At 34.3% G+C, this 72,089-nt stretch overlaps 2 protein-coding genes across 3 annotated transcripts; both read left to right on the top strand.

Annotated features, from left to right (window-relative positions):
• The first annotated feature begins 21,896 nt into the window (after positions 1-21,896).
• On the top strand, positions 21,897-46,130 carry LOC104612367 (RNA-binding (RRM/RBD/RNP motifs) family protein). The gene is made up of 4 exons (XM_010279760.3): positions 21,897-22,303; positions 37,102-37,170; positions 37,368-37,474; positions 45,868-46,130. The coding sequence occupies exons 1-4, from the start codon at positions 22,042-22,044 to the stop codon at positions 45,973-45,975; spliced, it is 546 nt and encodes a 181-aa protein (XP_010278062.1). The 5' UTR covers positions 21,897-22,041; the 3' UTR covers positions 45,976-46,130.
• A 12,189-nt stretch (positions 46,131-58,319) lies between these two features.
• On the top strand, positions 58,320-70,050 carry LOC104612366 (UDP-galactose/UDP-glucose transporter 7-like). Of its 2 annotated transcripts, none has more exons than XM_010279759.3 (8): positions 58,320-58,520; positions 58,664-58,844; positions 59,701-59,806; positions 59,903-60,148; positions 60,571-60,681; positions 60,832-60,990; positions 69,467-69,610; positions 69,715-70,050. In XM_010279759.3, the coding sequence occupies exons 2-8, from the start codon at positions 58,798-58,800 to the stop codon at positions 69,883-69,885; spliced, it is 984 nt and encodes a 327-aa protein (XP_010278061.1). In that variant the 5' UTR covers positions 58,320-58,520; positions 58,664-58,797; the 3' UTR covers positions 69,886-70,050. The 2 variants fall into 2 exon arrangements, with proteins under 2 accessions (XP_010278061.1, XP_088753649.1); XM_088897523.1 differs by having other exon boundaries at positions 58,400-58,539.
• The last annotated feature ends 2,039 nt before the right edge of the window (positions 70,051-72,089 follow it).

The raw sequence follows: 72,089 nt of genomic DNA, 5'->3' as shown, positions 1-72,089 counted from the left end.
TTGTCATTGACCCCATAGTACAAGGGGGATCTTTGTAATTTACCCTTTATATTATTTAGAGGAAAGAGGGAGGAAAGGAGTCCTCTAACCATCTCTTAGGCCTCCTCCTCTCTTTTCTTAAACACTAGCAAGTAAATGTTGCATGGATTGAACAGAAGTTTGGTTAGGTTCGGGTTAGCAAATTTAGGTTTTCACGTTTAGGGTTGGTCTTAATTGGCCCTTAATCTGATCCAATCCATCTAATTTATACCCTTGCTTCAAAAGAGTGGGTCAAAAGGAGTTCAAAGGGATTTAAGAAGAAATCTATATCTATATCAAAAAGAGGAAATAGAGGAAGTAAATGGTCCTCTGACTCCCAAAGCTTGCACTGACCCCCTTCTCTCATGTCTTACACATGTGGTTATCTATTTTAAATTAAATTATTCAAAGTATAAGAAGTCACAATAAAACCTTCTTATGTCTTAATTTTCTCTAATAAATTCAGCATTACTCTTTCTAATAATTCTTAAAAGTCTCCCACCCCCAATATATAGTTGATGTTTGTAACATCTCCACTCCTCCATCCCTTCTTTCCCCTTAAATCTCTATTGACCCTTTTGACACTTTTAATAAAGAGGGTTATAAATTAGGGTTATGTCATGTTAATGGCCAATCCAAGACTAACTCTAAAAGTGGACCTTGGCTTGGATCAACCAAACCCTAACCAAATTTCAGTAGTCCTCTCACCCCAATGCTCATATGAAGAGTTTTAAGAGTAATTTTATTAAAGAGAATAATTATAATTTTTATTAGAAAGAATAATTATAGATTTTTATTAGAGAGAATTGAGACCTAAGAGGATTTTCATTATGACTTCTTATATTTTTTATAATTTAATTCAAAATAAATCACCCCATGTGTGAGAAATGGAAGGAGGAGGTCCATACAAGCATTGAGGTGAGAGGGCTCTAGAAATTTGGTTAGGTTTTCGTTGGCCCAGGCCAAAGTCCATGTTTAGAATTAGTCTTTGGTTGGCCCTTAACTCAACCCAACCCATGTAATTTATAACTCTGCTTTATTAAAAGTCTATAGTAACCTTGCTTTATTAAGGAGAGAATTACCTAGAGGGTGTTAACAGGTTTAAAGAAAATTCTTCAAACTAATTGATGTAACCGTTTTTGGTCACGTACCATTTTTTGTGATGTATAAATTTTTTGGCTAAGTACCTCATTGTTTGACCCAGTGGTGACGTGCCTTGGTGATGAGCTACTTGGTGGCGAACTCCCTAGGGGAGAACTACTTGGTGACGAACTGCTTGGTGGCGAACTACCTAGTGGCGAGCTCCCTAGTGGAGGGCTACTTGGTGACGAACTGCCGGGTGGCGAACTGCCTGGTGGTGCTCCCTGGTGGCAAACTGCCTGGGGGCGAACTGCCTGGTGGCGAACTGCCTGATGGCGAACTGCCCGGTGGCGAGCTGCCTGGTGGCGAACTGCCTGGTAGTGCTCCCTGGTGGCGAACTGCCTAGTAGTGCTCCCTGGTGGCGAACTGCCTGGTGGCGAACTGCTTGGTGGCGAGCTGCCTGGTGGCGAACTGCCTGGTGGTGCTCCCTGGTGGCGAACTGCCTGGTGGCGAACTGCCTGGTGGCGAACTGCCTGATGGCGAACTACCTGATGGCAAACTCGTCACTTAACTTGCTCCTAGGCGGTCTGCAACTCAGAGGATGGTGGAGCTCCCTGGTGCAGCGCAACCCGACTACCCCCCGCGTGAGGTGATTTTCTCTCCTTTGTAGACGGCGGGAGCTGAGGGATCTGCGAGAACTGAATCAGAGGACCCAGGGGTATTTTCCCGGCGGAGACTCTCCAATGCCTAAGTTAGCATTCTGATTACAGAGGGCTTGGAGAGAAATGAGAGAGCTAGAGAGCGGGGGTTACCATCCTTTTTCTTTTTCCCTTTGTCTTTGGGGGTCGGAGTCCTTATATAGTGGTGCCCTCGCGGGTTAGGTGGGTGAAAAGCCTTCAAATGGTAAGACGTCATATCCCGTCATAACCGGGTACGGTGATGAACTCCTCGAGGTTGTCAGGCTGGCGCTTGTGCCAGGCGGCCAGGTCGGCGCCTGGGCCAGGTTGTCAGGTCGGCGCCTATGTCAGTCGGCGGGTCGGTGTCCGGGCCAGGTTGCCAGGCCGGCGCCTGTGTCTGTCGGCGGGTTGATGTCCGGGCCAGGTTGCCAGGTTGGCGCCTATGCCCGGGCCAGGTTGTCAGGTTGGCGCCTGTGTCAGTCGGCGGGTCGGTGTCCGAGCCAGGTTGCCAGGTCGGCGGGTCGGTGTCCGGGCCAGGTTGGCAGGCTAGCGCCTGTGTCCGGGTCAGGTTGTCAAGTCGGCGCCTGTGTCCGGGTCAGGTTGTCAGGTCGGCGCCTGTGTCCGGGTCAGGTTGTCAGGTTGGCGCCTGTGTCCAGGCCAGATTGCCAGGTCGGCGCCTGTGTCCGGGCCAGGTTGCCAGGTCGGCACCTGTGGCAGGCTGATCCGGCCAGGTCGGGCGCAGGCCGCGCCAGATCGTGCGCAGGCCGTGCGGGCCGCGCCAGGCCAGCCAGGTCGCGCCCAGGGGGGACACCAACTTGGTAAGTTGTTGCCTGGGTGCTTGCCTAGTTGTCACGAGGTGCCACGTGTCGCAATTTCACTGGAGGGCCAAATCTGCCCTCATCACTAATAATGGGTGGTCTTTGATAGAGCTGTAATCGGATTGAATCTGGATAAGATTCTATAAAATTCGAACCCAATCCAAAATCTAAATGCATTTGAAGACCTCAGATTTGGATTTGAATCCTAATGAGCTCAGATTGGATTCAGATTTAATTTGACCTCGCTTTAATTTTTTAAAATACAAAAAAAAAATTAATTACTTTTCAATCTTGTTATTTTTCTTTTTTCTTAATTTTTTCCCCATATTTTGTGTTTGTGTATTCGTCTTTGGTGGTTGGGTTGTTTGACTATGTGGAAAACTGAAAATAGAAAATTTGTTGGCAGAAAATAAAAGGAAATCCAAGGATACCCACTAAACTACAGGATCTCTTATACAAATTTTGTAAAAATAACCTCATTTTGGTAATAAAATAAATTAATGAGGACCATTTCTTGAAACATAGGATATTTTCGGATCTAGACTGAAAAAAAATGAGTACTATGGATGCCAAAGATCAATATTGTCCATCTAATATGATTGTTCAATATTAAGAGAATATTTTAGAAAAATCTATTTAAGAGCAAGATGGTGGGTTATGGGCAAAAAGTTGATACAACAATAGAGAAGGTCCATATAAGATCTCATAGGCATTATCATACGGATAATTTTCTTGGTATTGTAAATTACATGTTTGAGGGGAATTAAGGGGTGGAGATGGAATAGGCTGCATGTGAGGTCTATTAACCTTATCATAGAGAGCTTGCAATTATATAGGCTTGATTTCGCACCTTCATCTTGGAAGGGACACCAAATGGGCAATTTAGGTGTTGTTGGGGGGGAGGGGGGGTGGGTATTTCTATAACCCCCCAAAAAAGCAAAAACTAGTCATTGGGTCCTCAGGCGAGCTACGCTCGGCCCGTTCAGTCGTGTTGTGCCATGTTGGCCCATGCCCCAAGCTCGACATGACCTAACCCATCGTGCCCACGGCTCACGTGCTGTTGTGCTAGGCCACAAGTGGCACAACCTAATTTACACCCCTAACCACATCCACATTAAGGTCAACGTGAGGATAACCAAAAGAGTTGAAAGAAATAAGCCAAGAAGACAAAAAATTGTAAAGTTCCTTGTGATTATAGAAAGGAAAATTATTTGTGTAACACTCTTAACACTTTTAGATGTTTAATTTACCAAATTTATGTAAATGTTCTTGACAAATTTGTGCAATTGAATGGTCTGACCAAGTTAATATATGATTCACCTTCAACCATTTCATAGTCGGACCACAACTATATTGAATACATTACTGTTTTTGTTAAAAATTCATTTTGGTTACCTAATTCAAGGTTCTAAATGACAGTAAAATTTTGGGATCTAGAAACCTCAATCCTAAGTAAATACCTTATCTTTCCAAGATCCTTGATCTTAAACTCCCTTCTAAAACCTCCTTGAAATGAACAATCACTTGTTTATTATTTCTTAATAAACAAAGTATGATCGGATTGTGCCTGAGTGCATGTGGCTTTTAATAAGGCACATCTAGAATGACCAAACCATGAATGTGGAAATTGCTTCAACCTATACAATGATTTCTTAAGCCTACATACCTTCCCTTTAAGAAAATCATGGTGGTAAAATTCAAGGTGAATGTCCATATACACCTCCTCATGAAGATCGTCATTAAGAAAAACATTTTTGACATCTAGTTGATAAAGGGGCCAAGAGTATTGAGCAACAAAAAACAAAAATACACAAATAAATGCCATTTTTTCTATAGGTGATGATAATGTCTCCTTATATAACCATTCCCATAGGTCCATGTAAGGCCCATAGTAACTAGCCTAGCTTTGTTATCAAGTTGAATGAATTTAGCAGTTAAATCTTTAAGAAAAGTTAGGAAATTAGGGTTTGAACCAAAGAGAAGAGAAGAAAGATGAAAAAAAGAAGAAGAACTAGGAGAAATGCAGAATTAGATATTGGGTTCTATAGAATCCCCACTCCTTTTATATTTTTAACATAATATGAGTTAAAGTTACAAAAATACCCTTAAAAGGGTGGCAACAATAAAAACAACAACTAAATAAAGCACAAATAAATAAGACTATAAAAGGCCCAATAGATGAAGGTAGACCTATCAACATAGTGTAAACAAATTAAACTAAAAATGATGAAAATATTACATATGATTAATAAAATGGACTAAAATGACTTTGAAGTTGTATTTCATGTACAAAACGAATTAATTGAATAAGAATTTAAGTATATATATGAAACTTAAACCTTTAAGAATTTTTTTAAAACACAATATTCAAACCAAATTTACTTATAAATAAAATATAAAGTATATAACTATATATAGGCATAAGTATTTAAATTGAATTGAATAAAATTTTATTGGATTAGACAGGGATGAATCCATATTTGATCTAAATGTAAATGGATCAAATTTGGATCACCCTTAATGGTAACAAACACAAATTTGAATTTGGAAAAAATTGATACCTTTAATTTGTAGCCCTAGGTCAAAAGGCTTAATGGTTCTATAAGCTATAATCACCATATTGTTGACTGAGTTAATGGTCTTTTGTAAACAAGTTATTTGGTATAAAATAAACCTAGAATCCTGGTTAATGAGTTGACTATCTTGATTAATCGATCTAACCACATGATGAAAAATATTGATAAATAACCAATGTTCTAAAATTTGATTAAAGTTTCATTCCCGTTTAGTCAAACAAGTCAACTTGTGATATCATAAATTAATTTTGACAAAAAATGAGCATGTTCCTAATAGTACATATACATGATATTAAGCAAAAATATGAGGAATGAGAATTATTACTATTAATGGTGGAAATGGTTAAAATGTAAAAAAAAAAAAAAGAGAACTTAAGTTTTGCCAATGGCCAATTAACCTACTTAAATAGGTCAATGATTTAACTAGTAAGTTCATTTGATTTTGACCAATTCAATGTTCTCTTTTTTTTTTTGCAAAAAAAAATAGGTTTAGGTAAAACCATACTTAGAAATTTATCCAAGTAACAGGTCAATCAATCCAATTTTCTAGTTCAATTGCAAGTTAACTGAAAACATTGATATATACTACTTAAAGATTTAAAGCTAGTCTTTATACTAAAAGGAAAATCCAGTATTACACTTTGCTTCAATTAATTGTTAATTATTACATGGGTTTTGATGAGAGCATTGAATTATTATTATTCTTATTATTGTTATTGTTATTGTTATTGTTGTTGTTGTTGTTGTTGTTGTTGTTACATGTTCAATAGATATACACATTTATTGGTTAAATACAAAATCTTTACTATATAATGGTGATACTTGCCTTGGCTTCAAGTCTAGGCCATAAAAGACAAATTAGAATGTTTTTCATTCTTTTATTTTTATATACACACATGCATGCCATATGCCCTTCCACTAGTATTAATAAAGTATGAATTTAACAAAAAAATTAGTCTAAAATGCCAACATTTTAAAATCAATTATTAGTTAAGGGGGACAAAACCTAACATGGAAGTGAGTGAATGGGGAGAATAAATAGGGATGGAACCATTTGGGGGGAATATAAGTGCAGATTCTTGGGTTATCGAGGGGGACCAGACTCCCTTGGATAATTGGATCTGACCAATTAGCTTAATTATTCTTTAATCTATAATTACCTATGATATAAAAACTTGGAATTTCAATTTTTTTACAATAAAACCATAATAAAAATGATAAGAAATAGTAAATTATTTATATGTTGATAAAACATGTATTTTAACAACAAAAATATCTTATATATGAAATTTACATGACATAAAACATAACTAAAATTACAAGAAAACCAGAATATCTTTATATAATATTAATATATTAATTACATAATTGGTTTAGAACAACAAAAACTTGCCTCGACCGAAACTCAAAACCAGGATTGATATAATTGCTTTAAGGGGATCAAGTCTAATTAGGGTACTAAAGCATATGTAGTGTCAGATGTTAATCTCAGCGTCCTCATTAATCGAGTTGGTTTAGTTTATTAGTCATGTGATTGACATATGGATTGCACCAAAAATAGGAATTTTGAGTTTCAATAAGTCTAATTAGGTTGATTTTGTTATATTTTTAAGTGTTGGGTCTTGAAAATGAGGTATAAAGGGGTAGGGTTAAGGAACTTATAAAAATTGGGTGCTAACAAAGGGTGTCATTAAGTTAGGTACCATAAAGGATTGAACAAACGTTGATTATGTTTTTAATTTTTGCCAAGCAAAAATTGGATTTAAAACGTTGTTGGAGTGAACTGTTGTTATGCACATACTTTGATGCATCTACAATTCTCTCTATATCGCAGGTACCTATCTCAAGAGTCACATCTATGGAAAATGGATAGTTAATTGGTTATGATTGTATCACAGGCAATGTATCTTCACTATGAAGTCAAGTATATAACTCTCTAATGGTTAGTATCATAGATTATTCCCATATGATAATTGGTACTCATTTTGGTGGGTGTTTGGTATGGACTCTTTACGTGTCCATTGTGTTTTTGCTATGGAAATCAGAAAGAAAAAAAAAATTATAGAAATAAAGTATAATACAACATTGTTTATTGTATTTTATTATACATTAGTGCCACTAAGCACCACTTAGACAAAATGGAAACACCATTTTGGTGCCTTCTCTAAAAGTGAGTTTTACGTAGTCTAAGACAAGAAAATGTATAAAATAATACAAATCATTTACACTTTATGAACCTATCAAACAACATGTAAGCATAATTGCCTATGTGGCATTAATGTGTCATTAAAATATAATCACAACAAACACACAATACACAATACCAAAAACCTACTTGGTTGTTCCAAGTTGAAACTTTTGAGCATCTCTTTTGCTTCTTCCCTATTGTGTGAGCACTTTGGTATGTTATCCATATTTGTTTCAAACTAGATGGCTTATCTTATCCTACGATTTTTAAATAACCTAGTACTTCTATTTTACGGGTGAAAATCGATGATGACAAAAACATGATTTTTTTTGTGAATATAAATATAATTTTGTGAAAGTGTTGGAAGAAAAAAGAATAAGGCAATATTTCAAAATTGCCCACCTAATCTGAACTATATATTAATTATTGTAAATAATTTTTATTCATGTTATGTCTAATAACACGAATTTCATTTGTGGGTTAAATGATTATGTAGGTTCGTGTTTATGGATGAGTCATGTGGTTCTTATAGATATCTTTAGTTTTTCCCTTTTTCCAATCGGTCTTTTTTGCTATATTCCCCATACTTTGGATATATTGGTCCATCGTCTTGCTAATTTCTATAAAAAAATTAATGTACTTGTTACTCGGAGAATGTCGTTCTTTTTGAGAGTATGTAAGAGAGAGAGAGACGAGTCATGTGTTGTGTCAAACCAATTAGTTTTAATTATGAATAGTAAAGACGGATCCTAGATTTACACATAACTTTACATAAACTAATCAATAAATTTCTTATTCTAGGGAATTACCACCTATTAAGATTTATGCCCATATAAAAAAAAACATAAAAAAAAAATTCATTGGGACAAAATTTTCATCTTCCATATCAATAGCACATTCTAGATCATAATAAACAAAATAATATCAATTTAATGAATCGATAATTAAAAACATGAATAAAGAATTCCTAATTTACCATAACTTGATATTTAGGTTGCACTTGTTTGTTGTATAAACTCCATCGATGAAGTTTCACATTGATTATTAAAAATTTTAAACCATTTAGCTTCAAAAAAACATAATTTTCTATGTAATACTACACACTTTTTGCAATAAAAAAACATATCCATTCAACTCTTGCATCATATTCATTTTTTATTATCACTTCTAATTAAATAAGATGCTCCAATATATTTAACTCAAAAGAGAAGAATGAAATTTTTATTATTGTTTACATTACAAAAGAGAGAGTGATTAGTTATAAGTATGATCTCTAAACACCTAAGTCATAAGTATAATCAGACAATATAAAATAAAATTGTACGTCATATATATTATTCAATTTCTAAACATACATTACACACTTTTATAATTAATAAATACCTACTTAGGTTAATTCATAACAAATGATAATATATAGACTTTCTGTAAGATACCTAATTGTTATTAATCTTAATCCAACAAGTAATGATTTGTTTTAAGATGGATTGTAATTTAAGTGATTTAATTATCATATTATTTGGTTGACATGGGGGGTACTTTGTCTTTGGTGGTTGTAACTTTAAATTGATTGAGGAATAATGCTATAATTTTTAGTTAATGCTTCAATAGATGGTATATCAAATGTTAGAAGTGGTGTATGTATTCAAAATAAGGGTTCGGATGTAGTAGGCACGTTAAGTAAGCACAGTGAGTGAGCACCAAATAGCTGTGTGGCACCTATCCTACTTAATGTGCATTTTATCCAAACTTTTTTCCTCTGTTAGATAGGAATTATCTATTATTTTATTATCTTTGTCAAAATAATTAAAAATAAAAAACAATGAAAAAGGAAAACCTAAACGTGTCGGGAGTTGGAACTCATTAGATTCTCTCTAACCTTATGCCGTTTAGGTTTTTCTCTCTAACTCCGACCTTCAACAACTCTAATGAGTAAGACTAACCTCCATATTCCTTTCGACAATTCTGTTAGACATGACAAAAATATTTTGCCTAGTTATTAAACACATAAAAATGAAAAGAAAACGTCAAGTAATAAAAAAAAATAAATTATAATAATAAGAATTAGTATATAACATAGGCAATTATGGGAATGTTATTTCTTGAACATTTTGTTTGAAAATTATAAATTCAAGTACATGGTTTAATAAATTTGATATAAAATAAAAATTGGTTTTATCTTAATGTCAGATACGTTGAGGTAGAGGTGTAAAACGAGGGGGCCATACAAAGTGCCCATCTTGGGCCGTGCCGCCCTCCCTTGTGATAACTTAGGGGGTTGGCCCATGGGCCAAGCCTTGGCCTAAGCCAGGCTGTAGATCAAGCCAAAACTATTTTTGCCTATTTATTTAAAAAAATTAAAATTTTAATTTTATATAAATTTTGATGTATACAATTGCTTATATACAATAATTAAATAAATTAGCATAATAAAATTGAAAATAATTGTTTATTTTATGAATATATTATTATATAATTATAAAAAAATTATATAATATATTATATATAAAATATATAAATGATATATATGGGTCGTGTCGCGGGCTGGGCCATATCGACATGTGGGCCACGGAAGGCACGACCTGCTCGGTCTTGCCATGCTAGCCCAGCCCATGGACCTAAAACCCCAGGCCTAACACGACACAAACCATCATGTTGGGCCTGGCACGGCCCGTGTACCATCATGTCGTGTCGTGCCGAACCGGTCCAAAATTGGGCCGGGCCGCGGGCAGCACAACCCAATTTACACCTCTACGTTGAGGAAGAATGGCAAATTAAATAATTCAATCTAGGCATATGAAATATTCTCTAAAATTGCAACATATAATGCTATATTATATATTAATTCTCTAAAATTATAGCACTCACCAAAAATAAAAAGCTTTTAAGTAAATTACTAGTTTTTGCAAAAATTGTTTATTTTATGACACTTTATAATTAGCATAAATGAATTTTAATGCCTAGGGTATTTGTTCCTGACTTACAAATTTATAATAATTGGTGTAATTATCTTGCCCTTTTGCATGCTAAAGAGCAACGCTCGTATTAGAAGTTCATAACCCTTTTTATAATTGCAAATACAACGAATAAGGAAGAAGATGGCTACAAAAAGATGTGGTATGAAAAAAGAACTCTGTTGTATTTGTTGAAGGTCGGAATTGGAGAGAGAAAACTAAAAGTTAGAAGTTTGGAAATAGTCCAATGAGTTCCAACACGTTTAAGTTTTCTTTTTTCATTATTTTTTATTTTTAATTATTTTGACAAAAATTGTAAAATAATAGATAATTCCTATCTAACTAAGCAAAAACGTTTGAATGAAAGGCGCATTAACTGGGACAGGTGCCACACAACTATTAGGTGCTCACTCATTGTGCTTACTTTAATGTGCCTACTACATCCAAACCTCAAAAATAATAAGATCTTTTGCTTTTTTAAAATAATATGTCTGCAAAATTTTAAACAAATCTTATTTATATTTCTTTACAATTGCACAAACACATTTGCAAAATAATCCAACAATTTATCAATATCAATATATACATGTCCTCTTTTGAATATCAATTTCATCGCCATGGTATAGCCCTTTATATAAAAAAGACTTATAAGTATTGAATTATTATATATTTTGTAATAACATTCTTTATTCTTTTATCTTTTCATCAATTTGCTTACATCCCACGAAAATACATCAGTATATCTATTGTAAAGTGGTTTCCAATTTTTGTACAAATATGTTGAATTAAAAACATAATTAGTATCTATCTCTTGTATAAAATTCATACGTTAGATGATTTTACAAGATTAAAATTAATCTCATCACATCACTTTGTAGGGAACTTATAATTTGATTATTGTGTTGTATCTTGTTTCTACACCCACAGCTTAATTTATTTATATAATAGTGGCAACTGTACCAATATTTTATCAAATTCATTTTCAAATTGAGTATATCCAAAACTAATAAACTGTTCATAAAAAAAGTTCATAATTTCTAGAATACAATTTAAAACTTTGTAAAAAATTCTTTTAAATGTATAAATTAATAGCTATGTAAAGTAAAATTAAACACAATATTCGCTGTAGTCAAAATGTCCTTATTGAGATCTATAATAATAATAATAATAATAATAATAATAATAATAATAATAACAATAATAATAATAATAATAGCATCGCTATCATTTAATGCATCTTTCAAGTTTTGTAAAAAAATTATAAATCATCTTTATTTTTAGATATTAATGTTTTAAAAAAGTGGGAGACGTACGCCTAGAGGTGCACCTCTAGGTAAAGTGACCCCAAAATGCTTAAAAGCACATGAAGAAAGCGCTCACACCCGTAAAATGTATGTCTCATGCATAGATACGTAGCCAAATGCGTATGCTTCTATCACACGTTAAATAAGAGGCGTACACGCCTCACACTGTGACGTTTTAAACATTTAACCAATTTAATTGTTTTAATTGTTTTCATTTTGTAAAATCAAACCAAAGTTAGGGCTCGATAGTTTAAAGTGAATTTTAAAACCTGAGAATAAGCTTTCAAGCCTTAATCTACAAACTTCGACCAATCTCAAAAGTTTGGTATGAATAAGCCAAGACACAACTACTGGTTGTCAGACTTCAAGTAACTTTTATCAATCTATGTTATTTCTTTCTATTTTGAATTATTTTTATAAATAATTTATTGATAAAAATAAATTATTTCGAGCCCTAACTTTAGTTTGATTTTGCAAAATGAAAATTTGGAGGGCTTTTCCCCGCTCTTTACACTTAAAAAAAATGATACAATCCAATGGGGGCCATGATTATATCATGGCCAATCTCGAAAATTTGGTATGCATATTTTTTATTTTTTATTTCTCTTTCTTTGTTTTTTTTTTATTTTTTCTTCTTTTTAATATGGGTATTTATATTTGAGTATAATGTACACATACTTAAATATGAGTATTTTTATTTTTCTTTTCTTTTTTTATTTGCAATTACAAACGAAAAAAGGGATGGACCGCTAGACTGAATATGGACAGCTGTGACATGTTAAACAATAAAGGACAAACCTGTAACTATTGTAAACTGAAACTTCAACAGATTGACCACTGAGGTACAACAACCAGTTTCAAGTATTTTTTTTATTTATTTCGGTAGTTCTATAATATGTTCTTCTTCATTTTTTTTTCTTTCCTTCCTCATTTTGGTAGTTTTATTTTTAGCCTTGAGCATAAATAGGATTGCATCAATAAAATTCCATACACTCCTGTTCTGTTTCACATTTTTTTTTTCTTTTTACCTTTTTTTTTTTAAACACATTAAGTGGACTGAATAAGCCAAGGCACAACTACTGGTTGTTGTTTCAGCAATTCAACTTGTCAGACTTCAAGTAACTTCTATCAATCTATGTTATTTCTTTCTATTTTGAATTATTTTTATAAATAATTTTGATTATGCTTGCTTCTTGTGTGTGACTAAATAATAATTTTAATTTTTAAATTGAAATTAATGAACCTTAGTAGCTTAGACTCGTTAATTTAGATTATTAACTTAATTATGTTATTGATGTAACTTTGTTGTTATTATATATAAAGTTATCAAGTATTATGTACTTGATAATTTGTGATTTGTGAATTATGAATTATTTAAATCTGAATGCTTATAGAAAGTAAAAACTAGAAATTTGAAGTGAACATACTATTTTTTAATTTAATTAAGTATTGCAGTTTGATCATTTCTTTGACCTATATTTCATCAAAACCTAAAATGCCAATAATGGATTTTGCTTAAGAGTATGTTAAAGAAGAGGGAAAATCCTATATTTATTGTGCATTTTGTAGTAAACTATGCACATGAGGCATAAACCGATTAAAACATCATTTGGTTGGCACTAAACATGGAATGAGTGAGTGCAAATAATGTCCTAAAAAGGTAAAATTAAAATGTCAAAATTCACTTACCGAATTTCAAATAAAGACAAAGAAGTTTGGTTATGTGTCAAGTGTTGGGAGGTTTAATCGTACACTTATGAATCCTCAACATGGAAATTGTATGCCTCTTAGTTCTAGATTTGAGAAATCTACTATGAAAGTAAAAATTGAAACTAAAGTAGAAATGATACTCTACAATTATTTCCACCACGACTAACAGATCTAATTAGAATATACTTTTATGTCAATGTTTTGTCTTTTAATTTAACAAATAGTCATTATTTAAAGAGTATGTGTAAGGTAATTACAAATTTTGGTCCAAATTATAAGCATTCATCTATACATAATTTTTGCACTAAAATGTTAAAAGAAGTGGAGAATATAAATAAGTTAATGGAGGAATAAAATAAATCATAAAAGGATTATGGTTGCATAATTATATGTGATAGATGGACTAATAGAAAATATAGGCACATTATCAATTTTCTTGTTAATAGTTTAAGTGAGATAATGTTTCTGAAATCTATTGATGCATCAAATTCAATTGATTAAAGATAATAAACTTCATTTTGAATATCTTAACGATGTTGTTCAATAAATAGGAGAATATAATGTAGTTCAAATAACTATATATAATCATTCAAGTTATGTGATTACTGAAAAAAAAAATTATGAAAAAGAAGACAAAATTGTATTATACTTTTTGTGCTACACATTGTATAGATTTAATGTTATGGTCTATTTGGAAGATAAAAGTTTTTAATGAAACAATTGAAAAGGCAAAACAGGTCACAAAATTTATTTACCGCAATGGATGTGTTTTAAACTTGATGAATTTCACAAAAAATTGAGAGCTTTTACATCTAACAGTTATTTGATTTGCCACCGCTTATTTAACATTGCAAAGCATTTATAATGTTTGATAGCAAAGTAGAAAGAATGCTATTACAGTAAGCATCTTGAGGGTGTTAAGGCAAAACAAAATATAATGTTTGATAGCAAATTTTGGCCTTATGTGGCATTTTGTGTAATGACCACTTTGCCAATTGTTATAGTGTTAAGAGAAGTTGAATCTAAAGTAAGACCCTCAATTTTTTATTTATATGAAATGATGGATTTAGCAAATGAGCAAATTACATCTATTTGTTGTGGGATAAAGATAAAATATATGCCTATTTGGAATAAGATTAATGAAGAATGGACCCCTTAACTTTGTATCCCTCTTAATGCAACAAATTATTAATTAAACCTATAACTACTGTAAAAGCTAAAATTTTCAAATGACCGAGAAAATGGGTTATTTTAATGCATGAAAATGACGATTTTTGATATAAATGAACATATGCCCTAATAAATTTCCAATTAGATATGCAATATAAAGCATTAAAATATTTTGATTGTAACATAGCAATTAATAAAATAAAGAGACGATTTCCCGATAAGTGATTTATTTATTTGTTAACTAACATGCATAATTCTTTTTTAGATATTTTAAAAATTTACTCATATCTTGTTATATAACATTTTTCTAGCTGATTAGTGGAAATGGTTTGATATCCAAACAACACCAAAGTTAACAAAATTTGATACTCATGTTTCGTGTCTTACATGTAGTGCTTTTTTTGTGAAACAAATTTGATCACTTTTGAATAGGTTATTATTTATTTTCTTAATTACTTTTTAAGTTTGTATGTAATAATTGTGTTTTGTCAATATTTTTAATAATAAATTTTTTTTTTGTATCAAATGCATACAAAAAAATTTGGAGTAACATATAATAAAAACTTTAGTGTTTGTGGTGTATAATATGAAGTTAGAGAAAAGAAACATGTAAAAGAGGGTAAGTGCAAGCATTAATCTCATTTTGACACGACATGTGGAGAATGGTAAATGAATTACTAAAATTAATTATTCAGTTCTTTCAACTAATTCTTTTTCTTAAGTGGATAATGACTCTTTGGGGCATAAAATTCTTATGATTAAGTTGGTTGAAAATGTAAATACATATTTGGTAGATCCAATTACCCTTACTAACACAGAATATTCAAGTGGAAGAAAAAAGATGCCCAAATGATGGTGGCAACGAAACATTTGATCGTAAAAATCAAAAGTCTGAAGCTATTGGATCTCAAAGTAATATTACTATTTTTTTATTATATTCTAAAATTTTAATGGTCTAATTAATTTTCCAATTGAGAATTAGTATGAAAGATGACAATTATAATTGGATTTTATTTATAGGGACAAAAAAATGCAAGAGTATTAAATAAAATTTGATTGATGAGAATAAAGATGAAATAAAAAAAATGAGTTATATATTGTAGATGTAATTCTTGAAGCCAATGATAATGCCTTTATTATTTTGGAAATGATAATTGAGAGTTTTTTTTATTAAATTGTAGTCATTTGAGCTTTACTTTTTTTGTGATATATGTGAAATATGTGAATCAAAAATTGTATTTCACTATGCTATGTTGTTAGTTAGAGTTGAAAATTTGAGATTTAGAACTCAGATATTGATTAAAATTAAGTTATTTTAATATTTTGTATGTTTTTATGCATAAAACAACTATTTTTTATTAATATACTTAGTATGGTTATAAAAAAACACATATTTGAGGCTCACGCCTCATGTTTAAATGTTTCAAAACATTATTAAATGCTATTGCACTAAATTCAATTGAAAAAATCTAATTTTGTGCATTGAATTTTGTTATACCAAATGATTATTCAAAATACTAAGATTTTAAAAATGACATGAATTGATAAAATATGTTATCATCCAATATGAAATTCATAAGTACATGCATGATAAATTATGAACAATTAGTGTAATCAATTTTATTCATCTATTACCTACCTTACAATTATAGTTGGATTTAATTCCAATAAATGCTAAAACTACAATGGGGGAGTTTATAAGAATCTTTTATTTTCTCATATATTCTTTATTTTATTATTTCTACACTTATTCATTCTTGTAAATAGCTAAAGCTCATTGAAATTTTTTTATAAAAGTCATTTATAATATCCTTTAGAACATATTTATGATTGTCTTGAAGATTTTACTCTATAACATTTGTTATAAAATTGTAAAAAGCTTTTAAATTAACTATACACTTATTACTAGCAAGTAGTATTGGCATTGTTGTTTATAAACTTATATATTGTAACATATCATGTTCTTGTAGTGATTTTGCCTTAATAACTTAATGACATCCATAATTACATGTCAAAATAAAAAATCATTCAATAATTTATAAGTAAATTTTAAAACCAAATTGTATTGTTAAAATTGTCATATGTTTTTAAATTCACTTTTCCATAAATGAAATACTATTACTTGATTACCCGACATTATTATGAAATTATTTTCAGATTTTTTACTAGATTGTCAACAGCCACTTTGTTTCTTAACTTCAATTATAAAATAAGAAATTATTGATAAATAAAATTATTTATTTTATTATAATAATCAGTTAATATTATAAATAAAGTGATGCAATGAATATATACATTTGAATATTTACCATATCATTAATCAAGTCATTTTTGCATTATACATAAACATGGGTCGATCATTCATTAGACATCATTAAATTACTTAATTCAATTGATACATGATTCATTTATTGTTATTATTGAGCAAATCCCATTAACAAAATTTGCATGTCATTATACTATTTATGATAAAATTATTACTTACAATACTCACATATTGTATTATTTTCACTTATATTTAATTTACCACTAATGTGATAAAAAATAAATAATCACTTTGTATTATTTATGTGAATTGTTTTTTGCCATTTATAGTAATGGACATGGTAAATTTAATACAAATAAGTTATAGAAAATTCACTAAGTATAATAAAATTATATACTAACAAATATGTTGGGATCGGTAGCTTTACCCAAGAGGGTTAAATTAGGTATAATTTAAAAGTTAGTTTAATTTAAACTTAAAATCTTATTCCTAATTTGAAACTAAACCTTTTAAATATTCAATAAAAAAATATAATAAAATAGGGAATTAATCAGAATAACAATATCTATGTAGAAAATTAATCAATAGGATTAACTAATTATTGAAAGATAAATTATAATTAAAAATAAATGAATAAAATATTACCACAATAGTTTTAAGTGTTAAAAATTAAATAAAAATAGAATAATAATCATAAGTAACTAATTTAAAGTAACAATATGTCCGATACGAAGCATATTATATTAATATCGTTAGTGAACGATAGTAAATACGCTACGACTAACATTGTATCATGTCAGTCATGTGTATTAATACGATAAGACATTGTATTGGTGCCTATTGCATCGTATCGACTGATATTCACCAATACATGTCGATATAAATGGATACATGCACAACATTGATATTAAAAATGCGATAAATGGATTTCAAACCCAGGTTTAAATGTTTAGCCTTTAACGTCTTAAGTCACTAAGCCACTAAACCCCCATTTAATTTGTGATTATAAGTGAAATATAATTACTTTTATTATCTTAATCATAAACATGCACTCTAAAGAAATGACTTATGAAATAGTAATGTATTCAACAATTCCAACTTAAACTTAAATAGAATAATATTAAAAATTAGTATTTATAATTATAAATGAAATAAGAATTCTACCAATTTTATATTTATATTAAAATTGATTTTTCACTCTAAAAAAATTATACAAATAAAAATATTAATAATAGAATAATTATTTTAGTACTTAAAATTCATACATTTCTACATGGATATATATTGCTATTTTTATTTACACTAGACAATAACATATTTATTTTTTATAAAAATTAAAAATTTTGCTTACAAAATATTTAAGCATAAAATGTTATATTCAATCTATCAAATACACTAATTTCAATTTATATAAAAATGACTTCTTATTTTAAAAAAAATTATTGAAATAAAAATGTTAAGAATATATTACTTATTTTAGTAATTAAAAATTATGAATTTTTCTATGATATGTATTTTACAATTTTTAATATATAAATATGAAATATTTTAAGTTAAGATTATATATTTTGTAAATTATCAATTGATATTTTAATTTATATTTTCTAATAAAATTTTTTATTTACAAAAAGAAATATATTGTTTATCATACATTTCAAAATTTAATATTTAGTTAGCTTGTTTCATTTGTGTTGGAAAGTAAAAATAGTAAAATAAAAAAATAATTGATATAGTAATTAAAATATAATAATTGTATATATTTTATTTCTTGGACTTAAATAGAATATAACATAATAATGGTTTTATGTATGCATTAATTTGTAAAGATCTATATAGTCTGTGTCATGGACTCTTGATCGATGGGTTATCAACAAAGTTGTACGATATCTGTGGAATCCTTTATATTAATTTGTAAAATATTTCTTTATATAATATACATTTATTATGTAGTTATACTTTATTTGTAGTTATTTTGACTTTAAAGTTATCGTAATTTATGTATTTATGAAATTTGCATATATTTTTTGGCATATCCATGTATTTTCATATCTTTCATCTGTATACATACATTTCCAAAGCATATATGTATCTGTATTTGTACCCAAATTGTTCGATATGATACTGAATACTAATACTTTAATATTTCTCAACTGTAAATGTTAGTGGAATTAGCGGTTAAATAAAGAATTAACAATAAACTTAAATAGCTATGAAAATGTAATGTAATTGAAAGTAAATGATAATTGTATAATGTGTGTGTTGAGTTTTGTAGCTATAAATTAAGGATCAGCCATAAGATGATAGCTGAGAGAATAGTTGATTAATATAAAGTATTAACTTAAAATTCAAGTTGAATGATAAATAAAATAAAAGAACTACCACTGCAATTTCAAAAGTAATTTAGTTACTAAAAGTAAGTAATGTAGTTGAATAATAAATGAAGCAATAAATGCTATACAAATGTAAAAGCAAAACAATTAAATGTTTGTATAGTTAGTAGTTAGTAAGAATTAGTAACCAATGTTATAACTTTCTTCCTTATTCTAATCGATAACTTTAGATCCCTAACTTTCATTGCTCTCTCATTAATCTACATTAATAGTCTCATTTTTCCTTTCTCAAATTGTCACTTTCTCTTTTTCTCCATGGTCACATCATTCACATTCAATTATAATTTTACATCATGAAATAGTAGGAAAGTTTTCAAAAAATTATTTGTTCCATCATAATACACTAGCAAACTTAAAAATTCGCTTTGGAGCCAAAATAAGGTCTCCACCCCCATTCATTGTTTGGTTTATACATAAGAAAAGAGAATATCGTTTTCTCATAAGTAAATCTTTGTCTTATTTCATTGTAATGTCTTCAATCTTTTCAAAATTCCAATAGCTTAGAGAAAGTCTCAAATATACTTTGTATTTTTTCCCGTTTTACATATAGAAATAATGCTTTTTTTTCATGACTTAGCTATTGTGAATTACATTTATCCCCAAACCAAGTGGAAAAATAAGGTTTAATTAGGTCACCAAACTAGGTGAGTTAATGCATTTGTGAAAATTTGCAACTGTTTTTTTATTTATCTGACAAAAACTCCATTGTTGTTTTTGTCACCCAATGAAATGACTCAATGTCGTTTTTCTAGACTCTTTGTTACACCATGAAGTGAGTCACAATCAACCTTTCTTTTCTAAACAACTTGGAACATTGTAAACTGAATATATAGCTTATCTTTTCTACACATTCTGTTACACAATGAATTGATTGTTTTCATGACATATCATATCTATAGTGAACACATATTCAACCTTTTAATGTTGTAAAAAACTAACAGTTTCATTGATTTATGGTTGGGCATTTACTTCTAATGAGTTGCCGATGTCGTGAAAATATATTAGGTGCTATTTAGAGGACATTTAGAGTTTCTCTGATGTTGCAATTCTCCTTGGTTCAATAGAGCACTATAACAACAAATCAAGTGTAAAAGATAGTTGCTTTGGGTTTAGATGACCCAACCCACATCCGTTTCATAAAAGGCTCACCCGTTTACAAAACTACATGTTTGATCATGTTAATCTTTTGCGTGATTTTCACCATCTAATCTCCTAAATTTTTAAAAAGCCATGTAGTCAAAATTAATAGGAGACTAATTAATATTAATTACTTAATTTATAGTATTCAATTTACTTAACTTTGTTAATTGAAAGTTACAACTTTATTTAGTTTAAAGTATAGTTAACTATGGATTTAACTTACAATAATTAATTATGGATTTAATTGTTAATTATTTAATTTACATTAAATAATTATGGGTTTAATCCATGCCTCCCCAAATCTCCTAACCCATTAGGGGTGCAACTCGAGTGGGTTGGTTTGGGTTGGGGGTCAACCCAAGTCTAACCCTAAGCTTCAAAACTTGGGCTCTGGCTTGGCCCAACTTGAGGTTAAGCCTAGGTTATCCACCCCAGGCCCAACCAGAACTTAACCCAATACAACTCATGTTAGGTTCAGGCTTGAATTGGACCCAGGTGGGTTGGTTGGATTTGCAAGGATTTTTTAATCTATTTTGGGCATTCATCTTTTATTGGAATTTATTTATGAGCAAAAAGGATTAAAAATATGTATATAAGTTTCATTAATAAATTTTCATATACATATTTGATATATTTATACATGTAATTTTGTGTATAAATCAAATGTATAATATACGTGTATAATATACGTGTATTTTATACACGATAGTTAAATATGCATTCTTAAGTGCATATGAAAGTACAAATATGCATTTCCTTTTAATTTGTTTTATCATCATATTTGATGGTTTTGGAAGGTTTCTCCAACATTGTAAGTAATTATCTTAGAATAATGGGTAAAATACTAAAATTCATTTTTATGTGTATAACTTTCATTAACTTTATATAGGCAACTTTTAACCTCTGTAATAGTTTAACCAAACTACCATCTACTTTGCACTTTACACTAAATTATTTTAATCTCCTTTAATTAGTGGCACGTTTGGTGTCATGGATGTTTTTTTAAGATGATGTTTATACCTTCAAAATTGAGAAGTGGATAGTTGATTCTAGATACTTTTTTTTTTTTTTCTTTTTATAGTTTAAGCCAGCTAGATGCCATTAAGCATGCATAACATAGACAAAAATAAAAAGAAAAAACATTAATACTATTGCAATTAGATGTGCAAATTGGACTTGGTTAGGTCACATTGAGATCAAACCTAACCTAACCCGAGCTATTGAACCCCCAACCCTAACCCTATCTCAACCCTAAAACTTTGAGTTGGATTGACATTAGGTTGGGCTCAGGTTGGCCAACTTCATTACCTCCAATCCTTTTGCCAAATGTTATTTCTTAAACTCAAAAAGTTTAGGTTAATTCAACTTTAATATTATTATGTATAAAAGAGCATATATAATTTTTACCGGATACTGATAAACGTTTTGTCATAATTTGTTGACAATTAGACGCAATTAGGTGCCATTAGGTTCCACCTCAATGAAATTGATGCACATGTAAATTAAGATAAAAAATTATCGACACCATTTATTTGATAAATAGAAGAGAGTTCACTTTCAAATTGGGAGCCTCTGCACATGATATATTAACTGATCTTTTCAATATTGAGTGTAAAATGCCTTTTTGCCTACGATCATTACAGCGGTTTACCTAACAGCCAAAGTTTTTCCCCTTCGCACAGGTGCTCTCCCTCAACGGTTTTTATCATTAGCATCCCGAGCAGGTTTGCTCGGTTCCTTCCGCAGAGAAATGGCAACAGCTTCTCTAGTGGCTGCTTCTCTTGCTCCGTCATCATTATCATCGTCACAGAAAAACATAGGGAAGCAAAGGGAAACAACTTCTGCTTTTCTTCGTCATGGCTGCAGTTCCTTTTCTTTGTCTTCCCTGTGTTTCCCTTCTCACTCCCTATCAGCGACTCGCTTAAGACACCAAAATGGCATCAGGATTGTTGGGTGTCTCCCTTCTTCGCCTGAGAACACCACTACAGTTTCCACCAAGCTCTACGTTAGCGGTTAGTTTCTACTCTCTCCATCGCCTTTCTTCTTTTTCAAAAGCGTGTCTCAAGCTCATGTAGTTCCTTATCTGTTGGTCTTGTTCCGAGTATATTTGCAAATTTTATTAGTGCTGAATTAGATATTATCCTCGTTTCAGATGAACTATATAGGGGCGTTATGAAGCTATTCATAATTCTTAATCTATTTAATTCCTCCCTCTCTGTTTAAAATGAATCTGAACACAATTTTGGTTTTCCATCCCCATTTTTTATTTTGCTTGGGTGCTGCTTTTCTTTCATTCGTTTTATATATTCTGTTAGAAAACCCTGTTATCAGTTCTGTTTGATACCCATTCATTTTTCAGAATTATATAATTTTTCCATTTTATATTTCTTAATCTTTTATGGATTTGTGGTGTGGCTATGTGTTGTTAATAGTATATTATTAAGGGGAGTTTTTTTTTTTTTTTTAAGTAAAATAAGGAAAGATAAAAAAACAGCAAAAGTAAATGGGAAAACTGATCGAAAATGGGTATAAACTATGTGATACGAGAGCAAACAAGCCGAATGATGTGTTTATTGTTGCAAAAAAGGCAAAAAAAAAAAAAGAAAAAAGAAAAAAAGTGATATTGGTATGATAAATGAATTTTCTGCATATTATGCTTATGGTGAGTGCTTCTCTCTAGCTGCACATTGAGTCATCCCAAGATTTATCTATAAAAGATGTAGCTGCAAGTTTTTGCAAGGGGGTATGCTGTGGAGTTTAATGATCTTGGAGTATGAATTATTGAGAAGTTGGAGAAGTTTTGGATTATGCTTCTGCAGTTGGCAATGATGGTAGTGATTTGCAAAGGGTGTTCCACTTCTGCCCCACACAGAAGGTGAACAATTTATAGTGTGCCTCTTTGATAATGTTTCTGTCTAATCCAATAGGCAAAACCAAAGAGTATTCCACTTCTGTCCAATCCAATATCCAATATGCATATCATCATCATCATCATCTAAGCCCTGTCCTATTTATATGGGGTCAGCTACATGAATCCTGTTCTCACATTCCATTCTGTTCAATCCATTGTTAAAATATAGGCCCTTAAATAATTTCTCATAGCCCATGTCCATTTTGGTCTGCCCCCAGTTCTTCTAGCCCCTTCAATTTGTAGTATACCACTTCTCATTACTACTGTAGAAGGTATTCTCTGCACATGCCCCCATCTTAGTCTACTTTCCCTCATTTTATCACCTACTGGAGATGTTCTTAGGTTTCTACGAATAAGTTAATTTATTTATCTTATCCTTTCTAGTTTTCCAATCATCCATCTCAACATTTGCATTTCTGTCTCTCTCATTTTTTATATATGTTTTTTCTTGATTGTCCAACACTCTACTCCATACAATGTTCCTGGCCTTATAATTGTTTTATAAAACTTTTCCTTTTTATCCTAAATGGTATTTTCCTATTATATAAGACTCTAGATGCACTTGTTCATTTTGCCCATCTTTCTTTAATTATAAGAACAACATCCTCCTCAATCTCTCCCATGATATTGATCATAAAACCAAGGTAATGAAGGAAGTCACAATTGAGATATCTCTTGGTCTCCAATGATTTTTATTCCTATTATTTTAATTTACATTGCATATATTTCTGTTTTAGTCATACTCATTTTAAAAGTTAAAACCTCTTGTTTCTAAGGTATTTGTCCATATGTCTAATATTGCATCTAAGGCCATTACTCAACGTTGGTTCAGGTCTTGGGAGGGGTAGACTATGGTCCTAACCTTTGGCATTTTATGAAGATCATTCTTCTTCTCCCTAAACTTTTCCATCAGTTGTCTCAATAAAAGGATAGTTTCCATGGTTGACCTGCTTGCATAAAAAGATAGTTTCCATTATCTCTCTAGGAACCCTAAAATTGCTAGGTCTAGCATGAAATTTGAATTCTGTGTCCTTTCTGATGCTATTGCGGAAGTTATTTGGACTCATTTCTTCGCAGGAATTCAGAATTTCACCCTCATCTCCTCCAATTTTGTTGTGTGATAATATCAGCACTATGTATCTATTTACCAATCCTATTTATCACACCAAAGCTAAACATGTGGAAGTGGATTTTTGGTTCATCAGGATGGTGGTATTCTAAAGCCCCTTAAGGTTCGTCATATCTTCTCGACGTATGATTAAATAGCTGATATTTTCACCAAGGGTCTCTCCACACCACATCTTGTTCTTATCTGAAGCAAACTCAAAGTTCTACTAGGATTCTTGAGCTTGAGGGGGTGTCTTAAGGACACACCAGCTGCATGAATCTCGATTATCAGGAGATACTCTTGCTTAGACCTCTTATCTGATAATTCAAACAATTTGTTTATGTAATCCATATCTTTATGCTGTAATGTAACAGATCATATACATCCTGTATACTGATAGTATTATAAATATAGCAGCCATGCATTCAACAATTTTGAATGACAAAAACCTCACGTTATTCGTTATTCTCCATCATTATAAGGTGTAAGTTGTCATTAGATTAGTTTCTGATTTACTTTGTTATTTAGTAGTTTATAGTTAACATATAGTGTATTGTTGTAAATCTGTTGTATTGGGATGCAGCATTAATATGACCTTTAGACATGTTTTAAACACTCGTAATAAAATAGTTGTGTGGGTCCTGACACACACCATTATACCATTCTGTTTGTGCTGTTCTCTTTTCCTTTCTCTTCCTTTCTCTCTTCTTACTTCTATGACAGATAACATGGTATCAGAGCATTATTTGTCATAAATCTGATCAAACACAACCTTTTTTCTTGTTCTATTCTCTTTTTTTTTACCAGATCTAACATGCTAGAATAGGAGTATATAATGTTGGACTAAATTGGATACAAGAGAGAACTCCCTTTTCTTTTTCGTTTTTTTTTAGTTGTAAAACCAAAAGAATATTCCTTTTGGGTGGCCTGATCCATTTGATGGTGGTTTGAGAGATACTTAAAAGATTCTGCTGTGCTGGTTTGGTGCCTTTCTCAGATCCTGGTAATGTACTGGTGATCTAGTGGTTTCTGCATGTGTGGGGGATAAAAAACTAGGAAGAGGGCTGATTTGTTGGTTGCCTGCTATGAACCGATGATTCAGCCACATTTGGTGTTCTTGGAATTTGTCCTTTGATTGGTGGCTGTGATAGGAATATGAATTTTCATATATCCTTTATGCCTCTAGGCTCAAGATGGTTTAAACTACTTAAAATGGGATAAATTAATTTGACTACTTGTTGGTAGGTAATAGAAGCTAGGGTGTTTGATTGGCAAGATAAAGGAACCCAAAGATGAAGGTCCAGTTCATGAAAAGTGGGAGCGGGAGAATTATATATTCATGTCATGGCTGCTGTCTTTCATGCTCACATTATAAAAGAATTTCATGTGGGCTGAAACAGACAAGGAATTATAGAATCCAGCCAAGTCCACATATGTTGAGCAGATACACTTTGCATATGTATATAAACTTCACATACATAGAAAAATATGTATATGTTGGGCTTTGGTTTTAGAAGGGGGCTGAGAGATAGTGAGTGTGAGACCCTTATTCAGCTATTGGATAAGCTCTAGTCTACTATCTTGGTTCAAATTGTGGAGGACACTAGAGCTTGGACTACCTCCCCTGATGGTATTTTTACTTGTGCCTCTTTTTTCAATTCAGTTTTGCAACCTTTAGAGGTGGGAGAGAATTTCCCAGTGAAAGAAACTTGGAGTAAGCCCATGCCACCTGAAGTTCAAGCACTGTGCTGGGAGGTTTTTCTTGGAAATGTGAACACCTGTGATATGCTTCAAAAAGGAGGCCGAATAGATATCCTTCCCCTAATGTGTGATTTCTTTGTTTTGCAAATGGTGAATCCTTACCCCATTTACTGATCTCTTGTCCCTTTGTGTTGTTTATTTGGGACTCTTTTTGGTTGCAGGTGGATAACTCCCTAGGATGTAGTTAGTCTCTTCAATCCATATTTCCTAAGACAGCCAACAAAATGAGGGAGAACAATGTGGAAGGCAGTTAGAACTGTTGTAGTGTCGACCATTTAGGAGGAGAGGAATGCAAGAATATTTAATGAGAAGCTTAGGTCAAAGGAGGAGTTGGTGGAATTAATAAAAATTAAAGTGGTTCATTGGATAAAAACTTTTGACACCTTCCAATGTTTTATAGTGGCTAATACAATAAGGGATTGGAATGAGGTGGCACACTCTTTCAAACAAAAGGAAAGAGAGATGATGGAGTGGAAGTCACCAGTAAGGGATAAGAAAAAGATAAATTTTGATGGGAGCTCTATGGGAAACCCGGGGATGGCAGGTATTGGTGGTGTCACTGGTGTGTTTAGAGACTCCTCAAGTAAAATGCTGGCCATGTACTTAGGACCTATAGGAGAAGGGGACTCATTCAAGGCTGAATTGATGGCACTATTACAAGGCCTAAAACTTGCTAAGCAATCCAATTTTAGAAATTTGGAAGTTGAAGGAGATTCTAAAATGGTTATTTCTTGAATCACTTCTAGTTACAATGTACCTTGGGCTTACAGACATTCCTCAAGGGAGATAGAGAGTCTGAAAGGGGACTTGAATGCTTCCTTCACTTTGACATGCAGGATTGCTGACTCTTTAGCTAAGCAAGGGGTATTGTGGCAGCAGTTATTCTGGGCTCTATTGTAAATTAGTTATATGGACATTGTTGTGTTTTGTATTTTTGGGTGATTGGATACCCAATCTATTGTAACTTTTACCACCCATTAATAAAATTAATCTTTTTGCTGATAAAAACATGTAATGCTTATTATTTATTTTTGTCGCCTAAGCATCAACATGTCAATGTTCAAAATGCACAAGGCATGATGCAAAGCAAACTTTTTTAAGAAAAATAAAAATTAATAAATAAAAAAAATGCAAACCTGAATTATGGAACAAATTAAATATTTTAAAGAGCATACTAGCTCAAACTAAAATACATAAACTTAACATATAAGACATATGTAAGGTGAAAATGTGGAAGTTAAAGAAAACATATGTCGATTGTACCAACGTGCTTTGAGCACATAACAATTCAAGCATGTGAAACTTTCAATTAGGGCTATAAACTGATCGGATTCAGCAAAACCCAAATCCGATCTGATTATTGGAAGCTTGCATCTGAACCCAATCCAAAAATCGATCATATTTAAAGATCTTGGATTCGAATTCAAATCCTAATGGACTCAGATTGGGTTCGAATTTAATCTGACTCTGCTCTAATTTTTAAAATACAAACAAGGATTGAAAAGTTAATTACTTTTCAATTTTTATATATAATAAATTAATGCAAATATAATTATATAAGATACTAAGTATATTATATTTAGAAATTCATATATATTATAATATATAAAAATAGTTTTTATAATTTTAAGTATATTATATATATATATCAAGATTGTTGCCAGCCTGTTATTAGAGTAACAGTGCTGGTAGGGTGTTCTTTTCTTAAGGTTTTTTATGTTTTTTTAATAGTGTGGGCTGCCAGGGTCAGTTTTTGAATGAAAACAAAGATCAATAAATATTATAATATAATTGGATTTGGGTGGAACCAAATCCAAATCCCATCCAATTATTAACCAGATGCATATTACAAAATCCGAATCCGATCTGATTACGTAAACACATCATTCCAAATCTGGGATAATTGGATTGAATGTTGGATCAGTCCACGAAGCTTCGGGTATCATTAACATGCCTACTTTCAATTTGTTTATTTATCTCCTAGTTGCATTACTTCAAGTAGCTAGTGTGATGTAAAGCATCTTGCATTCCTCAACCTAAGAGATTGGCCCTCTAAGGCTCTGACTTTGTAAAGGCCCCTTGAGGCAAATCCAAACAAATCCATGTTGCTTCCAACCTAAATTTTTGGACCTATATATAAAGAGATTGGTTTTGTGATTTTAGTTGCAGTTCATTATATTCCTTTCCTTTTTTGGCTCCATGGGGCTAAACAAGGGGGGTAGCCCATCCCCCAAACCATAACCCCCCAACCCTGGTGCGGGCAGGATTTGATCCCAAGTCTTCGCTACAACCAGCCAAAAACCTTACCAACAAACCAGTTGGCACCTTGCAGTTGCAGTTCATTCTATTTTAGGATTAGGAATCAAATATTATTTGTATTTTTATTGCTTCTTCAGTAGACTTTTTTTTTATTTGAGATCCTATTTGCAAGAGCCAAGAGTCATATATTGAAAAGTTTTTTACTTTTTTATTTAATAATTCATCACTAGTGAAAAAAGCAATAAAAGGTAATTTAGAAGTTGATAAACCATTACAAATGTGTGAAATCACTAAAAAATAACAAAAAGGACACAGTTAGAAAAAGTGCACACCTAGGCCAAGGTGTAAGGTGCACTAGGCACTCACTTAGGTGCACCAAGTCTGTGCCTTTTGAAAGGGGCTGTGCTTGGGTTTAGGTGATTGCATTGCCTTAAAATTCACCTCATCTTTGTGCCTAGGTGCACTTTTTAAAACATTGCAACTCACCTTGCAAGGTTAAAATGCTTATTGTTGTCTAATGACTTTAACTACATTGTTCATAACAGGCATCCCCTACTCCCTTTTTGTTGAAAGCTATAAAATAGAGGGCTTGGAGTAATTACTTGAGAATTGTCAAACAATTGATTATACCAAGATATAATTCTAGTCCAATCACCCCGCTCATACTTTTTTTTTTAGTGAAAAAGGAGTAGACCTTTCAAGACTTTACCAGTGTGAGCTTGCCCAACACTGTTAGTCCCAAGTGTAGATAAAGGAGGAGGGTTGTCTTAGGTTTGCAGCCAGCATAAAAAATTTTACCAAACTCTCATGGTCATGGATACTGATTTGGGATATGGTGCTGAACATAATTGAATGGCAAAACAGGATCCATGTAGCCAACCCCATATAGTTGGGACAAGGCTTAGATAATGGTGATGATGATGAGTAGGACTTTAACTTTCCTTCCAAATTACACACCCATAAGAAATTTTAACTTGATTATGTTTATCCTTGCATTAAAACATATACTTTACCTCTCAAGTATTAGATGTATGTATCATATCAAAATGCTACATCATAGGAATTTCTCCCTCTGTAATAATTGAATGCTAGTGAGGATCCCAAAATGTTGGGACAAGGCTTAGATAATGATGATGATGAGGAGAACTTTCAACTTTCCTTCCAAATTACATACCCATAAGAGATTTTAACTGATTTTGTTTATCCTTGCATTAGAACACTTATGCTTGACCTCTTAAGTATTATATTTATGTATCATATCAAAATGCTACATCATAGGAGTTTCTCCCTCTGTAATAATTGAATTCTAGTAAGGATCCTAGCACATTGGAGATAAAATGACCAGTTAAAGTTTTATAGTTAGATATTGATTTATAACCAACCCTATTGTTCATTTAAATAATTGGAGAAGAGAGAAGAAATATCTTGGGAAAACAGAATTTTCTTTCTCCCTTCTTTTATGTTTAATGTCTCACGGAAACAAAGATATAAACTGGATGAAATATTCCCACCCGAGATTTTACCTTCCAGATAAGTTTTAGGCTGTGGTGTCTTGTTGCCATTGGTTCTATGCCTGATCAACAAAAATGAAGAAAAAGATGAAGTTTTCTAAAAGAATAGTTCATAAGAAGATTTGGGATGGGGAGAAAACAAGAGAATTCTCAGTGAAGTCCTTTTTCAATCAGATGTAACAATCAAATACAGGTAATTTTCCAGTAAATGAGTTGTGGAGCACAAACACACCCTCAGAAGTGGCTTTCATGGTGCGGATAGCAGCTTTAGGAAAATGCCTGACAAGGGATAAATTTCATTGCATGGGAATGAACCAATCAGTGCGGTGTCTGCTCTGGGAAAAAGAAGCAGAAACTGCGATCACCTCTTCATCTGTTATCCTTACAGTTCTAAAATCTAGAACTAATTTATGGAGAGTTGAAGGTTAATTGGTGCTTCCCACAAGCAGTGGAACAATTGCTAGCTAGTTGGCAATTGATGACAAAAAGAGGATGGCTGACCTTGAAAACAATTCTGTTGGTGGTTATTTGGGCTATTTGGAGAGAAAGAAGTGCAAGAATATTTGAAGAGAAGGAATAGAAGCAGGTAGAGGTGGCTCTTGGATGACAGCAAGAAAGGAATTTGAAGATGTCCCATTCTCTGATTTGCTACAGTAGAATTTGCTGATAATAATTTTAGATGAATGCCTTGTGAAGAAAAGTAGAAGAAGCTTAAAGGTTTCAGCAGTAGAGAAGAAGAAGAGAGAAGAAAAGAGAGTGGGATGTTGCCAGATTTGAATAGGTCTGGCCGCCAGCCCCTCTTGATATATATACTTAAAATAAAATAATGGAAGATTACATGAATACCCTTAGTAGGGCAGCTACTTTAAGTAGCTGAACAGTCACAACTTAAAATAACATAAACTAATGGGCCTAAGGCCCATTAACTTCCTAACTTAACAACTTAAAAGTAAAAATAAAAGACTAGGCTCAATAACTTAAATTCGGCTCAACTCAACACTCCCTCTCAAGTTGGGAGTAAATGTCACACATTCCCAACTTGCATAGATCATGCTCTAGCTTGTTCCTTGCAACACCTTTTGTAAGAACATCAACAAGCTGCAAATCAGAAGCAATGTATGGGAGACAAACTTCCCCTTAAGTCACCCTTTCTCTTATGAAATGTCTATCCACTTCAATGTGCTTTGTTCTGTCATGCTGAACTGGGTTGTGGGCAATGTTAATTGCTGCCTGATTATCACAGTACAACATCATAGGTTCTTCTGCCTCAACACCAATCTCTCCTAACAAGGAACGGATCCAGAGAAGCTCTGAAACTCCATGTGCTATGGCTCTATATTCAACTCCTGCACTTGACCTTGCCACAACTGTCTGTTTCTTACTTTTCCACGAGATGAGATTACCCCTAACAAGAGTGCAAACTCCTGATGTAGATCTCTTGTCATCAAGGCATCCTACCCAATCAACATCTGTATAAGCCTCTAGCTTCAACTGTCCATGGTTAGCAAAAAGTATGCCTCTGCCTGGGTGTCCCTTCAAATAAGCAAGAATCCTGTCAAGAACTTCCCAATGTTGGACTCATGGGGCATGCATGTATTGGCTCACCACACTCATTGCATAGGAGATGTTTGGTCTTGTCATACATAAATATAGCAGCCGCCCCACAAGTCTCTGATGTCTCCCAATGTCCTTTACCAGCTTACCTTTTGATGTATTAATTCTGTGATTCTAATCAATAGGAGTACTGGTTGCCTTTGTTCCAAGTTCCCTGTTTCTTGTAAAAGGTCCATAACATACTTCCTCTGAGAAATGAAAGTTCCATGCTTTGATCTGGCAACCTCAATGCCCAAGAAATACCTCAGCTCCCAAGATCCTTAATTTCAAATTATCTGTGTAGATTCTTCTTCAAACTGTCAATCTTACTCAGGTCATTTCTTGTAACTACAATATCATCCACATAAACAATCAGAACTAACACCAGGGACCCCCTCCGCTTCACAAACAAAGTATGGTCTGATTGAGTCTGAGTGTAGCCAAAAGTAATCAAGGCCTTCCTGAACCTGTCAAACCATGCTCTGGGAGACTGTTTTAAACCATAAAGTGACTTCTTCAATCTGCATACCTTCCCCTTTTCAGCATCACTGTAGAAACCAGCAGGAAGATCCATATACACTTCTTGCAAATCCCCATTTAGAAAAGCATTTTTTACATCAAGTTAGAAAAGGGGCCAAGAGTATCTTTGCAACTTGTGCAAGAGAGAGAAGGATCCGAATAGAAGTCATCTTTGCAACTGGTGCAAGTGTCTCTAAGTAATCAATGCCATAGGTTTGAGTGTGCCCTTTTGCAACCAGTCTGGCCTTATACCTTTCTATACTTCTATCTGCCTTGTATTTAATTGTATAAACCCATCTATATCCAACAGTCTCGTTGCCCTTAGGTAGATCCACAATCTCCCATGTATGATTCTTAATTAAGGCTTCCATCTCTTCCTGCATAGCCGTCTTCCACTCAGGTTTGGAGAGAGTCTCATTGACACCCTTGGGTATAGACACAGAGTCAAGGGAAGAAGGGAAAGCACGATAAGAAGGAGAAAATCCACTGTAGGATAGGTACTATGAGAAACAATGAGTAGTACACTTTCTCTTCCCTTTTCTGAGTGCAATAGGAAGGTCCAGGTCATTTGTAATGGGATTAGTAGAATCAATAGGAACTGAAGCATTAGAGGGATAAAGAGGAATACTTGAGTCCATGTCAGCTGAATCTGGAGTCTCCAAGGAACCGATAGGAAGTGATGTGGGTTCTGTTGCAGTGGAATCAACCTCCCTGTGAAGTTGTAGTTGTTGACGTGAGTAACATTGAGAAGTAGGACGCAAGGGAGGTGGCGAGATAGGTGATAAAGGAGGATCAAACACAGGAGTGGACACATGGACTGAAACTGGAAGAGGAATAGACTGCTCACTCATTTCCCCAAAACACTCCCCCTGAGAAGAACCCTTCGAGAAAAAGGATGTGGACTCAAAAAAGGTGGCATTCATAGTAACATACCGATTCCCAGAGACTGGGTCATAGCAGCAATACCCTTTCTGATTTTCTGCATACCCCAAAAAAAAACACTTCCTTGCCTTTGGATTGAGCTTCGAGCGGTGAGGACCAAGCACATGTGCAAAGCAAACACAACCAAAAACCTTGAGAGGGATGTGGAACATCTCCCCCTCAGGAAAAAGGAGGCTGAATGGGGTGCTGAATCCAAGTACACGAGAGGGCACCCTATTAATCAGGAAAACTGGTGTGAGAACTGCATCACCCCAAAACCGAACTAGAATAGTGGATGTGATCATCATGCTTCTTGCAATCTCAATAGTGTGTTTGTTCTTCCTCTCCGCAACACCATTCTACTATGGACTGTAAGAACAACTGCTTTGATGGATAACTCCATACTCTTAACAAATATGAAGCAAGGTTCTTCTCAAAATATTCCTTGGCATTGTCTGACTTGAACACCTTCACTTGTACCCCAAACTGTGTTAGCACCATTTGATGAAATTGTTGAACCAAGGATGGTACCTCATCACGGGATCTCATTAAGTAAATCCAAGAATACCGAGAAAAATCATCCACAAATAAAAGAAAATATCGGTAGCCACCCATAGAAGGAACATGGTATGGTTCCCACACATCAGTATGAATAACATCAAAAGCAGATAAACACCTTTTATTACTAGCTTTAAATGAATGTCTACAATGTTTTCCAAGCTGACAACTTTCACACTCTAAGCTAGACAAATTAACAGACTCAAATAACTTCGGAAACAAGAAACGCAAAGAAGAAAAAGACAAATGTCCTTAGCGATTATGCCAAAGCATAATCTGACTCACAGACTCTGACTCAAAATCCCTGCTAACATGATGACTCGATGATGAGGAAGCACATCCAGGAGGTAGATTCCATTCACCTCACCACCACTCCCAATCGTCCTCTTTGAAACCAGATCCTGCAAAACACAATGGCCAGGAGAAAAAATCACTGAGCAATTCAAGTTCTTAGTCAAACTACTAACATATAACAAGTTAGTACTCAATCTAGGAACATGAAGGACAGAGGGTAGGGAAATGGAATCAGTAATCTTGATAGACCCCTTCCCAGCAATGGGAACATGAGATCCATTGGCTATGAAAACCTTGTCTCTGCCAGAACAGAGTTGGTAAGAAGAAAAAATAGTGGAACTATGGGTCATGTGTTCAGAGGCTCCAAAATCTATAATCCAAGGAGGTCCCTCCTTACCTGTAGTAGAAACATAGTTTGCAGTGGCATGTGAACTACCTATATGTAGATCTATTCATGGGCCGAGTAGCCTAACGGGCCGGTCCGGCCCCCGGATGGGCTCGAGAATGCGTTTTAGCCCACGGGCCTAAAAGCCCGAGCCCGGCTATTTTACGGGCCGGGCTCGGGATTTGTTAAAAAAGCCTGGCCCAATCCGACTTTTGTATAAGTTAAACCCTAAATTCCTAAACTACCTAACCCTAACCCTAAATTCTTAAAACTTTTCTTTTCATTCTCATTTCTCACTCTCACACTCCCAGAAGTTAGAATCGGCGAACCCAGTTGCACCTGCGAACTTAGGCACCGGCGGCCGGCGCTAGCAGAACTAGTCGTCTCTCTCTCTTTCTCGCCGGCACCATTTTCATCTTCTTTCTTTTCATTCTCAGTTTTCTCTTCTTAGAACTAGGTCTTCTATCTTCTCAGTTCTCTCTCCAGTCGGTGCCACTAGAACCCAGGCGTACCATTTTCACTTTGCGAACTCAAGCATCGACGACTGGTGCCACCAGATCTAGGTCGTCTCTCTCTCTCTCTCTCTCTCTCTCTCTGGCCGGCACTATTTTCATCTTCTATCTTCTCACTTTCTCACTTTCTATTCTCACTCTCAAACTCCTAGGAATTGGCGAACTCAGCTCAGGCTTCATTCTCTCAATCTCAGAGGGCATCGACACTCATACTCCAAGTTGGGCTTTGGGCTCGGGCCCAGGCTTCAGGCTTTTTATGAGGGATGGGCTCGGGCTCGGGCCTGAAAAATTTCTGCTAATGAAGAGCAAAAGCCTGGCCCATGAACAGGTCTACCTGTATAAGCAATGGAAGTAGAATGTCCTCCACCAGAACCACCTGTACCTAGCTGTCCATCTGTTACCGGATTAGAGCTAACTGTATCTCGCTGATTTAGTAACTGCCCATATCTCTCAGGTTCGGCCCTCACTGCAGCAACTGCAATAGACTCCAAAGTAGTTGTAATAGGGGGGCCAGGTAAGTCACTAGTGACTGTCATGTTAGCATTTCCCTTATTGTTTTTGAGTCTATTCGGCACAAGGTGAGGATGAAGTTTCCAGTAGGTATCTCTCGTGTGTTTAGACTTCTTACAGTAATCACAAATCAGATCCTTCTTATCTTCATTCCTGGTTTCATTGCCACCCTGGTCTCCACTCTGTTTAGGTTTCGCAGTACTAACCATGGCTGACTGCTCAAGACCTGAATTCTTCATCATTACATTCCTCCTACTCTCTTCCCCTGATACAAAGGCATATGCCTTAGAGAGAGTAACACTATCCCTGGAAAGGATATGTTGCCTTGCAATATCATACTCGGGATTGAAACCAACAAGAAATTCAAAAACCCTATTCTTCTCTAAGAGTTTCTGGTAGGCAGCAACATCCTTAGTGGTTTCCCAAACCACTGTCTCTGAATGGTCAATCTCCTGTTATAGGGTTTTAAGGGCTAAAAAATAAACAACAATAGGTTTATCTCCTTGTCTGGCAGAGATAACTTGGTTCCTCAACTGATATGCCCTAGCAACATTTTCATTCTATGAGTAGGTTTCTGCACTCCATCCCAAATTTCCTTAGATGTATTTGGCCACAAAAAAATTTTACTTATATGGGGCAACATAGAATTACATAGCCAAGTCATTACCATATAGTTTTCCTGTACCCACTGGGAACTATTAGTCTCGGGTTTCACTTCCTCACCAGTGATATACCCCAACTTCCCACGAGCACCAATGGCCATCTTTGCAGATTGTGACCATTCTAAAAAATTTGTACCACCCAACTTAACTGTAGTGATGGTTCCAGCCCCGAAAAGTTCTCTGACACCTTCTCTCACTGGTCCCATTTCACTGCCCAGTTTGTTCTCAACTCTGTGACCCTCCATAATCCCCCAAAAAGAGGTAAAAGATCATTTTAAGATGAAAGAATATGAAATAAAACCCTTCAGGCACCACAGACACCCTTCTGGTACCCTAGATGATCCTTCCACAAAAGATTCCCTTTCTATGGGACGCGAGAAGAGAGAGAAGAAGCAGCCGCTCCCTCCCGAAATAGATGGGACTTGAACTACCCCTTCAAAAAACTCCAAGGAACCCTTAAAAATTAGGGCACCACTTCCTAGGTCAAAATTGAAGAGTCCTACAAAAACAGGACGCTCCCCCTTTCTCCAGTTCTTCCTAAATTTGATGGGAAACCCTAGACCAGCTACAGGACAAAACTGATCCACCAAAAAATCCAAAAACTGGGCTTACCTGAGGTCTTCAATCAGCCTCTCATATCACCATGCAATTGGCCGATCTAGGGCTGCATGATAAAGCAGCTCAAGAAACCTTCGGCCTGCTCTGATACCAAGTAGAATTTGCTGATAGTAATTTTAGATGAATGCCTTGTGAAAAAAAGTAGAAGAAGCTGAAAGGTTTCAGCAGTAGAGAAGAAGAAGAGAGAAGAAAAGAGAGTGGGATGTTGCCAGATTTGAATAGGTTTGGCTGCCAGCCCCAAGATTACATGAATACCCTTAGTAGGGTGGCTACTTTAAGTAGCTAAACAGTCGCAACTTAAAATAACATAAACTAATGGGCCTAAGGCCCAATAGCTTCCTAACTCAACAACTTAAAAGTAAAAATAAGACTGGGCCCAATAACTTAAATTCGGCCCAACTCAACAGCTACATTAGCACTAGTCTCCAATTGCTTCTGGGCTTTTCTTTTTTTTTTTTTTGTTGTAAATAAAAGTCACACATGATGTCTCATGTTTTTTGCCTTTTTCTTTTTAATTTTTTCCTGTACTGTTGCTTCTTGCAAAGAGGATTTTTGTAATCAGCTTATAGAAAGGAAATTCAATATACTTCACCTTCTCTTTAAAAAATGCAGTTCAGCTAAGAATTTTATGCATTTCTTTGTTTCTCATAAAACATTTCATGTACTAATATATGTGTACTGCATGTAGGGCTTTCATTCCGTACCACAGAGGAGAGCTTGAGAAATGCTTTTAAAAACTTTGGCCAACTCATTGAAGGTGAGAATAATGGAATGCATGTTCAAGTTTAACCAGTTTATTGTTATTATTTTCCCCCATAGAATTCCTTTATATGGAACTTCAAAGTCCTATGTAACTTAGGTTCTTATTTAACGTCAAGCTCCTGCAGAATTTCTTTTGGCCAATCATTTTTCAAGTATTTTTGGAATTTGAAATTGTACTTGTTCATTTTACAGTTAACCTTGTGATGGATAGAAGAGCTAATAGACCAAGAGGCTTTGCTTTCCTTCGTTATGCAACTGAAGAAGAATCTAAGAAAGCCATTGAAGGAATGCATGGAAAGGTATGCAGACTAACAGATAAAATTAAGAATTTTCCTTTGATACCCTTCAATGCCCTCACAAAAGGAAAAGATATTTCTGTTTGAATCTATAAGCATTGTAGACTAATCATAGTGAAATTCATGTTTTTTTATGGCTCTTGAAATAAAGATCCACTCTTTAAAAGGTTGGTTTATGGTTACTCAGTGACATGTCTCAAGGTTCTTAGAATTGAAAAGATGGCAAAGCATTAAATTATGCTGAATCTTCTTATCCAATGTAAATTGATTTGAGGCATGCCAATCTTTTTCAACCTGCCTTTCTTTGTACTCAATACTGAAAGAAGTATCTTTCCCAGCTAAAGAGGCGTGGTGCAGCCCAGTGCCTCCAAAGTGAGGGCTTTTTGTTGGGAAGTGGCTCTTTGAAAGATCAATACCTCTGATATACTACATAAAAGAAGGCCAAATCAATGCCTTTCCCCAGATATCTGCTCCCTTTGCTTTGCTTGTGGTGAGACTATTGAGCACCTGTTAGTCTCTTGCATCTCTGTCTCTTTTATTTGGGATTGGTTTTTTTCTCTCTTTGGTTTCAGGTGGATTCCCCCCTCCCCAAGCAAGCTTCTTTAGGCAACCAAAAAAAGGGGAAAGATGTTGTGCAGTGCAGATCCACAAGAGATGCGGTCTTATGGGCAGTATGGGAGGAAAGAATAATAGGATTTTTCATTGAAAAAGAAAATCGAGGGAGGCTTTGATTGATTGCATCACTATTAAGGTAGTGCACTGGGTAAGATCAGTTGAGTTGTTTAAGGAGTTCTTAGTGGATGATATGATTAGGAGCTGGAATTCAGTAGCAAACTCTACAAGATCCAGTCCAGAAATTCAAGAGAGTTGGGCAGTGTCTACACATCAAAGAATAAAGTTGAATTTGGATGGCAGCTCTTTTGGTAACCTGGGGCCTTCAGGTGTAGGAGGAATCTTTAGAGAATAGGAAGGAAAAATTTGGCTCTTTTTTCGGGGCATATAGGATTGGGAAATGTGTTAAGTGCAGAGGTGTTAGCTTTACTGCAAGGACTGACACTGGCTAAACAGATAGGACTACACCAGATTGAAGTGGAAGGGATTCAAGGTTAGTAATAGACTGGATGAAAGCTGGAAACTTGGGAATCTGGAATCACAGGCAATCTATGAGAGAAGTTTGGTGTCTTACAAAGGAAATAGAAGCAAACTTCAAATGGTTCAGAAGAACAGCAAATGACCCGGCTGATGCTTTAGCCAAAAAGGATCAAACAGGAGTGAACTTCTCTGGGATGCATTGTTAGTTTGTAACGGTGGATCTGTTTTTGGAATCAGCATTCCAGCTATGGAATGCCTGATATGTAACATTATGATTTTAAAATTTAATGATTAAAAGTTGCTATTTCCAATAAAAAAAATACCGAAGAAGGCTGGGTACTGATTAGTTGATTACATGTGTCAAGGTTCTTAGAATTGAAAAGATGATAAAGAATGAAATTATGTTGAATTTTCTTATATTGAGAAACTTGGTTGGAGGTGTGTCGATACTTTATCCTTCATTTTATGTTCTCTGGGTGGATTTTAATATATTTTTCACTTTATATAGAATTTAGTAGAGTACACCTAGAAGCCCTTTTTAAGCGTTTTACTGAATGGGGAATTGGTGCTCCTAGTGGGAGTCAGGTCAGATGGAGAATACCTTCTTTTACACGATGGTCATTGTTGTTTTGGGAGGCAGAGATTGAGTGAGGGGTCCATTTGATGGAGCTAGGAAAGAGAATAAGTAGTTACTAATTGGGGAGCTTTCTTGGTTGGTTTGCGAAATCCACTATCCAATTTATATTCGCTGGTTATTACTTATTAGCATAAAAGTTTTGATTCATGCAATGTGATTCACTCAACAAAGAAGTTAAATTTTCATTAATTTAGGCAGCCCATTCAAGGTAGTTTGATTATAAACCTCCTAATTACATATCCAGAATGGAGAAAACCTTTTGATTCCTACTTAAAGTAAGCAGAAGAATATAAATATGATTAACTACAATCTTAGGGAATATGACAAGTAATTAGGTGACTGATCATGATTTTGTCTTCTGATCAGAACTTCGGGTGAATTTAGGTTGAGAAAAGGGGTGGCCTATACTTCTAACAGGGTAATTAAATGACACTATAACAATCGAATGTTTGTCAGTCAAATTGTTTTTAGTTTTTTTTTTTACTTTCTGTAGGCCTGTAACTAAGGTGATAAATATGCCATCTTTTCTTTTTCTTTTTTCTTTTTTTTTTTTTTTTTGATAAATGGTATTGGTTTCTGATTTAGCAGATAAAGAAAGAAGATGGGATGATGTGAAAGTTTCTTGATATGTGGCTAATATGATCTGAATCCTTATGATTTAGAAATTAGAACCAAATATCTTGAGTAGCTAGGACCTCTATGAACCAAATCCTTATGAAAGTTTCCTAGACCTCTAAGATCAATGTGGTCTAAGCATTGGCTAGGTGATTGACTTGTGTAGCTAGGACCCATACAGTTTCAGTAAGGTGTAGGTGGTTGATGGCTATTGGGCAGTCACCCATACCAAAAATATTACATAAACACCCTTGTTACCAAGCATAGAACTGGAGAAGGGAAAGGTTCAGCCGGGTTTGGACATGAGGGATCAATGGAAAATCTTTTTGGGGCTGTGACTACTGTGAAGCAAGATGGGACCGATTATTTAGCTTGGTCTCAATTTATGAAGATATATGTGTGTAGTAGAGGAAAATGGGGTTATATTACCGACAACAAGAAGAAACTGGAGGAGGACGATCCTACCTATGAAAGGTGGATGCAGGAAAGCTACACAATAGTGGGTTGATTAGTGAATTCTATGCAACCACACATTAGTTAGCATTACCCGTGGATGGAAATTGCAAAAGAAGTGTGGGATAGTGTCACAGAGACCTATTCCCAAAAGCTTAATGTTGCTCGGGCTTACAAATTGAAGCATGATGTGAATAATCTTAGACAGGGGGAGAAGCCCTTAGCAGTCTACTTCTCTATGCTGAAATCTCTTTGGCAAGAGATTGATCTGATGGAGATTGTTGTTTAGGGTTGCACAAAGGATGCAGAAACATATAAGAGGTTGGTGGAGAGAAATCAGGTCTTTGAGTTCCTCACTAGACTCATTTCAGAGTATGATATTGTGAGGTAGAATGTTTTAGCAAAGGATGAGGTGACTTTGTCTCAGGCATATACTATGGTGAGCAGTAAGGAGAGCAGGAGACAGGTTCAGTCTGTTGAGCCGCAAGTTGATCACTATACTAATGCTGGGATGAAGTCGAAGGTTAGCATTTGGAAGAAAGATGTTATCTGCGAATACTACAAGAAAGCCTAAACACACTAAAGATACATGTTGGAAGCTGCATCTAGAGCTCATTCCTACCAGATTCAAGAAAGAAAATGGTGGAAAAAGGGTTGAAACCGAAAAAGGTGGAAATGCAAATGTAGCCACCTCTTCACAAGGTGAACAAGGACAGGGTGGAGAGAAGTCAGTGGGAGAACAGCTTGCGGCCGCCAGGGTTGAATATGAGAAGTATGGCCAAATCATCAGTCACTTGGAGTCCATTGCTACAGCTCCTTCAGAGACTCTTCCTTCCTTTGCATATGCTCACTCAGGTATTCGTGCCACTACACATCATGCTTCTGTCTCAGGTACTCATAAAATTCCTTGGATAATTGATTCTGGTGCCTCTGACCATATGACTAGTGTTTTATAGTTATTCACCTCTTACCAATTTCTTTCTGGCCGGGATAAGATATTCCTTGTTGATGGTTCCCTAGCCCCTATCATGGGAAAGGGAGACATTGAGACCCCTAATGCCCTAACCTTATCATATGTTCTTCGTGTACCTTAATACCATCTGTTCTTCATGTACCTTTTTTCCTTCATATTGTGTTTTTCAGGACATGGAATCTCAGAAGGTGATTGGGAGTGGCCATGAGGCGAATTGGATCTATCTGTTAGACATGCCTGAGCAGAGCCGAGTACAACATAAGAGAATTGCATTTGTTTCAGAGTCCACTAGTCATATTATGTTATGTTATAGTCGTTTGGGTCATTTGTCATTTTCTTCATTGAGTCAGATGTTTCTGGAGTTATTTAAAGGAATTAGTCTATCGAGTCTTCATTGTGAGTCTTGTGAGTTCTCAAAGCATTGCAAGAGCACTTATCCTTCAAGTAATAAAAGATCAACTATTCCTTTTAATATTGTTCACTCTGATGTGTGGGGGCCTTACCATTTACCATGTATGGGTAGGTATAAATATTTCATCATTTTTATTGATGATTCATGATGTACTTGGATTTACCTTATGTGCTCTTGGGCTGAAGTGCCTAAACTTGTGCAACAGTTCCATGAACACATACTCACTCAATTTAATACCCACATCAAAATATTCCGGTCAAACAATGCTAAGGAATATTTTGAGAAGGATCTTACCTCCTATCTTGAGAAGTTTGGCATTATTCATCAGAGTTCTTGTGCCCGCACTCCACAACAAAATGGAGTAGCGAAGAGGAAAAATAGACACATTGTGCAAGTTGCAAAGAGCATTCTTTTTGCTACCCATGTTCCTGTGAAGTTTTTGGGTGATACAATTTTAACAACTACTTACCTTATTAATCGCATGCCTTCTCGAGTCTTGGGGTTAAAATCTCCTTTTGGAGTCCCCTTTCTTGATGTTGAGATTTTCTCTATTCCTTTGAGGGTCTTTGGCTGCACTTATTATGTCCACATTCCCAGTTCCAAAAGACCCCAAGGCTCAGAAGTGTATCTTCCTTGGTTATGCCTCCACACAGAAATGGTACTGTTGTTTTGATCCCATTAGTGGCACCCAGTTTGTTTCCATGAATGTCACCTTTGCAGAGTTAGTTCCTTTTTATAGCCATTCTTTTGAGGGAGAGAGATCTCTCAAGTTGTTTTCTTCATCCCTTCCCTTGCCAAATCCAGTTGAGTCTTATGTCAAACTCTCCATAGTTACTTCCATTCTCATGGAGGGATCCTCTCTTTTGAGGTCTTCCGCTCCTGCTCCTCCCCCTCCTCCTGCTAGTCCTCTAGTTGTTTCCACTCATCCTATTCTCTAGAGGTGGTACCAGTGGCAAAGGCTAAGGCAAACACAGGTTGATCCTAGACCTCGGTTGAGTCTCAAGCGCTCCCGATTACTGGAGAGAGGATATGTCCATCACCTCCTCCACCAGCACCCTCATTTCCAAACCTTGATCTACCCGTTGCTTTGAGAAAAGGTAAAAGGAAATGTACAACTCATTTTATTTTCTAACACCTTTCTTACAGCTTGTTGTCCCCATCCTACTGTGCCTTTCTAGCCTCCATTTCCTCTCAATCTATCCCAAGGTCTGTTTCAGAAGCCTTAGCCACACCAGATTGGAGGGATGCTATGAGTATTGAAATAGAAGCCCTTCATAAAAACAATACCTGGGATATTGTTGACTTGCCAACTGGAAAGGAACTTGTTGGGTGCATGTGGGTTTTCATTATCAAGTATCATGCAGATGGGTCAATTGAGAGGTATAAGGCTCGGCTTATTGCCAAGGGATATACCCAGGTATATGGGATAAATTACACTGAGACCTTTTCTCCAGTTGCTAAGATGACTTCGGTGAGAGTTCTTTTATCCATAGCAGTGGGATATGATTGGCCTCTGTATCAATTTGATGTTAAGAATGCATTCCTGAATGGTGATCTCACTGAAGAGGTATATATGTCCCTTCCTATGGCAAGGAAATGCATGGTAAGGTGTGTAGATTGAAGAAATCACTCTATGGCCTGAAACAATCTCCATGTGCTTGGTTTGACAAGTTTAGGGCTACTCTTGTTCAGTTCGGCTACACTCAAACTCAATCAGATCATACCCTCTTTGTTAAGAGAAAAGGCACTCTGGTGACATTTCTTATAGTTTATGTAGATGATATTGTGGTTACTGGCAGTGATACAGAAGGAGTTTCTCAGTTCTAAATTTGAAAAAGATTTAGGGGAGTTGCGGTATTTTCTGGGCATTGAGGTTGCTAGGTCCAAGGAATGTATCTTTATTTCTCAACGGAAGTATGTGCTAGACCTTCTTACTGAGACTGGAAAATTTGGTGCTAAACCTGCCTCTACCCTTATTGATGTGAATCATAAACTTTTAGCTAATGATGGAGAACTTTTAGCTGATAGGGGAGTGGTTTAGAGATTATTGGAGAAACTTCTTTATCTATGTATGACTCGTCTAGACATTTCATAAGCTATGAGTATCATTAGCCAGTTCATGCATGCTCCCAGAGACACACATATGGCTGCTGCAGAAAGGGTGTTATGCTACTTTAACGGAACCCCCGGGAAGGGTATATTATTTGCTAAACATGGACACATGGACACATGAAAGTAGAAGCATATACAAATGCTGATTGGGTAGGAAATGTGGATGACAGGAGATCCACATCAGGATATTGTGCTATGGTAGCTAGAAATATTGTTTCCTGGAGAAGCAAAGAGCAATTAGTGGTTGCTAGATCTTCGGCTGAGGCAGAGTATAGAGCTATGGCCCATGGTGTTTTTGAGTTGTTATGGCTTAGATCTCTCCTTAATGAGATGGGTGTTCATGTGATGAGCCATTGATGTTGTATTGTGATAACCAAGTTGCTATTAACATTGCTCACAACCTAGTTCAGCAAGATAGAACTAAGCACATTGAGGTAGGCAAACACTTTATACGGGAGAGAGTAGCTTCAAGAGAGGTGTGCCTACCTTTCATTGCATCAGAAGAGCAGCTAGTAGATTTTCTAACTAAGGGAGTCCCAAAGGCAAAGCTTCAACATTATGTAAGCAAGCTGGGCATGATTGACATCTAGTGTTCTTTATTTCTTTTAAGTAGTATTTAAAAGTTATGTTTCTTAGTTATGGGCCTTATGGGCCTTCTTTTATTTTCTTTAATTATTTCTTTAGTGCTGGCCACCCCATTAAGGGCATCCAAGTAATTGTACTCAAACTCAGAATTATTAATAAGTGATGAAAGGGGGCTAGAGAGAGGCTTGAATTATTCTTTTCTCTCTTCCCTTCTTTTCTTCTTCCAAAACCTATTGCTGAAACTTCTTTCTTCTTTCTTCTTTCTCTTTCTCTCTTTTATTCTTTTCTTGCATTATCTGAATTTCTGTAGGTGTAATTTTCAACTATATCTATTGTGATGCCATGACTAGTTGGTTGTCCAAGGCTAGGGTTCTGAGCTAGATGTATAATAACAGCAGCTGGCCTTTGTGAATTATTACCTAGGCTTTTATAGGAGCAGGATCTTCTGTATTTCTTTTGGAAAAGCTCATTATCTATGCTCATACTCAAGTTATTAGGAAAAAGAGGACCTTACTTCACCAACCAAGTTCTATGTAGTTTAAGCATTGGGTAGGTGATTGGCTTCTGTAGCCAGGACCTGTATCAGCTGCACTTAGAAATAGGTGATTGATGACTATTGGGAAGTCACCTGTACCAAGAGTATCACATGAATATTCTTGTTTAATTTATTTTTTAATCATAGTAAAATATCACTTGTAACCAGTGTAATAAATAATTATTTTAACAGCCAAGTGTCACAACCTTCACTTGGAGACCATTCGTGGGACTTAGTCTGTGGGAACACTAAAGGACAAAAACCCAAGGGACACAAAGATGAATACATATAAGGACAATGGTGGAAATTTTTGTAAATAACATAAAGATTATTTCATGGTGGCACCTCACCATAGCATGAGGCGGTACATGAGTTGGTGTCAAAAGAAAAAAAAAAAAAAAAAGAGGTGGCATAAGAGTTGGGAGGTCTCCTGCTGGTTGTAGCGGAGACTTGGGATTGAATCCTGCTTGCACCTGGGTTGGGGGATGAGTTACCCCTGTTGTGTAGCCCTTCTGAAGATATTAAAAAAAAAAAAAAAGAGTTGGGAGGTGTCACTTCAAGGGAATTAGGTGACATTTAGGTTGTGTTTGGTTTGAAGGAAAAAGTAGGGAAAGGAAGGGAAAGGTAAGGAAACCTTTACAAACCTAGTATTGGTTTCCCTACATTTCCCTTTCTTTCCCTACCTTTTCCTTCAAACAAAACATAGCATTAAAGGATTGCCACCAGAACAAGGAGTAGTGACACACTAACACTTAAATGGTTAGGTCATGTCAACCCAGTAGGTTAGCTGCCAAAGGATGTGAGTTAATGGTGAGTCGTGGGGTTGTCATTGATTGGGGAGGTTAATCTCATTTTCATCATGCCTTAAACTTTTTCATGATAATTTTATTCCTTTAAGTTTTCAACTTCATCAATCTCATCCGAATGCAAGTAAGATTCCACTCTTCAAGTACACTCACTGTAAACTGTTTTTGTTGCTCAGTTTCTTGATGGCAGAGTCATATTTGTGGAAGTTGCAAAGCCAAGGTCAGAGCTGCGCCAAATTCAAAGAAAATCCCAAAAGTATATTGAAGATCTCGGCTTACTCTGAAATATTCCTGGATATCATGCACCAAATAAGTTGAATGCAGCTTCTTGTGTATACCTCCATACTGTAGCCTGTTCGGTCAGTATGCCGTGGCTAGTAATTATTTGCTGTATAATCCTATTCCATCAATACCTACATGAAGAGTTCTTAAGATATTATCCAGAGTTCTTACTGCAATAGTTGTAGTTATAGAGTATTAGAAATGTTAGATTAAAGTCATTTGTTTATGAAGCTTGTTTCCTGAACAGGAAGGTCTGATGTTAAAAAAGGCCATTGCCCAATGTTGATCCCAATTCCCAACTATCAAAAATTCTGTCCATAGCATCTAGTTGCACATTGGGAATACTTCCCATATATTTATGTTAAATTCATGGGTGAGGAGATCTTCCCAATGTGGGGTCGGATCCCCATGCTTGCAGAGTGTGTGCAGAGTTTTTGCTTGCAGGGAACATCATATCTTGAGAAGGCTAGACTGGGTTTGGCATTATTCATAAAAAATAATAATAAAAAAAGAATGAATAGGAAGTTCTGGTAGTTATTGTACATACATCAATAAATCTGTGATTCTTGCAAATCTGTGCCCATACCAATAGTCCCAATCTTTGGTAGGTCATCAAAGATCCTATAGGTTGATCAACATTCTTTTTTAAACTACCTAATTGCCCATCCAATTGCAAACTTACATTCATCTACATTGAAAATGAAACCGTAAGCTCAAAAAAATGCTGGGGCCCATGAAATTTTTGTATTTTTGTCTTTTTTAATATTTATTATTTAATATAAATAATATGACATCATGGGTTGATTTATATGACCCAAGGTTGGACCATTAACCCACCAAACAGAAATGGTTTCATTTTGGATCAGTTTTAAATTGTTTCATTTACATCATTAATAAAAAAAATTATTCATCAGACTTATTTTTGTTTAATATGATTAATATACAATATTAGAGATGTGCCTAAATTTTCTACAGTATCTTGTAATTTTTCTATATCTAAAAGTTTTATTATTTAACTTTGACATCATTAGTTGGCTCATTTTACCTGAACAGTTGAATCATTGACCCACCTCCTATAGTTTCGTTTCTGGATCAAGTATAAATTTTCTATTCCATTTTAACCATTAATAAAAATAGTTCTTATCAATTAATTTTATTTTATTTAATAGTTTAATGTAATAAATATATAATATTAGAAATGCACCCAAGTTTTTCTACTCTTTTCTTTAGTTTTTTTTAATTTTTACAGTTTAAATTTTTATTATTTAATCATGACATCATCGATTTGACCCATTTAACCCAAATGGTTGAATTGCTTACTGCCACCTAGGCAGAAAAAACAGTTTCATTTTCAGGTTTTAAAAATATAAGTTGTTATACTACAAAATTATGGATGTATGAATTTAACTACTGAAATTTAACAATGTAGGTATGTATAAACATGTATTTTATCAATTAATAATGTATAATTATGTTCTACATGTAATATATGTATTATTTTATATTTAATTTATGTTTTTAATTTTTTATTTATAAAAATATTAAAAATTGCGATTTGAGGCAAAAAAGAGTTATTTTTTTGAAAAAAATAGCAAGGCAAGGTGTGCATGGCACCTTGGAATGAATAGATCTTGAAAAGTTACCAAAAAAAAAAGATCACCCCAATTGGACATTGGAGTGCAAAGTTATGGCTTTTGAAAGTTTGTACATACATTGAGTGTGCAACCTGCAACCAGGTCATCGGGTCAACGGTTGAATTGCCCAAATTAGGTGATTTTTGACCAAGTTAACAGTTTTTTACTGAACGATAGGTTTCAATAGAATCGAACCGAAATCAAGGTTGGGTGATGGTTTGAACAGTTCAACTGTTCATGTCAACAACAAGTTGAAAACATGCTTCCAATTCTTAAAACTAGTCTACTTGTCTCATTACCCGCATTCTTCTAATGCTGGCCACCCCTATTGCCATTTTTAGTAAGGTTCTATTTAGGAAGAGTGCAAATACAAGTGTGTACAATGTAAATACAAGGTTTAGAAATTCCATATACAAGGTTTTACACAGGAACATATTTGTATTTTTACTCTTTCCATTGGAAAGAGTAAAAATACAAATATCTATAGTACAAATGTACACAAAATACAAGGTTTTGCACTCTACACATTTGTATTTGTTCTTCCAAACTAGGCCTTAGGATATATTTGGTTTCAATGCAAATCTGAACCAGATATGAACTCTACACCCAGTTCAGTTTTGCATATCCGTTTGTAATTATAATTTGCATTTGTACCTGATGCAAAATTTGTACTATTTGTCTCATTTGTATTCACTAGCAGTGTAAATTTTACACATTAAAAACTAGTGCAAAATTTGCACCACCTTCCTCCTATCTCAATTCTCTCTCACATAAAGTGGGGACTACATTTTCCTAACTCATTCCTAGACAAATAACCCTCTTCCTACCTAGTTGTCTTGCATATGAGATGGGACCACATGCAACATTTTATTTCCTATTTTACTTTTCACAAACAAATAAGACAATGTCAAATATGAAGTAAACGTAAACTAGAATTTACACAGCCTATTTGCACTCCCATGCATTTATATAAGTGCAAATAAAATTTGCATTGTAGCCTTATGAGCAAAAAAGAATTGTGGCAATATCACCTTGCTTTATACATTTTTTTTAATTGTTTGCCTCGATCCTTTAAACATTATTCCAACTTTATGGTGTAAGATGGATAGACGTATATATATATATATACACACACACACAATAGTCTAGAAATTTTCTCCTTTTTTTTGAATTATTTATTTTTTATTCCATATCATTTTTTATACAACCAATGAGATGCCCTCCTTTCCCAATAACCTAAATAATACCCATTCCTAAAAATTTCTCCTAAACTACCTCCCTCACTATTCCCCACTTTCTCCTAAATTATCTCTAATTCCTATTTATCTCCTAAATTATCTCTAATTTAGTAGAGAGTTTCTCTGTGTAAAACGGGCCATGCCAGGTTGGCATGGCACGGCCTGCTTGCAGCTTGTTCAAAGTGTGGATTGTGCTGTGCCGGCCCGCGGGTCGTCTTGGGCCATTCCACCCTCCCCAGGGATAATTTGGGGGTTTGGCCTAGCACGACCCACGACCTAAGCCCATGCAGGCCCATGCCGTGTTGCGAGATTGGGTCGGGCAGGTTGCAAGCCGTGTCGGGCCTTGGACATGGGCTAAATCAGGCCAAACATTTTTTTTTTGTTTTTTTTTAATTTTTTTTTATTTCTTTGCTAAGTAAAAACTAAAACATTTAACTTTCCTTTGGCCTTTGAGAACTATTTAAAAAAAAAACAAGAAATCTAACAAAGAAATGAAAAAAAAAACTTAACCAAAAAGAACTCAAAGAGGCAAAGTGAATAACAAATTGGAAGAAAAATAGGAATTTTATTTCATTTAAATTTGAATGATACAAAGTATACAATGATTGGATGAATGAAATATGAAAATTGGAAAATGAAATAAATTAATAAAACATAAAAAATACAATATACTTACAAATTGAAAATAAAAAACTATGTTATTAACAAATCAAATAAATTAAATAAAATTAAAATAGAATTTACAATAATTTGAAAAAATGCTATACAACTATTGAGTATAAAAAAAATATTGACTTCATCATTTTCTCCTATTGTTCTTGACTTTGATCATTTGCTTAAGGTGAAACATCAGGTGTAGTGCCATGCCCTTTTTTGTCTTGTAATTTATCTTCAACATCCAGCCAATCTTTAAAGTAGATGCACATCTCTGGATTTTCATCATTCATACAACTTTTCTTGTTGCCCAACATCCTACCTGCACTAAAACAAGACTCCAATGGAATTGTAGACACTGGAGGAGTTAGTAGATCATGTGCCATGGTGGTGAGAACTAGATAATTTTTTGCATGTTCACTCCACTGGGATAAAATATCAAAACTATTTGTTCTCTCCGAGGTGAAGAAAGAATCATCTAAAGTAGAAAAATTTGTTTGTAAATAAAAATTAAGTTCAGTAAATGAACTTGTTGTCGAGATAGTAGATTTTTGTCTCTTACTTATTAAATAAAAAAGTTTTTCTCTTCCACTACTAGACTCAAATTTAAGTGGAAGATATAGTTGTACAAGTTATAGAATTTTTATTATTCCCTGTTACTTCAGAATCATATAAACTATACATTTCAAATAATAAACTATTAATTTCTTCTTTTTTATTTCCAATTTTAATATTCATATTTTTACAATATGTTTCAAGTAAAATATCTAAACCATATTTCCTAATCCTAAGATCTAATATTGTAATTAAGTAATAAAGAGGAAAAATGTTCTCCCAATATTTTTTAAATTTATTTTCCATTATTTCAATAATACTTTTAAATTGTGGTTTTTTTTTTCTATATTTTTCAAAATAATCGCTAATCATCATTAACTGATAAGCTAAATTACAACTAGTTGGATAATAAATACCCGATAATTCATTAGTTGCATCATAAAAATGTTTTAAAAAATCTCTTAGACAAATTTCCATTTCTCAGTCTTCCTCAAATATAATATCAGTAGGCATTTTTGCATTATAAAAATCACTAAGAATTTGTTTGTGAGAAATACAACTTTCTAAGATAGCATAGGTAGAATTCCACCTATGTTTAACATCTAATATAAAATTTTTCTATTTTAAACCATAATTTTGAAATAAATATTTAAATTCTTGTTTTCTTGCTTCATAACTTTTAATATTTATAATACAATTTCTAATTTTAGAAATATGAGTAGAAATAATATTTAAAACATCCTGAATACATAAATATAATATGTGACATGCACATCTGATATGAAATAATTTACCATTTAAACAAGGTTTTAATTGAGATTTTAAAATATTTATTGTTGAATCATTATTACTAGCATTATCAAAACTGATAGAAAATAATTTATTATCAATTCCATAAGCATGTAAAGTATTTAAAATGATTGTAGCAGTAGTTGGGTAGTATGTGGCCATTTAAGCCTAGTAAAACTTAAAATTCTTTTATTTAAAAGCCAATTTTCTTCAATAAACTGATTAGTAACACTAACTTATGTTAAATTTAGAAGTTCAAATATCATAAGTAATTGCAACTTTAGAATTAAGATTTGATAACATATAAATTAAATTTTGTTTATATGAATAAAATTTTTTTAAAGCATATGATCTAATAGTATTCTTAGAAACTTTTTTAAATTGTGAATTTACAGAATTACATAACCATTTTTCAAGTTTAGTATCTTTAACTAACAAAAATGGTTGTTTAGCATGTACCATGTATTTTGCTAATTCTTGCCTCATTTTTTCTTGAGAATATTTAAAAGTACCAAAACCCCCTGCCAATTTGTGTTTGTGTTGTTTCTCTTCATTCTTCTTCTTCTTCTTCTTCTTCTTCTTCTTCTTACTCATGGGTGAGCAAAAGTCTATCCAAATGGCCAATACCACCCTTGCTACAGTAGCTAAAGCCTTTCCTACATTTTTGGCAAACAACTCTTTTTACCTTTCCCTGAACCTCCTTTACTTTAAATATTTTCCAAACCGGGCTAATCAACTTAGTGGCCTTCTTGTTCTTTCCCCTAGTATCAGTACTAGGGTGGAAGTTTCATCAATATCAATAGCATCCATATCAGTGCTAACACTACCATGCTGCAATTGAATATCGTCGACGTTGAACATATTGGGGAATTGGTTTTGGGAGGAGCCGTCCATTTTTTTTTAAATCTAAAAAATAAAAATTAATTTAATTGCACTTACCCGGATTGTCAATTCGGAATCCCAACTTGATTTCAATGGTTGAAGCCTTTCAACTCCAAGAGTCGAAGCCTTCCAAATTGCTAAATTGAGATACTTGAGCTGATGAGCAAGCCTTCTTCTTGTTGAAACTTCAATAAAGTTGAGAATTGGAGAATCAAAGAATGTATGAGAGATTAGGACTTGAGAGAGTATGAGAACTAGAGAAGAGATTAAGAGAGTTGTTGAATTGGTGTGATGAGAATGATGGAGGATATGGCTATTTATAGGAATTGAAAATAATTCAATTGCCCAAAATACCCTAAAAACTAGTTGTTTTTAGTTGTTGAGAGGTGTATTTTAGTTATTGTAAAGTTATTTATCACTTTACCTAAAATGCCCCCAAACTAGTTCTTATATAGCTGTTGAGGGGCAGTTGTGTCATTCTTTCTCCTCCAAAACCAAAATACATAAATAGGCCCCCTATATAACTGTTTATAGTTGTTGGGAGGGGGTATTTTTATAAAAAAAACCCCAAAAAGCTTAAACTAGTCGTCGGGGACCCCCAACGGCTAGTTTGTCAAGCGGGCCAAGCGCGGCCCACTACGGGCCCGTGGGCCGTGCCGTGTTGGCCCGTGATAGGTCATGCTGGCACTTGGACTGCGAGCGACACTATACATTTGTGCCGTGTCGTGCTGGGTTTGGCACGGCCCGCGTGCCATTGTGTCATGTCGTGCCGTGTCGAGCTAGCCCAAATTCGGGTCGGGCCATGGGCGACACAATCCGATTTACACCTCTAAGTTTCTCTTCTAAATTATCTCTTATTCCTATTTATCCTCTCCCCCACTTTTAATCTATATTTATCTAAAGAAAGCTTGAATTAAAATATTTAAAAATTATTTAAATATTCTAATGAAATTATATAATAACTTTAATAATACTCATATTATTAATAATTTTATATTTTTACAAAATTTATCATGAAATTATGTACTAACAATATAAATTATGATTTTTGGGATTATTCAATTTAAATGTAATTCAAATAATAAAAAAATAACATTAAAAATAAAACATTATTTAAATATTTCAATAATTAAACATCTTAAATGACGAATATTGAAAATAGCTAAATAATTATATAACAAAGTATCTAATATTATATAATAACTTTAAAATAAAAAAAATTAAATAAAGAAAATTTTGAAATATTTGATATACTATTTATATATTTAAATAACTTAATATTTTAAATAATGAAATATTTAACATAATTAGGTTTTAATTAATCAAAATAATGAAATTATATAATAAATTTAAAAAAATCATAAAAGTAGAAAATAATTATAACATAATATTCAAATTAATAATAATTTAATATTTTACAAAATTAATAACATGATTATGTAACTAATTTCACTTATATCAATTAATAATTCTAGAAAATTACTTTCAAAAAAATCATTTCTATTAATAATGGTTTTAAAATCTTATTACATATTTATTATATATTTCTTTTTTGATAAGTAATAAAGTGATTTATTAAGAATGATTAACATGAGTCAACAAAAATTACATAATAGAGATCCCACGGAGAGGTGCAAGATGCTGCCTTAGAAAACAAAGCAAAATTACAATTGAGCCCAGAATAATTAATCCCTATGCACCTCTTGCTTGGTAAGAAGATCTGTCATCCCATTAGTTGATCTCCTTTCCCATTGAACTCTAACTGTTAAATTAGATGTTATCCACTTAATTTTCTCATCACCCCCTATATTTATTATATATTTATATATACACCAAACAATCCATCTTTATGATAAATATGTTTTCAATAATTATGTATAAATCTATTTTTGTTTTGTTACTTAGTAGAATTTTTTTAATAATTATTGGTGATTAAACTATTGTTATTTATCTTTTTAAATTTAATTTATTGTACTTATTGTATGTTTTTCATAATTTATTAGTTAATATTTATTAGAGATTAAACTATTATTTGAGATTACACTATTTATTGACTAATTTAATATATTTTTTAGTATTTATTGTAATTTTGTAGTTATTGTATTTTTATTAGTTATTTATTGTATTTTCATTATCAATATATTTTCAATAATTGTGTTTTTTCGCTATAAATTTTCAATAATTATTGGAGGTTAAACTATTGTTATTTATTAGAGATTAGACTATTAATTTAGCTGAAATTATGAATGTTCACAGGTTGGTTCGGTTCGGTTGTAGGCATTTTGGCCAAGCAAATCGACCTAGTCAAGTTGGGAGTTGGTCACCTGAAACCGACCAACCATTGGTGAAAACCGGCCAATTTAGGTTGTATTGGTTTGGATCGATTTTTGGTTTGTCAATTAGTTCAAAAGATTTAAGCTAAAAAAATTAAATTTAAATTAAAAAAATACAATGACATTTTTAAAAATAAATTTAAAAATTAAATTTATGATATAAAATATTTTAGACTAAGAAATATGGTAATTTTCCCACTTTTGTGTATTGAAAATTATATTAAAAATATAAAATATTAATATATACCTATGGTTGAATCGTTCCATTTTGGTCGATTTACAAATGGCTAAAGAAAAACTGATCCAACCTGGTCGGGTTGGGAAATTGTTGAAACAAAATTGATCGAAAATACTAGAAAACCGACCAACTCGGGTCAAGTTGGTTGGGTTAATCAGTTTGATGAACAACCCTATTTGAAATTAAATATTATTTTTGTATTATAAAAAATATTAAAAATAGTATATAAAATATATGTAATTATTAATTATTTAAAAAATTAAAAATATAAAACAATTGTATACTCTTATGTATTTTCTATTGTTTAGCTTTCATTTAACAAATCCCATATATCATACAGGCCCCCGCTAGTTTTTTAGATTTGAAAGGGCCGATTTGGGTTTATCATCCCCTATGCTTCACGTATTCTAAAAACCTAAGATCCTGAAACTAAAAATTGATGATTTCGTGTATATAAACATCTTAATATCTGGAATGAATATTTTTCCCATAGACCACAATATTTGGAATGAATATTTACCAAAATATCACTTAGGGGCATCATTATAATTATATGCCCTAAGAGCACTTTTGCATCATCAATTAATTAATTCATCAGCACTAACGTTGCTTACTCAAACCATGGCAAAAAGCATGGAAAATATAACCGTTACCAATGTGGCATCCTCAAGAAAAGAAACTCCTAAAGATGCAACTGAGCTAAATGCTGTGGCAGTGGAACGAATGATAATATCTCATCCCAACCATAAATGGTAAGTGAGAGATTGAGTGGTTGTGGCCTGTGGGTTTTACAGAATTTATGACTGGTGTAGAAAATCATAAAAGGAGAGGAGGAGAAATGAACACCAAAATAGAAAATCATAAAAGGGAAAAGAAAATAAGAAAATCATAAAAGGAGAGGGAGAGAAATGAAATGCATAGATTCAATTTCTTACTCCCCACTTTAAAACCCAAAATGCCTTCCACTGTTACACCATCAATGGTTGCTACTTGAAACATATGAGTAACATGCTTTAATGAGAGAGAGAGAGGCTTCTTGGAAAATGAAAGAGAAGGAGACGTTTTTGGAAGTCCAAACATTTTTGTCTTTCATTGGTTCTTTTAGAAATTATGTGGAATAAGAAAAAAGAAAATAAAAAAAAAGAAAATTAGGAAGGGGGGTTTTTGAGCAAGAAGAGACATGCTGACATGGCATATCCAATTTTATTTTATATATATATATATATATATATTATAGATTGAGACTCTTAAAAGTAGAAAAAAACAAATTTCTTGTTTTCATGTATCATGTACAAATTTACTATTTACACTCTTCCTGAACTTGAGTATATACATTTAATGTGATTATTTGGATCCATGTGCAAATTATTTTAAGGGAAAAATACAAAAACCTCCCCTGAAGTTTCTAACAATCATAAAAATCTATCCTATAGTTTTATTTTAGCAAAAACCTCCCCTCTATTTTTGATAAAATCAACAAATACCTCCCTTTCATCAATAACCAAGACCGAAAATGTTAAAAGGTTACCATTTTTTTAAAATACCTAATTTACCCTTTTTCGAACACTATTTATCTTCTTCCTCACACGTGAACGACGGTGCACTCCCCCCCTCCAACCTTCTCTCTTCTTTAATTTTCCTCTGATTCTCTCTCTCTCTCTCCAACAACGGTAGAATGGCGGTGCATTGTTCATCTCTACGTCTCCTCTTACTCTCCCTTTCTTCTTCTTTAGTTTGTCTGATTTAAATCAAGAAAAATAAAACATAACATAAGCCACAAAGACGTTCCTTAAAAAATCATTGGTAAAAGGGGATTTTTGTAAATGTGTCTGTTTTAGAGTTTCATCTTTCGATTCTTTGCGCTACTTATTTTTGCAAAAAATCATTGTTCATCCTTGCAAGATTGGAATGACTAGAGCAGCACCAAGATTGGAATGCCCAACCTCAACATTTTCTTTGCTTTCGTCGGAATGTTGAGGTTGGGCTTCAATCTCGACCCACTATTGCCTTTTTTGCGCAACCCATGCTTCATTGGTCAGTCATAGATGCTAATCTTGAGGAAGGACTCGGTTACGTAGATGGGTCTAGGATCAAATGCTGGGGACGTTCGCTAGGAAGAGAAGGACGGTGAGGAAACCGAGTTTGGAAGCAGCCAAATGGTTTGGGTTATCGACCATGCTTAGATTTCAGCGATGAGTATCGAAGGTCGAGCAAAGTGATGGGTCTAGGATCAAATACTGGGGATGTTCACCAAGAAGAGGAGGACGGTGAGGAAACGGAGTTTTGGAAGCAGCCAACTAGTTTGGGTTATCGACCATGCTTAGATTTCAGTGGTGAGTATCGGAGGTCGAGCAAAGTGATTGTGAAGGACCAAAGAAAGTATTTGTTGGTTGTGGTTTTTGGTGGGATGAATCAGCAGAGCTCAGATAGTTGATGCTGTTGTGATTGCTTGGATTCTTGGTGCTGCTCTGGTCATTCCAACCTTGCAAGTCAACGTGATTTGGGGAGATGAAAGGTAAAGATAGTTTCATCAGCAGAGACATAAACATTAATAAACAAGAGGAGACACAAAGATGAACAATGCACTGCCATTCTATCGTTGTTGGAGAAAGAGAGAGAGAGAGAGAGAGAGAATTAGAGGGAAATTAAAGAAGAGGGAAGGTTGGAAGGGGGAGTGCATTGCCATTCTGCCGTTGTGCGTGTGAGGAAGAAGATGAATAGTGTTCGAGAAAGGGTAAAATAAGTATTTTGAAAAAAATGGTCATCTCTTTAATGTTTTCCATCTTGGTCATTGACGGAAGGGAGGTATTTGTTGATTTTGTCAAAAATAGAGGGGAGGTATTTGCTAAAATGAAATTATAGGGGAGGTTTTTATGATTGTTAGAAACTTCAAGGGAGATTTTTGTATTTTACCCTTATTTTTAATAAAATAATTTTCTTTTGAATCAACTTTTTATATGTATATATAGAGTTCACATCTCCTCTCCACAATGCCCCACAACACATCCCCTCCATGTATTAGGAACATCTCCCGATGATAGTACTAGTCCTGATGAAGTCATCATCGGGAGATGTTCCCAATATACAACGGGGATGTGCTGTCTATATATATATTTGAATAAAGTTTTTTTTTCTAATTTTCCGTGCTTTAAAATTGTGCTTTATTTACTTCAAGCTTTTTAATCCCAACTATTTATTTGTAATTTAATATTTGTTAAAGTATTCATGCAAATGGAAGTATTTTTTATGTACATGTTGCAAAAGGGTTATGCTTGTTCATACTTTTAATAATATTTTTAATAAAGTACTTTTTTTTTTCTAATTTTGAGCTATTTTTGTATGTATATTTAAATCTAACTTGTTTCTAATTTTCTATGCTTTAAATCATATTTACTTAAATTTATATTTTATTTGCTTAAAACTTTTTTAAACATTGCTATTTATTTGTAAACTTATATGCATTAAAGTATTTATTTAGATTTCTAAGTAAGTTTTGTTATACGTTTGCTGTTGGATTAGAATAAAATTATGCCTTTTTTTTTCTAATTTTCTATGCCTTAAATATATGCTGTTGGGTTAGAATAATAATGTGCATCATATGCACATGCGATGAAAGGGATAATGTCAGAAACAAGAAATCGCTAAGGAAAAACGCCACGCTGCCAAATGTGTTATCCAGAAAAACTTTGTTTTTTTTTTTTTATTGCTGATGTGGCAAGAAATAGAATCAAATGCGTTTTCCTGGAAAATGATCATGAAACGTTTTTTTTTACCGCTAGGTGATTTTCTAGGAAGCAAATCCCTTGCGAGTTGCGAAACGCAATGCAGCCAAACATCCACCAGGAGTTTCATAGTTTGTAAAAAAATTACTCTTTTTTTTTTCTAATATACTTTGGTACTCTAGGAGCTTCATAACTTGAGCTTGTTATAGAAATGCATTAAAAAAAGCCTTATTCTACCAAACAGTCCTTAAAATGCTGGCGGGGAAAACTATATTACATTGTCGGGAAGTCACCAGTCACCTTCGCATTTCACATGCAAGTCACCTTCATGTGATAAAAACTGCCGCGGAAGACATGTGTTTCGACTTCCATGGAAAAGAAGACGATAAATAATAAATAAATAAAAAGAAGGGAGCAGTCACTCCTGCTCTTCCACTTCCCAAGGAAGTCCCTGTATATCTCTTCTGTAGATTTGATCTCTGCAATCAATCGGTATAACGATGTAAGAATATCTCTCTCTGGTAACCTTTTGATCGTTCCAGCGCTCCTTTGTTTTCGATTCGTTTGACCTGGCCTGAGCTTGTTTGCACGGCAGATTTAGGGTTTCTGTATTCAGCACTGATTTGGGTCCTTTTTGTTTTATAGGTTTCTGTCAGAATTTTGTTTGGTTTCGCGTTAATGGAGTAATCTCGTACTCTATATGATGTAGTTGGAACGGTTGGATTTTATCTATCTGCTTGAGTGATTTGGTCCGGGGAATTACTAGCCCTATAATCGCCATGGAAAGTGGAAGTGGATTTATTGCAGAGACGAGTTCATTTAAGAGGTTACTTTTTTATTTCTTATAATTTGTGCCATCTATGCCTTTTTTACTGAATCTGCATTAGTTGATGCATTTATAGAAAACTGCGTTGATATTTTAATGGGAAAGTAGATTCTGCATCTTCATTCTTCACGTAAAGATGCTTGAGCGTTTTTTATTTTTATTTTTTGGGTTCTGGTTCCTATTTTTTCGTCTCTTCAAACTTCTCTGTTTTTCTGGTTGCAGTTTAGCTTTCCCATTATTATACCGGAGAGAATTTTGCATGCCTATGCTACGTATTTGTCATTTTATATTTAACTGAGTTTTGTTTTTAAATTTATGGATTCTGAAATCTTTGCAATTATATGTAGACCAGTTCTTTGGTTTTACGATGCATGTTGAGATCCTAAGCCATCTGGCCAGTCTTTGAGATAATATGGATGAATCATCCAAGATGCATATTTATTCTTTCAGTGCACGCCGTTGTTAAGCTTGTTTTTTCTTTTGATTCACAGAATTTATTGGTGGTTTAATTGTTGGTTGTGGTTTTGCCCTTTACTCAGGTCGACTACAAGATCTTGATCTTGCATATACAGAGAAGAGAAAAAAAAAAAAAAACTTTGAACTACATGTGGCAAAAGATGTTTTTTAGGAGAGGATAGAATCCATTAAGAAAATGTATTATTAGTTTAATTTCAGCCTTGATCAATGAGTTGGTTGGTAGTGCAACATGTATATTTTGTTGGATTCAATTTAATCTCCCTTCCTTTTTTTTTCTGTTGGCTTTGATTAGAATCTTTTTTTTTTTTAACTCCAGTTTCCACAGAAGTCAATTATACTGGTCTAACTCTATATCTATGTTTACATATGCTGATTGTAGTTTGATTGCTGCGTTCTCATATGGAATTTCTTCAATGGCCATGGTTTTTATCAATAAGGCAATCCTGATGCAATATGGGTACTCTATGACTCTTCTCACCCTGCAGGTATTGATGAAGGAAACTTTGTGTTTTTTCTTTGTAACAATTTACCTGTCTTTTGTTGCTTATTGATTCATCTATCATATATCTTCTTTGAATTAGCAATTGGCAACAACCTTGCTTATACACTTTGGTCGAGTGTTGGGCCATACAAAAGCTAGAGGATTTGACATCGTGACAGCAAAGAAACTATTCCCAGTTTCGTTTTTCTATAATGCAAATGTTGCATTTGCTTTAGCCAGTTTGAAAGGGGTGAACATTCCAATGTACATTGCCTTAAAAAGACTTACACCGCTTGCTGTTTTGGTAGCTGGAATTTTCTCGGGAAAAGGGAAGCCTTCAACACAGGTATGTGATTGATTATTGATCATTCAAGAACCATTCCATGGATTGATAGCCTGTGCACACTCACTTTATTATGTCATGTTTGATTATAAGGTTAATAGGGAGTTAGGATCAACTTCTCTTTGAAACAAAAAGGCATCTCTAATTTTTTGCTTCTAAAACTAATAAGCAACCTTCTATGGTGTAAGAATAGTTGACAGAGTCAGTTTTCTTCTTTGGAAATATTACATGGAATAAGAGAAATTTTTCTTTTAGTTAATTTTGGCCTGAACTAATCAACTGGGATTTTATGCCATTTTGTCAGAATCTAATATTTGGCTGAACCTTTGAAAATTTTGTACAAAAGCATCAACTGAAGCATCTCTTTAAACTCACTTTAAATTGGAATTATCTCTCAAACTGTTGCTTGTATCTGTTGTTTTCAGGTATCGCTTTCAGTTATATTCATTGCTGCTGGAGTCATTATAGCAGCACTGGGAGATTTCTCCTTTGACCTCTTTGGATATAGCATGGCCCTGACCTCTGTTTTTTTCCAGGTTGAGTTCATACTTAAATGGTACATTCTTTAATAAAAACAAGCTTCAAAACTTTGTTATGAAATATATTAGTATTTCTTTTCAGAGCTTGAATGTTTATTGACTCTTTATTATTGTTATACTTATACAAATGCTTGGTTGCATCTGTAGACTATGTACCTGGTACTGGTGGAGAAGTCTGGTGCAGAGGATGGACTTTCATCAGTTGAGCTGATGTTCTATAATGGTTTTTTGTCATTTCCATTTCTGTTCTTTCTCATCATTGCTACGGGAGAATTCCCAAATTCTTTGTCATTATTATTTGCAAAGGTCAGAGAGTCAGAACCTTTATGCTTTTATTGCTTGACTATGTTTCATTGACAATTTGTGATATTGTGTGGAATCTACTTTTCTATGTCTAGTTTGGAGGTCTGTATCTGCACTTGCTGTTTATTGATTAATGCCATTTTAACATGCATATTCAATCTGCTTTTCTATATCTGGTTTTGAATGATGTTTTTCTTTTGATGAATGATTCATGATAGGTTTCTTCTTTGGGTTGTTCTGTAATGTTCTTTTTGGATTCTTCAATGTTGTGAAGCTTTCCTAGAGGCAATTGTCCTAGTGCCAGACAATTTTAATGCCAGTATTACATTGTAATTTAAGATAGTAGATCCTTCCTACTATCAAGTTCTTTCATTTGTTTAGCATCACACAATCTGGAAAACAGATGCCATAGCGGGATGAATCTTTATGTTTTGAGGTTGTCATTATGACTATAAGTTGTACTCTTCATAACTTTATCACTTTATGTCTGAATGGAACTATTTAGTATTTCAAATATTTGACTGTGAAAAAATCCATTTCTAGCATATATCTTGCATACTTATCTGGGATATTTGACTGTGAATATTCATGTTCAAGACAATCTGAATTTAGAACTTCACGGAAGGAAATTTGATTTAACCCCATCACCTAATTCCCAGTTTGTCTACATAGATCAAACATGAGATGGCCAGATAGGCAAGTTAAATCTTGTCTGGTGTTTGATGTGCAGTGCTTTTGTGTCAGGAGAGGCAGACATTTTGGAGATAAGGGAAGGAGCATTTAAGGAAAGAAAAGTAGAGGAAAACAGAGTATCAGAGGAGGTAGAACAAGAGAAAACTGGGTGTGCTCAGGGCAAGAAGAGCAGAGAGGCAGAAGGTGAAGAAGCAAGGGTGAACCTGGTGTTCAAGACAGTAGGCAAGGTTGATAGTGATAGTCAAACAGATTGACAGATTCATCATCTAGCAGGAGAGTTTGAGTTAATTGAAGGTTATATTGGGGGTGAGGATTTTATGTTAGTCAACAAATTGTTTGGCAGCACAAATCCTTGAATTCATGGTTCAGAATATTGATACGAAGCGCCATATCATTCTGGAGGGTCACTGAAATGCCTATTTTTAGGTTTTTGGAAATTTTAATGTGTTTAATTGTTAAAGATAAGTATTATAAACCCATTTAAAAATATTAAACTAAAAAATTAAAAAAAGAAAGTGTATCAGTCACCTGCAATTTTAATGCCTTTGAAGAAAGTGTATCAGCACTTGGAGACCTCTCATAGAGAGAGTAGAAATGAGATTGGAAAACTGGAAGGTGAGATATCTCTCTTTGGGGGGTAGAATTACAAAAGTGGAAGGTGAGATATCTCTCTTTGGGGGGTAGAATTACTCAATTACCTTACTAAGAAGTGTGCTTCAATGTCTGCCTACTCATTACCTCTCACTGTTGAAAATACCAACTTCTGTGGCTGATAAGATAGAAAAAATTCAGAGGGACTTCCTTTGGGAAGGTGCAAAGGTTCCACGGAAGTTTCATCTAGTAAGGTGGGAGAAAGTTTATAGGCCGAAAGCTTTAGAGGGGTTGGGGTTCAGAAGAACAAAACTATTCAACAAAGCTCTGATGGGTAAATGGTTAAGGAGGTTTGGGCTAGAAAAGGAAAGAGACTCATTATGGAGAAGAGTGGTGGCAGGGAAGTATGGGGTGGTGAGATTTGGGTGGGAACCAAGGGAGGTAGCCAATTCCTATGGGGGTGGGTGTATGGAAGGGTATAAGGAGCTATAACCAGGATTTTAGAGGTCTGGTTTGTTTTCAATGTAGGGGTTGGATTCAGAGTAAGGTTCTGGGAGGATGAGTGGAGTGGTGGTGGGAAGTTATGTAATGTGTGCCCAAGACTGTACAAGTGATAGATTTTTGGGTTACTGTGGCTCAATGCTATGAAGTCAGTGGTGATAAGGTGGTTTGGAGTCCCAAGTTTAGAAGACCTTTGCGTGACAAGAGCTGGAGGAATGTGTTTTATTGCTGAATAAATTGGAGCAGACCAGTATTTTTGCTGCTTGTGAAGATGGTCAGTGGTGGAAGGAGTGCAGGAAAGGAAATTTCACAGTGAAATCATTTAACATGGCCCTTATTAAGGACTATGTAATTAATGATCAAATGTGTGGAGTATGGGGAAATCCAATTCCACCAAGAATTGAAGCTTTTGCGTGGTTGGCTGCAATGGATAGCATCCTCACATCAGATATTCTAAAAAGTAGGGGGTTTTGCTTGGCTAGCTACTGCTACATGTGCAAGTCAGATGGGGAAACTACACACCATTTGTTTTTTTTTCCTGCCACTTAGCAAATTTCATTTGGAGTTTCTATTGTTTCCTCTTTGGGACCATCTTTCAACCATCTTCTTCAACAGAGATCTTTTTGCAGTATGCTGACTCTGTGGAGGGAAAGAAACAGGAGGCTATTTGAAGGAAAGGAAAGAAGCATTGAAGAGATTGTGGCTTCAGTTGGCAAACTGATCACAAGCTGGGTCATGTCTCTTCCAGAATTTGAGCAAACTAGACCTTCAGACTTTGCTGATAATTTTTGGGACACTTTAGAGATTCAAAATTGTAATGTGAATCAGTTCAGTCTGAACTGAAGTTCTTGATGTTTGTTTGCTTTGATTTAGGGTGTTATCTTGACACCTGAACAGCTTGTAACTGTTTTTGTTTTTTAATAAAATTTTATATTTTATTCTTCAAAAAAAAAAAAGAAACGCCTGATATGCATGTTTAGGAATATTGGGCATATCGATACTTTATTTATAGACATCTCTTAAGAGAAGCAAGATGGGTATACTTTTTTCTCTGATACCATGTCATATTGACATTTAGGCATAAAAGAAAGACAGGTGGGGATAATTTTTACTTGGACTCAAAGGTGTTCTAATAATCTATATAAGAGTTTAACTAAACAAGGGATGCGAACTCTATAAAAGAATTGTCTTCCAAACTGAGCCTTAGAGCCTTAGAGCTGAACTGCTTGTATTATTTTGTATACATACAAAACAAGTACTCTGGAAAGGTTGGTTGTTGAAGGGGATTCACAAGTGGTGGTTAGCTAGCTAAAGGATGAGAAGAAGGCGGCTTGGATCTACAGAGAAGTGGTTAAGGAAATCAAATGGTTACTAAGGGGAATGACATTAATTTTTCAATGGGTCCCAAGGGAGGCAAATGGGCTAGCGGATTCTTTAGCCAGGCAAGGGGTTAGGGAACAACTGTACTGGTCTCAATTGTAATATCTGTACTCTATGAGGTAACTTTAACCCTTACTGTCCACATTGTACATTCTTATTTATGTTAATGAAATGATTCCTGGTTAATTATGAAAAAGAAAAAAAAAATGTAGGAAAAGACTGGATTTGAAGGGGGATGCCTGGAAAAGCTTGTAAGTACATTATATTCTTTTCCCTTAATGAATAAAGTTCTAATTAGTTACCCCAACAAATTGTTTGAAGGAAGAACATGAAGAAGTATGATGCAGTTGATCTTTAGGGCTTCAAGGGATATGTATGCTTGATCATGAGTTTATGCAACTGGGTAATGTTACAAAGGAAGATGGTATGTTAATCTTGAGGGCTTCAGAGGAGATAGTATGCTTGATTGCGAGGAGTCATTTTTGCAGCTTGATGATGTTGCGAAGGAAGATGGTGTTGGAGAGGATTTTTTTTTGAAGAAGGAAATAATGCATCCCTTCTTCCTGCATGGTTATACGATATTTGAAGTATATATAGATCAGTCTGCGTATAATGTTTCTTCTAAAGGCAATACACTTTTCTCTTGAATGCTTCAGTTCAGAAGTATGTGGGCGTAGATGATGCTTTATTGTGTTCCACATCTTTGAAGTGATTTGTAGAGTAGGCAGAAGGGAGTAGTTCTGTTTGTCTCAATTTATGTTTCTATTGAAACCAGACATTTATGACATGGATTGTTCTGTGAAGATCATCCCAGTATATTAATTGGTTTTTAGCTTATTGATGTTCATTTTGGAGGAAATTGTGATGCTTATTCTAGAGAATTGGTTTTTGATTTAGAAGAGATTGGAGCAGAAATTGGGAGAGTGGGGGTAGATTCCAGTAGAATCAAAGACAGTAATCAGGGCCTATATTTGGGTCACTTGGGGTAGGGGTCCTACTAATTTTAGGATGGTGGGCTTTGTGGGGTGAATGAGGGGCTGTGGGTGATTAAGGTAGATGGAACAGCAAGTGGATGCTTGCTGTTCATCAAGGAATGAGCAAGAAATCAGAAAGAGAGAGATGCTGTTAGGGTAAACAAATCACTTTAGTAGAAGAGAAAAATTTCTGGCAACAACTAGAGGAAAAGGTGGAGGCTAAAGTGTGAGCTGGAAGAAGTTTTGAGGAAGGAGGAAATTTCATGGAAACAAAAATCTAGATGTTAGTGGCTTTTGGAAGGGGATCGCAACACAAAATTCTTTCATTCTTTAGATAGTGATAGAAGGATAAAAAACCTAATCACTGGATTAGAAGTGGATGGTCTTGAGGTAACCAAGGAGGAGATTGTAAAGATTTTTTTTGTGGATAATTTTAAGGGAATACTTATGGGTCTAGGGGAAAGGAGCTTTGTTTCCTAGATATTAAATAGGATAGAGTGCCTGAAGCCTTGTCAGCAACTTTGGAGAGTGCCTTTACTCTTGAAGAAACTAGAGAGGTTGTTTTTCTGATGGAAAGATCGAAAGCCCTAGGAACGGATGGTTTTTCCTTGGCCTTTTATCAGGAATGTTGGGACTTTATTAAAGGAGAATTGTTGGAAGTCTTCAATGAGTTCTTTCATGAAGGGGAAATCTCTCAAGGAATAAATTCAACTTTCTTTGGTCTAATCCCCAAGGAGGCAAAAGTACCAAAGGATTTTTGACCAATAAGAAAAGTTGTTGAGGTTTTAGACAAATTGTGTAGTCTATAGTGGTAGTTTTGATTATTTATTGTTTAGATAGGAAGTGGGGACCACAACACTCTTGTTGGGTCCTTTTTGAGCAGTTATTTTAATTGTTTTATGCTGTTTTATGTGTTAGCCACCCTACAAGGGCATATTGGTCTTTGTACTCTTTATTATTTTAGACTATAAATAATAGTGAAAAAGGCGGCCAGCATTATTTGTCTCTTTTCTCTCTCAAATCTCTTCTCTTCTTTTTCTCCTTTTTTCTCTTCTTCTTCAAGAAATGTTCTTTTCTTTTACACATCTTTATTTCAGCACCTTTCTACTTGGTATCAGAGCTCAGCTAGGGTTTCTTGAAGTTTTTTTCCATGAAGTCCTAGATCAACCAATTGCATGAGGAGATAAAGGGCTGATCGATCTACTTTAGATTGCCCAGTTCTTGGATTTTTTGGTGTGATCTAGTCATCAAGAGGGTGATCTATGTTTTGGCATCAAAATCAGGAAGGACTGGAGTGCAGGGAAGAGTCCTAGTCAAGTTAGACTCTTCAATTTTGATCTGATCTTGGGCACTAAGGTATTGTTGGACTTCTCTAGGTATTCTATAGGGGGCAATTAGGTTTCTAGAATTTTCTGGGCCTTTTGGAGTGGCCGATTCACTTTTCTCTCTGGTGGGAGACAATGGGAGGAGAGAATTTTCTCTGGATAGGGTTTTCTTCTTTTGGAAAGGTCTGTTACCTTTGTGTGTGAGATCGATTTGAGCTTAGAGGCTCTCTACCTAATTATTTTCTACTTTTGAATTGTTTGAAGTAAAATGGAGAGTTGGAGTATCGAGTAGAAGTCCACTGGTAACATGGGTTTGAGTGTTGGAGGTAGTAGTGATATTTTTGGGTCTAGAATTATTACTACAGTGAAGTTTGATGATACAAATTATCTAGAATGGGCACAATCAACCAAGATGGCCATTGGTGCTCATGGGAAACTGGGGTACATCATTGGGGAGGAGAAGAAACTTGATACAGATCCCTTCCGGTGGGTACAGGAAAATTACATGGTGATGATCTGGCTGTGTAACACTATGTTACCTCACATTAGTAAAAAAATTTTGTGGGCTAATACTGCAAAGGAGATTTGGGATGGAGTGACTGAAACCTATTCCCAGAAACAAGATACACCTATTGTGTTCTGGTAGTGTTCATTGGGGAAATGTCGATTCTAGTAAAATTTCGTGTCGCTACCCATGGAAATGGAAATATGTCATGGAAATATTAGGGAAACTAGGGACATTTTAAACCATGGTTTCTATAAGCGTTCGTGCATATATCTTGAGTCGTAACTCTGATAATAGGGACATATTTTCCCTTTTTATAGGGCAGTATTTGCTTGTCAACCTATTAAGACTAACTGCCCTAAGTTAGTCATTAGTTGAGAATAATTTGTCTCTGTGTTGATTATCATGTCTCTAAGTTAGTGGAATTAAATCCATACCTTGGCATAATCCTTTCAAAAACCAATACCTACGACATATATGATTGTATAAAAGAACTTTTGTTCATGATAAAAGAAAAAAAAAAAGCCATTACCCATTGTTGGTCCCAGCTATCTGCGGTCTTAGACAGCCCAAGATTTTGCCCTTATACCAAGTAATGTCCTTTCATGATAAAAGAAAGTATATATATTATTTATTGGATTTCTAAGGCGGACATAATCTAATAAAATGTTCATTGATTGGATTCTTCATGTAGGTGGATAGAGCATTTTGGCAGTTTTAGGTGGAAGTGGGGATGGGAAACAGGCTTTAAGAATGATTGTGTAATTGATTGTTAGGAGGGGGGTATATAAGATGGTTGAGCTTAGGGGAATTTGTTCTTTTCTCTCTTTTTTTATTTTTTACATTACACTATGAACAAATAGCACTGACATTATTACTGAAAGGGTGTTTACTGTGCTTTTATGGATTAGTTCTTATTTTTCTGTTTGTTTGAACCATCCTAAATTTGGTTGGTGCATTTCCACCTTCTCTTGCCAGTGCTGGTTAAAGTAGCTTTATGCTTTGTTGCAAAATTGTTTTGTCCTTTGAGCATTCATTGTGTAACTTGTATTGGGCATGTCTTCCCTTTTCACACGTTTTAGAATATGTTGCACTTTAGAATTTTCCCTGAGGCTTTTGGCATATTAAATGATAAAGTTTGATTTATAGATTAGTTCAGTTATATTTAGAAAATAATTGCAAAAATAATGAGCAGGACAATTTTTTTTGGACCAAATTGCCCTTGATCGAAAACCCACCCATAAAGACCATTCGTATTCCTCTCTCTCATTCACTCACTCTCTTGGTCTCTCCCTCTTCTCACAGGTCTCCGTAACAAAGTCTTTTTCTCACTGTCTTCAAAGATTTAAGAAAAATCACTTCAAGTGAGATGAAATAAATTCAAGCCCTTTTCAAACCCCGACTTATATTCCAAATGCCAGAATTATGAAAGGAAAAAACACAACAAACACCAAGCTCTGCCCTATGATGGTGAACAGCAAAAAAGGTTTTAGCAACCTTCATCATTTTCTTTATTGTTTAATTAGTTATATGAAAACTTCATCCCCCCAGATGATTGCCTCTGGTCCTGCTGCCAACCAACGAACACAACATATATACTCACTTTGACACCAAGGGTTAAAAATCTAGGTATGAATTAAGCCACAAGGCTGTGCAATTGTCTCTCTTCCTGCTGTTCAGTCTGTTTATGCATTTCAGGTCATATTGAAATACAATGGAAACATCCGGATTCAATAGTACTTTCCTGTTATTCAACTAGAGATGTTACTAAGACTAGTATTCTTAGTATATTCTCTCATTATTTGTTCTTTCCTCCTAATGAAAGTTGAAATATAGATGCTCAATGTTTCTTTTTCTTTTTCTTTTTTTTTTTTGTTTTCTGGTGGGTTGTTAAATATGCTATGGTCTACTCGTTTTTGGGATGTTTCTACCTTAGATGACTTCTATCTCCTCTTCGTTGTGGTTGTTCCCTCTAAAGAAATTCATTTTCTTGATGATCTCATCTCTGTCAGATTCGATCTCTTCTGGGGACCATTTTTTGATGGATGAAATGAAATAACCCTAGATTTAAAAGAAAGGTTGGAGGATGGCCATTAAAGGTGCAACTCCAAGATATTTGAAAAAAAAAATCTTATCATATACTCAAGGGAGACATTTTTCTTTTTTTACTCTACTTTTGAACTCTATTGCTGGATAGCATGAGAAGAGGGAATTCCATTTTTTCTTGCGCAGGGGTAATCTTAGTCTAAAAAAGTTGGGTTTTTTCTTCCTGCTAACTACTGTTTTTAACACTATTTTCCAAATGCAAGGGAAGTTGTCAATTGAAGAAGTTTCCTCATTTATTTTTCAAAAAGCTCTTTTCCATATCCTCACTGATTTTCTATTATTTTTAGAAAATGCGATCATTTTAGTTTGGGATAATGAATTCCTATTGCAGGGTTTGTCATGCTTGCTTCATCCTTATATGTTAAAACCATTTCTAACATACATTAAATCTTTTTCCTGGACAGGCTAATTCTTTTTCATTTTTGGCTATGCTTATTCTTTCATTGGTTATGGGCATTGTTCTCAACTTCACCATGTTCTTGTGCACCATAGTCAACTCGGCTCTGACAACAACCATTGTCGGAGTGCTTAAGGGTGTGGGCTCCACGGTGAGTACAGCTTCATTTATGGCATAGAAACCCACCATTGTTCTTCTTGCTATTGTTCGACTAAATCATAAATGTACATAACAAATTTTTTCTATGCTTTCCAGACCCTTGGTTTTGTCCTGCTTGGTGGCGTGCAAGTACATGCCCTGAATGTGACTGGCTTGGTCATCAACACAGCTGGTGGTGTGTGGTATTCATATGCCAAATACCAGCAAAAGAAGAACAAGACAAGGAAGGTAGAACCCGATATAGAAGCTCATCATAATCATAAATAGAAATAAGAATGGGGGTTTTTTTAATCAATTACAATGAATTGTAAAGGAGAAACAAATAGGACATTCATTGGAAAAGCGTAGAATACGTGATTCTTAATTTCAAATTTTACTGTGTAATGAGACTTGGTTCTTTCTTAAACATAATCTATATTTCAGGAGTTAAAACTATCTGAAGCGGAAACCATATTCATTGAAGAATGTAATTTTACATCTTGGTGGATTTTTATGCTTTTTTCTATACATGATTTAGAGTTTGATCGCAAGGTACAGTAAAGAACAATTGTTTACTCTTGTTTTATTCCATTATCCAATTTGTCTCCAGGTTGATGAAATAATCTTTTGGGGGTATGTCTTGGCAATTACTTCTGGTTATTTGTGAAATAAGATCTGGCATTCATATCAACTAGTAGTAATAGACTTGCAGACCTACGAGAAAGTATCTAAAACCTCGACTTTACTGAGAATGTCTACAACTTTCCTCATAACTTTTAGTTAGATCCTCCTGTAACTGTAAGGGTGTTCCATCGGCATCGAAAGCATGGTTCAAAGTAACATGCAAAATACACAATTTTTTATAGGGCACAAAGGGGCGACACTCATAAAAATTGTTCTAGGTGACAAGCTTTGAACGCGGATTCCCTGCTGCAAGTGGGAATCTAGCCTTACACTTTCCCATGAATTTAATTTTAACCTACATGTACGGGAGATATTCCTAATGTGGGGTAGAGTTTTTATTGCAGGAAATCCGGGTTCGCTGTGAACATGGCCATTTCTTGGAAGGGTATTAAGATGGCCATGTCCTAAATTCTGGTGCCCGTTTGGTAGGGTTTTCTGTGCTGGCTTTTGGTTTGTCAAGGTGGATCCCTGCAAACAGCCTATAATTGTAGTTTCTCTTTAATTTTATGTACTCTTGATGTGAAACATAAATAAGTATAGAAAACAAGAAATGTTATTATTTAATGAAGGAAATTACCAGAACAAAGAAAAATACAAAAAACATGCAGAAATTACATAAAGAAAATAAGGTTTCTTCATTAAACAAAAATAAATGTAAGAAATACAAACTATCACTTCTTAGGAGTCTTATTATATAAAATGGATAAAATGTAGAAAATTACAATGTAAATTGGGCAAGCTTCTCTCTATTTATATAAATTAGCAGTAACTTTCATATCAACATGGTTGATTCTAACCCATAAACTGATATATATGGGACAAAATAGATTTAGATTTTGGAAAGATTGGTGGGAGAATTCCACATTGATGACCATATTTTCAAGTCTTTATGCTTTCACTTTTAATAAGAATAAGCCCATTTCTCTGCGTTTCAAATGTTGAATCAAGGCTTGAGTGGGATTTGGGTTTCCAGATAAACATAAGGGAATGTGAGGTTTCTTTAGTAGTAGAGGTTGCTTATTGACAATCTCAATCTCAATGTAGTCTTGATTTTTCGCCTCTGGATAATAGAATTTGGATGGCTTATTGAGATCAGGTATGTGTTCCATCTCCTTTTTCTATCTCTGTTTCTATTTTTATCCTTACTATTTCTACCTTCTCTCTTTCGTTTCTTATGAGTCTTATTTTCTCAAAGTTTTCTGAAATCCCTCCTACTTTTTATCACCCAAAACAGTCTTTCCTTTGGAATATTCTCCATTATCCCCAATTTTTGGTTAGTCATGTCTATTTATGTACGAGCGAGTTTGGCTTGGGTCAGTGCAACTCCATGCTCACACCGTTCGAACAGCCTCTCCCAACATTGCATTGGAAATATCTCCCCCTAAAATAACATACATACCCAATACAAAATTGTAAGGGTTGTTCTAATGGGCCTTGCACTGACTGAAGCTGATCTCTGTACGAGCTCTCCTCTCCCATTTCAAATATGTAATTTATTTATTTTTTAAATAATAAAAATGTAAAAGACTACAATTCCTCTTAACTCTTCCAAATCTCTCAACTCCCTTTCTAATAAAATGCTTATCAATTCTCTTTCCAATAGCCTACATTTAGAAACCCCCTCGGTAACATTCTTTTTCTATGACCTCTTACCAAAATTTCCATTGAATCCTGTTGACTGCATGGTGTTAGATAAGGAATTATTGCTTGGTGAAATTTTGGACTGATAACCGTGAGAACATAGGTTTGAATGTGGGACAGGTTGTTTTGATTCGATTTGTCAAATGAACCGAACCATGGACCTATTT

Source organism: Nelumbo nucifera, chromosome 2 (assembly GCF_055504915.1).
Source record: "Nelumbo nucifera cultivar China Antique chromosome 2, China Antique-T2T, whole genome shotgun sequence".
In the NCBI taxonomy this organism is placed as follows: domain Eukaryota; kingdom Viridiplantae; phylum Streptophyta; class Magnoliopsida; order Proteales; family Nelumbonaceae; genus Nelumbo; species Nelumbo nucifera.
The sequence above is the reverse complement of the archived record's forward strand: the minus strand, read 5'-3'. Positions and strand labels throughout refer to the sequence as shown.

Bases quoted from the DNA above. Each gene is read 5' to 3' on its own strand.
- LOC104612367 (XM_010279760.3), top strand. From the start codon at position 22,042: ATGGCAACAGCTTCTCTAGTGGCTGCTTCTCTTGCTCCGTCATCATTA. The intron at 37,171-37,367 runs GTGAGAATAATG...TTCATTTTACAG, and splicing joins CTTTGGCCAACTCATTGAAG to TTAACCTTGTGATGGATAGA. The intron at 37,475-45,867 runs GTATGCAGACTA...TTTGTTGCTCAG, and splicing joins TTGAAGGAATGCATGGAAAG to TTTCTTGATGGCAGAGTCAT.
- LOC104612366 (XM_010279759.3), top strand. From the start codon at position 58,798: ATGGAAAGTGGAAGTGGATTTATTGCAGAGACGAGTTCATTTAAGAG. The intron at 60,682-60,831 runs GTTGAGTTCATA...TTGCATCTGTAG, and splicing joins TGACCTCTGTTTTTTTCCAG to ACTATGTACCTGGTACTGGT. The intron at 60,991-69,466 runs GTCAGAGAGTCA...TTTCCTGGACAG, and splicing joins TGTCATTATTATTTGCAAAG to GCTAATTCTTTTTCATTTTT.